This window comes from Pezoporus occidentalis, unplaced genomic scaffold (assembly GCF_034315485.1).
Source record: "Pezoporus occidentalis ecotype Australia unplaced genomic scaffold, CSIRO_AGI_Poc_V1 ctg77, whole genome shotgun sequence".
Lineage (NCBI taxonomy): Eukaryota > Metazoa > Chordata > Aves > Psittaciformes > Psittacidae > Pezoporus > Pezoporus occidentalis.
Window position 1 is genome coordinate 2,462,051 of NW_026916126.1, and position 71,860 is coordinate 2,533,910.

The window sequence follows — 71,860 nt, forward strand, 5'->3', positions numbered from 1 at the left end:
TAAGCAAGAACTACTGGTACCAGGATTTGAACAACAATTGTAAACAGCATAAAAGCAGCATTATCACCAAGGTGGCCAGCACTGCTGGATTAAAGAGCAAGGCTCGCTCACAAATGAGTAATATTACGTCTCCAGCCCACAGGGCTCTACTTCTGCACCCTGGTGCCCTGGACCAGCCACGTCAGGAGATGCTGCAGCTCCCTTCCAGCCCACATTTCTGGGGGTTTGCCATGGAAACCAGGATGTGGGCAATTACGACTGCACTGCATGGATAGACGATTGGGTGAGCAACAGACCCAGAAAGGGGGCTGGAACCGAGAGGAAGGTGGAGAGCTGTGTTGCTGCATGGTGAAGGGCCAAACACAGGCTTTCAGTGTCTATATATGAATCATATAAAGGTGCCAGTATTAATAATCAGTTGTTCTGTAATTAGCATTAAATATGATCATTTCCAGGACTGGTCCTCTGGAAACCTGGCAGTATATAAAAGAAACGTGCAAATGAGTGAGCTAAAAATTCCATATACTGCAAGCTGTATGCTTTCCATAGGCTTAAGGAAAGGAGCTGGACTGAATAGGTCAGTCATACTCCGCAATGGGTGCGATGGAAGAGCTTATGCTGGCATAGCCATTGGTTTAGCTGTTAACAGCATAACCACCATGAAAAGTTAATTCCTCATAGACTCGACCTCGATTTATGGGTTTGTGGGGCAGAAGAATGTAGAAGCGAGAGTGGTGAAACACCAAAGATGGTGAAAGGAAGGAAAGAAGACTGAGCAAAGTAGGGAGGGGAAGAACGAAGGGGAAACCTTCCAGCTCCATGGGCAATCAGGTGTTTCGGTAGGTTTGAGGGAAACATGTGGAGAGCTAAAGCAGTAAGACAAGGCCTGCGGAAACATGGAGACAGATACACACATGCACCTACAGCTAAAGGAGGGGACCTGGAAGAGAAGGGGTTAGTGGGCAGAGACAAGAAGCAGCTGAGAGTCCTAGATATAGAGTAGGTAAGGAAAATTTGATTTTTAAAGATTGTTATTCTTTGCTTTATCTTCCAGGCAAACTGGTCAAAATGCATCACTGTCCTGAAGATACTTGGCTTGAGTTATGCTCCAGCTGCCCATCACCTCCTCGGGTCAAGCTGCACATTCCCAGTACCAGTGGCCCAGGAGCATCTCCGTATACAACATTAGGCCCAAATTAGCTCCCTAATGGCACTCAAATATTTTCTGTGCTTTGCACAGCCCTAACCATGACACGTCTCTGTCCCTGCCCTTCAGGTGGAGGGAGCTATTTGGGGTTGAGTCCAGCCCCACAAGCTCACTCACCCTTTAAGCAGGGTTTGCAGCAGGGGGGGATCTTAACCTCTGTAAAGACAGCTTGAACGTTTGTGCCTCCAAGGCAGTGAGTCCAAGTGCAAACCATGTGTGATCTGAATATCCTCCACTTACACCTTGGAAACCCTGATAAAGCTGCCTCTGAACCACATATGTGGAGCAGACGCCAGAACTGGGAGACAGAGGCACCTTTTTTACTCCTTGGGAGCACTTGCTGGAGTAAGTGACATCTGGCTGGGGCACAGCCAGGTCATCGGGCCAAAGGCTTGAGCCCGTCTCTCCAAAAGGCACATGTACTTTTAAGGGCTGTGTATACAAAGTGGTGTGTGTTAGCCTCAGTAAACAAGGTAGCAGAGAAGGCAAAGCAGAGCTGTGCGACACTTGATGTGCTGCCTCCCGTCTGGGGGATAACAGCCTGGTGCTGTCCTTAGCAGACAAAATGCTCCTTTAAGGCAAATGATGGAGAAACATTGACTGGTGCTGTATTGCCGGGATTTAGCCCAGCTGATGGAATCATAGAGTCATACAGAAGCATAGAATTAACTAGTTTAGAAAAGGCCTTTAAGATCATCAAGTCCAGCCTTTACCCCAGGACTGCCAAGTCCACCACTATACTGCGTCATTGAGGCTCTCATCCACATGGTTTGTGAACACTTCAGGGCTGGTGATTCCACCACTTCCCTGGGCAGCCTGTTCCAATGCCTGAGCACCCTCTCAGTGAAGAAATTGCTCCTAATATCCAGCCTAAACCTCCCCTGGTACAGCTTGAGTGGGAGGTCCTATCACTTGTTACTTGGGAAAAGAGACCAGCCACCTCCTCTCTCCATTGTCCTTTTCAGGTAGTTGTAGAAAGTGTTAAGGTCCTCCCTGAGCCTTCTCTTCTCCAGACTAAATAAGCACAGCTGCTGAAGGGCTTGATAAAATAGATAGGATAATTCTTCCAAGTAATTTTTGCCCATATGTTGCACAGCATATAATGAAATAAGGAGATTCAGCTAAAGTTAACCAGCAGTTAACTTTTTTAAGGCAGTGATCCCACAGAGCTGCACATCCTCTTGATGCATACCATCCTTCAGGTATTGGCCTGAGCTGTGCCTTAGATTGTGTTAGGCTTTTGCCATAATTTCTGAGAGCTCATCTTTGTAGGTTCACTTCAATGGGAAAAATTCAAACAAACTAAATATTAATGTAATTAAGGGGGTGGGGCATGTGACGTGTGCTGGAGCTTAAGAAACAGTCAAAAGCATAGGGACAATAGGTATGACAAGGACGATGGAGAGGCAGCAACAGGATCATCATCTGGATGACATTTTGGAACCTGTCTTTGCTGGCTGGAGAAGCCAGTCAGTTTTTAAATTAGAAATCAAAAGGTGGGTGCTCACTGCCACGAGATTCTGATTGTCAGTGATGTGTGTCAAATCCTGCAATGCACCAGTGACCTTGTCAGACCCCTCTTGGACCAAATGCCCCATGTGCATCTCCCAGTGTGAGTGCTCTGGCTGCCTCTTTCTAAATGGATGCATTTTTCTTGTCATGGCCATCTTCCTCAGCTATTTGCTGTGCTTGTCAAGGTCAATCAACTCACTCAGGAGTGAACAACTGTACAACAGGGTTAAGGCAATGCTGAGCAGAACAGGGTATGAAATGATCAGTCACAGAAGTCCTGACCAATGTACAGAAGCAATGGAGTTGATGTGGGAGGGTTGTTGCAGTGGAAAAGGCTCTGCCCATCTCCATATGCTAGTCAAAGAGATAGCATATGGAATAGCCTAAGGAATTAGCCTTCAGGACAGCCTGTGGAGTAGCCTCCAGGACAGCATACAGGATAGAGGATAGCACAGCTTAGGGGGCATCCTCAAGGATAGCTCACAAGATAGCCCATTGAATAGCCCTACAGTGGCAAATGGCTCTCTCCTGGAAGGCTTCAAGTGGCTGCTCCAGGCTGGCAGAGGAAGGATGTGAAGCAGAGGCTTGCACCTCCCAGTAGTCACCTTGCTGCTGGCTCTGAGGGCAGTAGGAGTACTGCCGGCTTTGGTCTGCAAGGCCAGCCTGGCTCTGGCTCCTGGAGTGGCTCCAGGACCCTCTCAGCCCTGCTGGCTGTTATGAATCCCGTTCACAAGGCGAATGAGCCTTGCCTGTGTGCTGCAGCAGACAGCCGAGGCTGCACACCATGCAGTAGCCTGAAGGGCCATGTTGGCCTCCTCTGTGGGTCAATTGTGTCTCACTCAAGCTTCAGCAAAGGTTTGGGGTGAGAAGGGAAGGCAGCGCCAACCCCACTCCCACGAGCCCAGCTCTCCCAGACCACAGCACAAGAAAGGCTGGGGAATGCTCCATCAGAAGCCTCAGAAAACCCCAAGAACTAAGCCTCACAGGACAAGCTGTGCATGCTTGCAGCCCACCAGACAGCCTCTCCTCTGCGAGGGTGGAGGAGCCTCTGCCTCCAAAGCTCTCTCCACTCCGTGACAGAGTGCCGCCCGCCACCACCACTGCCTCAGCTCCCCACAGGCGCAGGCACTGCAGCACAGCACAGACACGCAGCAGATGGCATTTGGCATCTGCTCAGAGAATCGACCGTCGGCTGCTTTGCTCCCTCCTGGTTTTTGGCTGTGCCTCCCCATGAGAGATGCCTTTGCCAGGATACTTCATGTTCCCTTAGATTACAAATTTCTTCTCTCCGGGGGTGGTATGAATGGTGTTGGGCAAGAGCATGGGCTTTACACTTTCTTCGTGATTCTGGGGCTTACAGGGGGAAAAAAGCTGCTGCTTTTTCTTTCCGTCCTTGTAGTGATGACAGGAGCAATGTGGAAATAAAGCTGCTGAGTTTGGGCTGAGCTAGTCCATGCCCTGGCTGCAGTGGGTGACTGAAAGGACCCTTCCAGCTCAGGGCACAGCTGGGAGCCTGTCACACCGCTTGCAGGGTCTGGGCAGCTCACCAGAAGGGTCAGCGCTAATTAATAAATGCAGCCCTATTTCAGCATAAAACCGAATGACATCTCTCATCACCCTGGTGAAGGAGGTTTTCCCTCCCCCATCCCACCCAGGAGATAAGTGCCAGTTGGTTTTGTGTGTAACAGGAGCTGGTCAGCCCCAGGGTCAGAGCTACCATGGGGATGCCCAGCAGCTCTCAGCCCTGAAGCCAAGAGGGGTTGTTGCTATGGGAATCAAGAGGGTACTCGCAGACAGCAGCTGGAGCCCGTGTCTTTCCCTGTTCAAGGCAGCTGGATTTGGAGAGAAGCAAAACTAAAAGGAGGTGACAGAGAGAGACAGAGGCACAGCAAAATTCATGCATGTTAGAGGAGGGACCTTCCCAGAATGAGAGTACAGTGGGATACAGAAGAGCGGGGACACCAAACTGTCAGGCAGCCGTGGCTCGGCTTGGTAGGATAAACCTAATTTTCTCCTGTTTGTCGCTGGAAAAAAGTCCAGTGAAAACCCAACTGTAGCAAGATGGGATCTGCCTCCTCAACTTACCGGTCCAAGTGTATTTATTTGGATATTGATGGAAGAATTCAAAAGGTACTTTTGCTGTTTTTCACAAAGTAGCATCCCCGGACGCAGCAGCGGCTGCGGGCTGTGTTTGCTGCACGACCCATTTCTGTAACGCGAGTTAGATCCGCGCTTGCCTTCAGCACCGTCCACACGGCATTCAGTGGGCTTCAGATCTCTTTCTAAGGGGAAGCGAGGCGGGGGGGGGGGGGGATCTTGAGCTGCTGCTGCTTTGTACACAGATGTTTATTTAAAGGGGAAGGGGAGGCTGGCAGCAGGGGAGGGCTGGGCGCTGCCAGCTCTCACTGGAGGTCCGTGGTTTAGCAGCTGTGCAGGAGCGTTGCGATGCGTTTGCAAAGTTTTTTGCCTGTGGAGAGGTTTTCACCCCAGCAGTGGGAGCGTGGAGCACGGAGTGTGCCAAGTTATGTGGAGATTGCTGTGGGGGGCTTGAGCAATGGGTGTTTTGGCGTTTTCCTACCATCAAGCTGGACAGCAGGCAGATGCCCGGCTGCTGTGCGATGGGGTCACTGCTGCCTTTGCACCTTGGCTCAGAAATGATGATAAACCTTCATTAATTAAAACTTTCACTTCCATTAGCCTGCCCTGTTTGCTTAACCGTGGTTCACAGCACAGGGAAAACTGCAGAGAGAAATGTATTCTAGCTAAGAGGGAGAGCTCGCACGCTGTCGAGCTGACAGCCCACTGCTTTTAAACAGAAACAATGCCGCTCCATTTTTGCAAGTCTCTTCTTTCTTCTTTTTGACAGCAATGCTTTGGCCACAAACCAAGTGCTTTTTTTGTAATAGAAGGCCGCTTGTGAGGCTCAAGAGCAAGTAAACTCTTTGAGTTGCAGAATTCAAATATCTCTCTCTCATCTTCCTGCTCTAAATTTCTTTTCACGCAGCCTTGCCTTTTGTTTCTCCTTTAAAAAGAAAGAGCAAAAATACCCTTTCCCTTCCCTCGCCTTTGCTACAAGAGTGACAGCAGAAATGAGGTAAATGGAGAGCTAGTACTCACAGTCCCGTCCCACCGCGCACACCTCCGTTGCCTACGGTGCCTCGGAGACCCACCGCAACTGCCAAAGTCGTGTCCTCAGGAACAAGACCTTGGAGAATCCAGATATGCACCAGTTCCCCAGAGCAGGCTGCTCCTCTTCATCCATCTTGGGGCTTAAACATGACAGTGATCCCTCTGATGCTGTGGGCTCCTCTGTACCAGTGGGCAGGAGCGTGCTGGCTCTGCTGAGCTGAAGGCACTGCTTCTCTATTGCTGGGGCTTAATGAGTTGGTTTCCTGACAGTCCCCCAAAGAAAGGCTTGTACGGAGCTCCCTGGCATCTTTACAGTTCAGTATGAAAATGTTTCAGCATTTTGAAAGGGTGGCGAGTGTTTCTATAAATATTGGTAAAGCACATTGTCTGTCATCTATGCTGGCTTAAAAAAGCCCAGAAAAGCATTTCTCAGAACCAGTCTCCTGAGAGTGCTTTTGACACTAAAAACACAGAAGAGGCACGATCGCATGAGCAAGCAAAGGCAAACTCAGGCAGTATTAAGGGTTTTTTGCTCGATGAATGTTATCTGTTTCTTTTGTCAGATGTGAAATTCCATCTGTGCAATGTTTGGAAGGATTCCTGCAGTAAAAATGCTGTGTAAATGGCGTTCACCCAGGGGTAAGCAGGGCATATCTCAGATTCTCATGCCTCCTCAGTAACAACATCATTAGAAAGAAATAAAAACAAAAATCCAACTTTAATCTTCCGAGGAATGCAGTATTGGAGCCTTCTTAGAGGGAACTCATTAAATCAATGCTAAGCTACTCGTCAGCCCAGTAATGAGGTGTGAGCTTCATTATAACAGCACTTGTTGGGTTTGAAAGGGCTCAGGTCCAGCTTGCAATTGTCTTGCTGGATATCTCAGAGTTGTACAGTAGAACTGGGCATCCTACAGCAGTGCTACCTGTGACAGCAATTATCCACAGGAAATTTTGTGTTTCCATAGCCTCATCGCAATTTCTACTGGTGTAGCCTCAGGGTGTGCTACTGACTTCAGGTGAAGTTGTTTTGCCTCGGCACTGGAGTAAATGAAGGGGCAAACCAGGCTCTGAGAGCCTCATGAAGCCTCCCCTGGGAGCCAGAGCTTTGCAGATGAGCACCTGAAAGTGTTCTGCAAAAGGAGTGATGAATTAAGCTAAGTAGGTTTGTGTGCTGGCAGGTCCAGAGGGGCACAGCAGGGAGGGCAGAGGTACGATCACTGAAGGAGAGTTTGCTGGGTTGGAACCCCTTCTGGGGAGTCATTGAAATGAAGGAGGTACCATCAGCAGGGGTTGAATACAGGACTGTGCAAAGGACAGCATGTCCCAGAGGAAGGGCTGAGGTCCATACCTTCAAGGCCAGTGCCGTGAACACCCAGGACTCCAGCAGCCTCCTGTGTGAGGGTGGTCGGAAGCTGGGAGCAGAGGGGAGCCCAGCCCAGCGGTGTTGGACATCACTCTGTTATCACACTGGGAAAGCCTTGCCCTCACCTCCACAACTTCCTTGGCTCTCACCCTTTCCCCTCATCCCATCCTGCCTTTGCCCAAAGAGGGTCCCAGCCATTTGTCACAGTTTGATAAACTGAGCTACGGGCAGGTAGAAAATTGTCTTCACCAAAGCTGGCGTCAGGGACAGGCTCTCCTCCAGTGGGCAGGTTGCTGAGCATCTTCTCATGCTCAGGGACAAGCAGCAAGGGCTTTGGGATAGACATGAGATGACCCAGCCCAGCAAACACCAACCATGGTACCACCACAGGCAGCTGAGCTCAGGATCTCCCAAAGGGTGGCTTTTGTGTCCACCAAGGGAGGGATTTGGGCTGCTGGTACCTGTGTCCCACCCAAAGGGCAGGGAACGGGATCTCCTGTGGGGAGGTCACCTGCAGAACTGGTGGAGGTAGAAGCAAATGCAAAGTAGGAGATGGAGGGAACAGCCTTGCTGAAGCTGCAGGAGAGGGAAGATCAAAGGTTTCACGGTGCTACAGCTGTATGCCAAACCGGGGCTCTGCGCAAACCGGCTTCAAAGAGGTCACTTGTTTCAGAGCCGATTGAAAAATGAAATTACAACACAACGTGCTTCCTACCCAGTGCCTATGTAAAGAAATGCACACCTGGAGGAAACACGTGGCGGTGTTTCACATAGGATACCGTGATCTTGCAGTACCACTGAGGACAAGGATTTCTCCTTGTTCCTGGAATACCACTAGATGGGGTCAAGCACCCAACCCCCCAGCCTGACAGCAAAGAAGTGAGGTTTGCTCTGGCAAACTTAAGCCGGATCTGGAGTCTTTATTTTCCTTCATGATGTCGTTAACCCTTTGGCTGTGTTTTTAAGAAAAATTCCTATTGAGTATGTTTCGAATTAAAAATCCACCAGCAAGAAAATATTCCCCAGCTCATGCCTAGCTTTTTTCCATGAGGAAACTACTGGCAAACATTTTCTTTTGACCTTTGAGATTTAAATGGTAGCAAAGCTGAACCAGCCAGCGGCCTTATTCCCTGATGGGTGGCTTCATGGCTCTTATTTTCAAATGTCACGGGGTAGTGGTTTTGCTGACAAGAGTTGTAAGTTTCTCTGAGATGAATATTTAATTTGAGAGGATTTCTGCTTCCAGTGTCTTAATCAACATCATATTTGTAACAGGGATGGAAAATCAGAAGGGCACAGAGCCTGAACTAACTGGAAAAAAGAAAAGGACCGCTGCCTTTGTCAAGGATTCTATGAAATCACCCAGGGTGGTATTTGCTTCCTCTTCAGAAAGCAAGTGAAGAATTTTGGAGTCATTTTGCTGGTTTACTGAGTCATTCGGGATGCCAAACAGAGAAATTACTTTTTTTTCTCTCAAGGAAATGTATTGAGTTCAACCTTTCTGAGTGTCTGCTGTACTGACCTGTGGAGTAGGATGCTGTCTTTTCCACAACCATTGCTCCTCTTGGTCTGAGGTCCACAATGAACAGAACAGCGCCAAGACTGGGTTTTGGTGCTGTGGTTATTGCACTGAAATGTCAGCGCGCAGGAATCATTCCTGTCATGTGAGCTTTTCTTTTTAATTAGAACAGCAACGGCAACTGTGGTGTAAATGCTCAGCCTGTAGCAAACCCAACAGATTTTTCCGAAGCTCACCGTGCTATTTTTAACACATCAAACTGGATTCAGGGTGAAAACAAAGCACAGCAAAAAAATAATGGCGTGGCAATCAGTTCAAGGCATGAGCATATTTTTGGGTGCAGCAGGGCAAGGATGCTCTGCAACGCCCATAGACCTCATTCCCTGTCTGTTTGGGCTGGGGATTTAGCGCAACACTTTTCCAGCCGCCGACCATCAGAGGGGTGCACAGTCGGGACACGGACACCCCCAGGGGTAGCTCTTCCTGGCTGGTGTTCCCAGGTTCTTCCTATGCATGGACAAGCCAATGACGCGTAAGCGCAATGAAGCATAAGTATGTTTTTGTGGGATCAAGGCCATTTTCTTAGTGCTGGCAAACGTTTGTGAGTGAGGGAGTGTGCAGTGTAGCACAGCCTAAGTCTGGCCAGTGATTTTGGCTAACCTTGGCTCTCCAATTTCATCTGGCCCCAGTGAATTCAAGGCTGCTGCTAGATGTTCTTGTTGTAAAGCAGCATGAAAGCATTTCAGGTTCCTGAAGCTCCATTACATTACAGCACATAAACACTTTAAAAAGTAAAAATGGCTTAAAACCATGGTTTTAAAAAAGTGAAAGAAAATGTCAGATTTGAGGCCTCTCTCTCTCCTACTCCCCCTTATCTTTCCAGCGAGGGATCCTCAGGACATTTAGGGAGCCAAACCATAATCCCAGAACATCTCTGTAAATCCAGCATAGCTCTATAGTTATTCTGTACTCATCACTCAGAAAGTCTTGTTTATTGCCATTTATCTTTCTGAAGTCACACACAGTCTATTATAGTTATTACAGTGCATGTTCACATTACCCAGGACAATGCGTGAGTTTAACACTCTTGTACTAGCATTACCTATGGATTCAGACAAGCCAACTGTAACAATTTATGCTACTCATATGCATCTCTTCTGATTTAGTACAGACTAGACAAAACCATTTTGTTTCTAGCACCTTTCTAGTGAACTACAGCTGCAAATCCGCCTTTCTCTGGCCTCTCACCATACCTGCTTTTTCTTACTCTGTTAACTAACATTGTGCTTCTAACAGTCCTATATTATCAATCCTGTTGTGATTAATTGTGTGGGTAGTTATGAAACAAGCAGCCTAGCTTCACTTACATTTAGTGAGGACGTTTGGTGCAAAAGCATCCTTATTATCCAGTTTATGGAATATTTCAAGGTTAATGCACTAATGTGCTAGGGGTTAATTGCACTTAGTACTCCATTAACAACAATCCCTTTTTATGTTAAGAAAAGCCACAGAATAGACATTTGTATCATTTGTCAAAGACTGAGATGCTTTTATATCTGATGCAGAAAATAAACTTGCATCTCCAACTCTCTGAGTTCTTACTGGTTCCTGGTTGCATTCCGCCATTAACCATTAGTACTGAAAGACTGAATATTAGCAATTATGTCCCTCAGTACAGTCAGTAGGTTGCACAAGGCTCTCTTTCATGTAACCTCATTTCTTCTATGAGCCCAAATGACTCTAAAAAGTAATGAGATCTTTCCTTGCTCATAGTGAAAGAGCCATCCTCTGTCATGCTGTCCCTCTCAATGGATGTGCAAGTGACCCTGGGGGTCACATTTATGACTGTATCATAGACATTTTTTCTTTCCTGAAAAAAGAAAAATCTGTTTTCCCATAGTGTTCTGTTCAAGTACGTTATAATGATGGGAATTGTGACTTACGCCTCAGGATCCTAACATGTCAGCTCTGTTTGGTGGCTCCTGTTTCTTATTTTACAGTAATGTACACAGTTAGGAAACTAACAGGATTCACCTCACTTAACCATTAACTGTAGCCATCTGAAAATTAGTGATGACTGTTCCATGCTAGTCGCGCAGGCTCCCCTGTAGACACTGGGGAGGCGGGTGGTATCTCCAGAAGATGATTCATTCCATCTTTAACTGGTTTTCAGAGACATGTGGGCTGATTTGCCCTTTGGAAGTTGTCCTCTTTCTCTGCTGGCAAGAGGGAGTCTAGTGAAGCGACATGCATGAGGTGTCGAATTTCTAGATGGTTAAAGTTATGTCAGACAAATCACAGCAGTACATTTCACTTAGGTGTCCTGTTGAAATAAACGTTATCAAGCCACGTCACTGCCAGAAGGTAAGTGTGAATCAGCAGGACTGCAGAGCACCAGCTGCTGGAAGTGAAACATCTACCACACTCCTCATCCTATGACAGAAATGGTGTTTGAAGAACTCAGTGGAGCTTTCATTTTTGATCAGGATTTCAGCTGAGGGATCTCATTTTTTTCTTCCCCATACATGTATATGAACACGCACGTTTACTTTCTGTTCTTCTCTTAAAGAAGTTCCTACTTCATCAAACAGATGGCAAATCTGCTGTAGTGTTTTTAATACCACCTAATATTTGCAGCTTAGATAAACGCAGTGGTTTTCTGAATATCACCTGTTTATTAGGGCAAGAAATAAAAAATAGAGAATTTGGATATAGTTGGTCTCATGTTATGCTTGTATCTGAATTCAAAGAATGAGAAACCTGGAAGATGGTTAGGTATGGGATTTTAGATAAGGCTTCTGTTAGATATTGGGAACTATGGTAAGCCCTTTACTGCTGTTTTTTGAGGAAGGACTATTTGCTTGCATGTTTAGAAATATTAATTCCTTCCAGTGATACCTGCAGAGTGGTATCTAAAAGTTCTGGATCCTGCTTCATTTTGATATGGACAACAAAGACCACTGGAGAGATAGGGAAAATCACAGTGAGAAATTTCACATCAGCTTTCTGCCTTAGCAACTCAGAAATCCAACCTGAAAGCTTCTCTTATGAAAGCAGCAACAATTTCCACAGTCCATGCAAGATATGCATCAGAGTTCTACCAGACTCTTTTCTGACACACTCTCCTCCAACCTCACTAGTGAAAGATTATCATTTAAATAGTGAAAGATATCATTATAAATTGTTTAAACTCCACAATTTCAGCCCTGACTCTGAACATTGCTCACTGTGCTGAAGGAAAGGTATCACCAAGTGCTAGAAGTCAAACACAGCAGTCTGAGACCTGAAAAAAGGAGGTAGAACTGGAAACTGAGGGAATACTGGCTTTGAAAATAGTTCTGCATTATTTATGTAGGAATTTTACTGGAGCTAAAAAAACTAAAAAACAAACACAAGTTAAATTCTTGGAAGAAAACACAGTTAACAACGTCAGATCAGAACAGGATAACATTTTGGACAGGGTTTGCAGTTTACAGAGAGGATTAGCTGTTCTGAGGATCAAATACAGAGCAGAAATTGGATTTGTAAGCTGTGTTTTTACCCTGAAAACAAAATATAATGTGATTAATTGTAAACTGGTATGTTGCAGAGTATATGCACCATGGTCCCTTAGTAATATCTCCGTCACAGTCCTTAATATTGAACTGCTCCTCTGAGTGGGAGGGCTCTTAATCCTTACTCTTTCTGAGAGGGGTTTTAAAATCCTTGTCCTACACCAGAGGTGCATACTATGGATTAAGAGACAAAGGCCCATTCTTTCAGAGGAAGATGTTTCAAAAACTGCAGAACTGTATTCAGGGAAGAAACCAGTCCCACAGAAGGAACCTTAGGGCCAGGAACCAGGCATCCCCATTGAGTCATGCTGTCCTCCTTCGCAGCCAATGCATGCGTGCTTCATCAAAATATTATTTCCACTCCAAAAAGCCTCAGTTATTATTCATTCTGCTTTTCCCCTCCTTTGCTTCATATTACTGTCCAAGGCAGACAGACAGCATTCCCCACTTTAATCAAATGTCTGTTTCTTGGTCTTGATGGAGACCCATTGAGACAATCAAGATAAGCATTCAGAGAAGATGAGTTTTCCTGCCATTTTTTCTACACATAGTAGAAGATTTGCTAAAAGTGACAGAAATATGAAATAACCTTAACTCTCAAATAGAGGAAACGAATTGTTTGCAGATGCTGCCTCAATTTTGAGGAATACATTCTTTTCCTTCTGGCACAAACCCAAAAGAAATGCAATTAACAGGGTGGTTTTCTTCATGGCATTTAGTCATTAATCTGCAAGCTGAAGCAGAGGCCTCTGTTTCTCTTTCCCATGCAGTGTATCGCTACTGTGACTCTGTTTACACAGCATTTTGGCTCTGTCTTTGCTTTCAGAAATGATGCTGGCAACTCAGTGTCTTTTGTTGACCAGTCTTGCAGGAGGCTCTTGTACCAGCAGGCAATACTAGAGTCCCTTTGTCCGCTCTTTCTCACAGGAGGTTTCTGGAGCTGCACCCCTGGCTTTTTGGGGCTGTATTGACTTGCATGACTATGTACTTTTTTGACATGTATTTTGGGGACACAAACCTGTCTGTGTATGATCTTAGCCCACTACCACAGCTGTAGAAACTGTTGCGGTCTCCTGTATTTGGCCTCTGTTGTATTTGGCCTCTGTTGTATTTGGCCTCTGTTATGCTCCATAGCAAGGTCTCAGTCCTGTCCTAAGCAGTGATATCTTCCAGCGCCAGGCATTAATACAGGGAGTGAGATGCTATGAGACACGTCACAGCAGTGGATTGCCACCCAGGCATAGGAACAGGGACCTAAGAAAGATGATGACTGTGGGTCAGTGACATTTGAGACAGGTTTGAAGGTGGATGAATTCACTCAGTGCTGACTGTGGGTCTGGATCAGACCCACAAACAGCACCAGAAAAGTGTCATCGTGGAGACCCAGGCTGAACAGCAGTGGCTTCAGGACATCTGCCCAAGAAGTACATCTTCACAGGATGGGATAAAATGGTCAGTTACGCAGCTAGTGCCTACAGGGTTCTCCACAGTCAGAGCTGCAGATCAACCATCTTCCCTGGTCATGGGAGAAACCATATGTCCCAGATGACGGAAGTATGGCTGCAAGCCAAGTTGTCACTCTACCGCCTTCATGCTGTTAATGTCCCTGCAATGATAATGGACTTTGGGCAAATAGCATTCCTATACTGTGCTGGTCTTGTCAATAGTATGCAATACCACCCTCCTCTCTCTCCAAAATACATTCTAATCATATTCTATCAGCACAACCGGCATCAACTGTATTGGGAACATAAACGTGCAGACAGGAACAGGAACAATTGCATATTGCTGGGAAATGTGTGAGCCTGGCTCCTTTGTTTCAGAACAGGAGAGAGTTTGTCAGAAAAGCTCAGTAGGCTGAAATAGAAGTAAACTTTAGTAGCACTCTTTTACTATTTTAGTAGCACTCTTTGATTAAAAAAACCCAACCAACCAACCAAAAAATCTCAAAAGCCTCAAGCAACTGAGGACAACCATCCTGAGATGAGTAGTATCAAAGTGCAGTGGGTAATTCACAAATCCACTTTTAGCAAACTTAAGTAAAAATGCCAAGTATGGAAAAGTAAAAAGCATGTACAGAGATAGCTCACAATCTAGGATATACATGTTTTGCTTCCCACACTTTCACTACGACATGGTGTAAAAAAAGCATTGAAATCCATCCTCAATGCACTGAAAGCTCCCGCTGCTTTCTATGAGTCAGGCCAGCTTTCTTACCTTTAATGTTTTTTGATTTTTTTTTTCTTTTAATCTTTTCCTCTCTTATCTGTCCTGGTCAATAATAATTGATTTCCAGAATAAGAAACCTCAATACCTTAAATAGCACTCCTGGCACATCACAAGCCTTTAACCTCTGTTCAGCCACAATTAACATCATCTGCTTCTCTGCTTTGTTACTGCATGTACCAGACGTTGTACCCACCAATAGCCTGTCAGACAATTTTAGCAGCTATCACTCTAATGGGATGCTGTAATCTGCTGGAAGTGGGGTTTCAGACCTATCTGAACTTGACTTGCTATGCTTTATTGCTTTGATTACTGTTGTATTTAATAATCAACAATTGATCACTGGTCAAAATAGGCTTTTAAAACACACCTGGGCATTCATCCCACTCAGTTCCCTGGTAGCAGTTACTAACTATAGCAGCGATCAAGTGCCTTGATGTTGTACGAAGTAAAGATATCGCCTGGTATAATCTCATCCAGGTTGGAAAACAGGAGAGATGGGTGTGCATGCACATTGGTCACAGTCACCTCTTGAGGTGACCAGTACTATCCTCTTCTCTACCACAAAACCCCTGATGCTTCATGCAAGAGTAGTGCTCCTCACTGACAGTGAAAATTGAGGTCTGAAGCCTTGCTTCAGCATCGTCTTGAGCATCAGTGCATCACACCCCAGGCACAATAGTTGCTGGCCAGATGCTGCAGTGTTGTACCTACTTTCTTGAAACTTCCAGGTTTGTCATGTCCCAGGCTGTGAGCAGGCATTACCAGTTCCTCACTGGCAGAGCAGCCTGCAGACTCTCCCACTGCTTCCCCGTTGCCAGCGGCAGAGGTCTGGGTCGACACCATGCAACACCTCCATGTGAGGGATTTCCCCCGGTGTCTGAAAGGCACCTTAGAAACAACACATGGGAACAGTGTTACTGCAGTGCTATTACAGTTTAGGAATTAAAGCGCTCGGAGGCCAAGGCTGCTGGAGTAAGCCTCCAGGCTGTTAACTCCTGGCACCTACACCTTTCAGAAGAGTCTTAATTGGATGATGACCTCTTATTTTTCCAGCATAGTCCTCACCAGTCTGAACTACTTGATCCAGGGAGGGTGACAGCATTCCCCACTGCCTGCAACCCTGGTGCCCACAGCCCCTCTCTCTTCCTGGCAGCATGAGACAGGGCAGGAAAAACAAACCATTGGAAGGCCATCCTGGGTGGCACATTCCTCATTTTCTGGGTCAGCAGCCTCAAGGCTGATCTGTGACCATGCACACTGCCTGTGCCCTTGATGGACAGCAGTAGAAACGCGCCTGAGAATGTGGGATGCTATGGGTGGTTGGGAGGAGATGGAAAATAGTGTTCCCAGCAAGGCACTCACAAAAAGAGGATACTTTTGGCCTTGATCTCCCTATGCATCAGACGTCATCTGCAAAATACCACTTTCTTACTCCTCCCGAACTTTGCCATTAGGTCTTCACAAGTCCCTCTGAGCTGCTGCATTCTGAACCCAGAGGGTCAGTGGCTGTTACTTCTTGGGGTATGCCCCATTAATACCAGCATCCCCCAGACAAATCAACCCCACCATTTGCTGTTGTCCCTGGCTTCAAAAAGGTGAGCTGGACTTGACTGCAGTGAGGCTTTTCATTTCCACAGTAGGATCAAAGCCTCCACCATAGTAAATCAAAAGCAGAGAGGCTTTCAGCCCCCCACCCTGGCTGCAGTAAAGCTTCTCAACTAGGGAGCACCATCACCTGCATGTCCTAATGGATGCAGGAGTGTTGTGGAAATTGTGGCAAGGGATCATGTCATTGAGGGCTGTATCACAATGGGATCATGGGGATGTTGTACTCTTAGACGTGCTGCTCGAACAGTCTTCTGGGCATAGGGGCTGCCTGGCATATGCTGGGCAGGGCGATGTTCTGGGGTAGATGGGTAGATGGTAGATTCAAGGTCCAAGTTCTGACCTAACAGCAGGAATGATACAGCCTGAGAGTCAGTGGGAAATTTGGCACAACCTGGGGGAAAATGGGAAAAGACTCTGTCAGTTTAAAGCTAGCTTAAACCAGTGTAGCTCAAAAAGCAGTGCCCTTTTGTAGCATCCAAGGACCTCCCCAAATTTGGACTGTTTTCTTCCTAAATCTGGGCTCTTACATCCTTAAATTCACAGTTGTTCTAATCCTGCAGCAGTACTGCATTCTGAGAAACCTTTTGCTCTCAGTTCACATATATTACTGCTCTACTTCTGAACAGTGCAATTAGGTCTCCAGAGCTTGCTCGCTTTATCAAAAAAGACACAGGTATTAAACAGGCGTAAAGAAATATTCCAGCTCTCAAGTCAAATCAGATAATTGAAATAGTAGGATAAGTCTTAAAATTAGCCCAGTTCATGCCTGAATAGAGATCATTTCTCACTGGGAACTAACTGTCCTTTTTTTTCTTTGTCTTCATGGTTTTTTCCTCTGCTGCTGTTCGGTTTGGAAGGTGATCTTTAGTAAATACTGCAATTCCAAAGATATTATGGATCTCTTCTGCATTGCAACAGGGTTACCAAGGTAGGTCTCTCTTCATTTGTGACATTCATTTCACTCTTGTTCCTATACTTCTGGCACAATGTAAAGGCAAGCCCCAGATGATTAATTTATCTGCTATTCAGGCTTTCCTCTCATTCCAGTCTACTGGAGGAAGAAATTGAGGCAATCCAGAGAGCACAAGCTGGAAAAGTGCACGAAGCCCGGACAAGAACTGAGCTACCTCAGTGCCACCTGCACCTGGGGAACAGAGTGGAATAGAGTAGAACAGAAAGGATATGAGCTAAAAAAAGTAAAAGCAAGTGCAGAATCCCCGCTGCGAATGCACTTGAGTTATAACCTCCCAGTTACAGCTCAGCACTATATTTTTGCCCATATTGAGTGAAATGCAACCATATCTTTAGAACCTGTTTTTTAAGGGAGAAGTTTGAGCCAATGAGAAGCATTGCCACTAGATGATAAACTTTCTATTTAGATACAGTACAGTATAATCCCAGGTATGGGATAGCCAAGCATGAATTACCGCATTAGAATAATTTTATAGAACTTAAATATCGCCAAATCCGTTGCTCAGACCAAGTATTTCCTAATTTACACTGTCCTGCAAAGTCCACGTATCTCCTGTAGGGTTTGTTTCTCTTACCTTCAACCTAGAAAGCAACATCCAACTTAAATCTCTGTGCTGGGAGAGATCCAGGATCAGGTGTAGGTGTGTGTTGTGGTAGGAGATACCATTGTGGGAGGCATGGTATAGTACCAGCCACTTCTGTACCACCTGTCCAGGGTGGTGGTGCAGGGGGAGGGAAGCCCCTTAGTCACATCTAGAAGGAAGCATCTGCTGTCTGCATAGAGACCTTGAACAACACAGGCCAGATGCACAACAGCATGCAAGAAGCCATTGTCTTTACCTTTGTACACACAGGTTTACAATACAGAAAAGGCACAGAGTAAAAAAAGTCCTTTAATCATGGGTTTATTGCATGATTCCAGCTCTGGAGATTGAAAGATAAAATTGTCTATATTGACTGAGAATTTGCATAAGCTGCTTGACAGAATTAATGCCCTTTGCTGTTTATCCTGGCTATTTCCTCCCATTTGATATTAGAGAAGTTAATAAGTCTCATTTGCCTGTGATGTCAATTACTTCCACTCCATCACCCAAGAAACTTTGTTCAGCAGTTTTAGTGCTTCATGATCAGGGCGTTAACTGCATATATGGCACTTTGTTTTAATCAGAAGACTTCCAAAGAATTGTGCATTTCAACCAGGCTCCTGGAGCCAAAGTAAACCTCCAAAGTTTACATCTAAGCCTCTGAGATCACACCTAGCATAGTATAAAGAAAAAACAGTAAAAAACCCACCCCATATTCAGCAAGATATTTGTTTTATTTGTTTTGGTAAGAGAGTAACTAAATAATTTCAAGGCATTCATAGCACCGGTAGTCATTTGTATAGTGGGAGTCAATACATAGCTGCCAAGTCAATGTATCACAAAGCATAGCTTTTTAACAGAAATTAATAGTTGATGAGTCAACAGAACACATGAGTTAGCAGGGAGGAAAATCTGCTCTGAGATCAATGATGATCTCAACGTTTTGCCAGAAGTGGTAGTTGAAGTGGGTGAAGCATCAAGCCTACCCTGTCTTGTGCTTTGACCCGTTCTGCAGCAGCTCGAATGAGTCAGAGACAGTACCAGGCCAGGAGTGCTGCAGGAGAGAAGATGGCTGTGTGCGGTATGCATAGAATTTCAGACAGCATTTCCAACTCAAATAAACTTCTTTGAAACATGCTTTACAGGAATACAACAATCTCCCTTTTGACAGCAGACAACTGCATGGTATCCATTGATCCAACAATGCCTGCAAACTCGGAGAGGTAAGCCTTGCTGCAGCTTGCTCCTCAAAGCTCATGTCAACCCAAGGGAAGGGGTGGTGGTTACCTGCAGATGACTTTTCTGTGCAGCAGCAGGTGAGCAGCTCCTTGGAGGAGAGAGATGACAGTAAGAGTTGAATGCTAGCTTATAACACTAATGCCTGCTGGCTTTGAAGATTTTTACTCGCTATTAAAGTAGGAGTAATTGTCTGAGGGAAAAATACTGCTTTTAAGTATTTAATGTAGAACATCTGTTCCCATCCCACCCTGTTTGTTGTCAAAGCTTTCAGCTTCTTTGTTCACCCACTCTTTTATTGCTCTGCTAGGACACAACCATGATATTACCTGCAATGTGAATTCACTCTTTGATGAAGTTAGGTCTCCTCCATGCTGGCTTTGGCCCTTCCCACCCCCAGATCCCTTTCTGCTTGGCTTCCTGTTGCTTATTCATCCCAGTACTTTTAATTTCATTCTGACTGTTCACAGTTACTCCTTCTGCTGTTATTTACTTCATTGCATATTTCATCATTACTTATCACTGGCACTACTCTAACTGACACCATGTGGCAGGGCCCCAGCAGTTGGGAAGGAACTACTGCACAGGACAGTGTGTGAACACAGAGCAAAAAGATGATCCCCACCACCAGTTTCCTCCTGACCTAAAGAATTTCCTTACATTCTCAGTTCACAAGCTAACAAGGCTTGCCAAAGAAGAGGCATTTTTACCACGTTCATTGCGTGACAGTACAGCACAAGAAGGATCTCTGTCTCTAGTTCAGCAGTGAATTGGAGGGTCATGTGCTCATAAAAAGTGCCCATTTCATATTTAAACTGACAGGTTTTAAGAGATCTTGGAATATATTCAGATTCTCTGGGAGTACAGATGTGAAATACAAACTGCTTTCTGGGTGTTGCTAATATCAACCTCTGACTCTTCCAGGTCTCCATACAAAGTGATTCCTGTTGCCACTGGGCAGCTCTCAGGTAAAATGACCCTTTTGAACTGCGTATACTAAAGCTGAATTTGTGAACATTTGCACATGGGAATTACATGGCTATGATACAAGGAGGAAAGATGATGGTGTCATGGTTGTCACTGCAGCAGAGTAAGTGTTTGATCACAGTGTTCTGGAGGAGAGCTAAAAAAATGTCCCCAAATTTCAACATATCTGAGGGTGAGGTTGGATGGGGAAACTTTCCCAGTGCTTAGCTCCGATCTGACTCAGCACCACTGATGTCCTGGGGGAAATCTCACATGGAAGAGTGGGGTTTTTCAGACAACAGACAATGTTTGAAAGCCTGTTCTGCAGTGTTTTGTTAAACTTGTTCATCTTTCAGCAAAGCTATGCTGAGAAGCTGAGCACAACATTTGAACCCCATGGTATTTCCAAATTGCTGACAAGAGAGCATAATGTCTGCTGTAGGCACGGTAGCTCTAAGTGTAATAAATATTTAAATACACCTGACAAGATTAAGGAAGGCCTGGATGAAACAACACGTCTCGAACACGTTGCCCAGCTCACAACACAGGCAAGACTGGCACTCCTACCATTTCTCTTTGCCTGTCAGTCTTATGCTCAGGCCAGGAGCTCTCAGATGATGGAGCACAGCATTTGGTTGTGGCAATTCCTGTAGAGCATCTGGCTCGCCACCTCTCTCATCTGTGCATCTGCAACATCTCCTGCCACCCTCTCTTGCCTGAGCAAGAGCCCTAATCTATACATAGTAGAGCTATAGGGAGAGGCTGGCCACTGAGGTAGGCTAGGAGACATCAGCTGGGGACACGGTTTGGAGCAGTAAAATTGGAAGACAGGAGAGACAAAAGGCAAGAGGTTAAGATTATCTTGTAAACGGAGAGTGCACAGAAGAAACAGGAGGGAGCCAGAAAGTCTGGGGGCTGGAAAAAAGTAGTTTGCAGGAACGGGTAAGGCTCTTGCGATAGCAGCAAGGCAGTTTTGCTGGTCTCATCTCCTCTTCTGGCTCAAGCTAATTGCAGGCCCCATCTCCTCTTCTTGCTTAGGCTCTTGTATTACTCAAGAGAAAACACAGTGTCTCACAACGCTGTTTTTTTTTCAGATGGGGAGGCACAGGGAACTGAAGCCCCTCTCTGAGGCACTCACATCAGCTGCGGCAGGAATGTCTGTAGGAAAAGGGCACAGCAAGGCAGTGTAGGAGGATGAGGGGTGGGCAGAGAAGCAACAATGGGGAGTTTGTACATGCAGAGAGCAAAGGCGAGTGGAGAGCAAAAACAACAAAGAAGCTTAGGAAACAGGGAAGAACTTTATCACAGTAAGATTTGTTACAAGCCATGAACAGGTCCCATGTCAGTGACTGCCATTGCTGCCAGAAGGAGGTAGTCAAAGCCAAGAGACACACATGATTGTGAAGAGAAAAGAAGCTGTCTCCTAAACTATTTCCCTGTTGTAACAAAGTCTGCTGGAACAGCATCACTCTTCTGGTCCAGGAGTACGTTATTTGCTTTACAAGATCAGAAAAGATGAGGTCTAACTGGAGCATAACTCTGTGTACCGTCTGGCATGGGTAACCAATAACCATTTGCCCCAGCACAGAGAAAGACCAGTGAACAGGGCTGGCGAGGCTCTGCTGGGGAATGCCACTGTGTTATACCAGCTGGGAAGTTGACTGAAGGCCTTTCAAGAATACGTACCTTTTTTCCCCCTGACATGAAGCTAACCGTATATTTTTGTAAGCCCGTGTATGACTTTTCGCACTCTCCCAGGGCCCTCATTTTTCACTCCAGCTGACAGCGCATGGCTCTGCTTTGTGCAGAGCGCAGCTCACTGAGTCAGCAAGGTCTCTCTTTCCTCCCTGCATTTTATAAAATGAGGATTTCCAAAGGTCTAAGCTAAAAAGGGCAAGAAAAATTCTGATAGTAGGCTGCCAAAACATAAGACAGACGCTGCTATGGAAAGAGGAGGAAGGTTGAACTGAGTGTGATGGAACTAATGTTCCTTGGTATCTGTTTCTCTTTCACATAGGTTGTCATTAATCTTAAGCATTCCTGACGTTTTGCTGAGAGTGGGAAGAATAAACAGAGTGGGAAATTGTTCCTATTCATTAAAAGAAAAAAACCCAGCTCTGTTCCAGTCTTCCCTTCTTAAACAACTCTGCCTGCGTGACTCTGCTTCTCAAAGCAGCTTGTCCAAGCACATGCCAAAAATGGGGTCACCCCAATTTTCACAGCAGTGGGAGGTAATGCACCTCTTTTCAGCAGTCTCCCAGGCAGCTAGAAAAGAATGATGCATGCTTCAGCAGAACAAAGACTGTAAAAGGTGGGACTGGAAAATATGATCCTTCAAGAGGAAAATACAAGCAGTGGCTTTTATCCAGCAGAAGAGATATCCACCAGAGTCCTGCTAGGAAACTGCTCTTCATTCCCTGGCCATAGTCATGGGAGAGGGTTGGAATGAAAAAACTTATTATCCCACTGAGCATCCATTGGATGCAGCGTCCGCTGCCATATCACCACGGGCTGGCTCTGGGCCTGCAGGGCCATTGCATCATGTGCTGTCCTTCCTACCATGGCCTCAGACCAGAAGGCGCATGGCTATCCAAGCAGAGCACCAAACACCCAATGACAAACCTTTCCTTCTCTCTGGAGCATTTAAAATCCAAAGCTTATCAAAAGGGCATCTTCTCCTTCCTAGAAAGGCTCTGGTCTGTGTCCTTGTGGAGGAACAGGCTTAAAACTCACAAACTGATGGCTGTGTGGGGCTGCAATTAGTAGAGTTCAAGCACTCTGAACTGGTGGTGTTGCTGGAGATGACAGCTAAATGAACAAATCCTACCAAGAGCACACTCCTGAGAGGTCAAAATGAAGTCTGTTTCATTTCTAATAGAGCAGAGAAAGGATCTGTTGCGAAGCTCAGGATAGCCTGATCCACCGCAGTCCTAAACACGGGGTAAACATTCACAGGGGCTTTCCTACTGCTCCAAAGTCAGGGCAGCAAAGCACACAGGTGGCTGAACAAGCCCTTAAACATCTCACTAGAGGTGTGACATGAAAAAGCACATGATGTGCTGAGCTTATCCCCAGTTCCATCTGCATGTCTCCAGCTTGTTCTGTGGGTCCTTCAACACAAGCATCCTCTCACACCCGGGGGCAAATGGCCAAGGAAACCCAAAGAGAACAATGCCTGGTCGGGATGGAAGCCAGCAAGTGGAGAGAGCTCACCACCTGCCACTGCTTGCTTAGCAGCCTCCGTGCCGGGGAACCCCGCCAGCATGTGTTGAAGACACTTGGCCATGCTGGAGCTGTAGGCACCATCTTTGCCTCCCACTTTGCTTGCCAGTCAGTTATTTGCTTTTTCAGCTAATAGGATATCTAGCGCTTGCACTGAGAAAAGCCCAGGGTCTCTCCCAAGGGATACTGGCTTATGATGGGACACCTAGCTCCAGCAAGACCCTTGTAACGGCCTGCTAGAAGGTCCATGTCTGAATTGTCTTGCCCTGCCTTTCCTACCACTGAGTCCACCAGTGACTGAACCAGAGATCTGTAGGGTCCACTTTTTCCCCCAAAGAATTAAAGACACAATATCTTGTGCAAATTGCTATTGGTAAAAGTGACAGAAGCTCGTCACTGTGCCTAAATCTTCTTATTCTGGGATCTCTCTCTTCTCCTTTTTTAAGCATATTCAGGCTTGCAGTTTAAGCAAGAATTAAGAGGCAGAGACTGTGAGAGAAAAATACAACTCCCACCTGCTGCTCCTTACATGCATCCCACATGGATGCGTGCATCAGGATGGGGCCAATTGCTTCAGGATTACTCACCTGAACAGGGACCTGCACGAGAGAGCCCAATTTAGCTTGGGCTGTCAAGTAAATTTGGTGCTTGATATGATGTGATTCATAGATGCTGGATTGAGCTTGAATCACGCCCCTTCCTGAGGCTTTTGTACACCTGGACGTTCTTTAATTCCCCTGACTGTTCACATCCAAACAAACCACAGAGAGTGAAATACAGACAGGGGCTTGGGCCAGAAGAATAAGCACACATGGGAAAGAGACCATGTGTCAGGAATTCTCCAGTCTGATGCTGGCAGGGAAAGGCAGACACTAATGTCCCCCCAACCTTGCTTGGCCACAGCAGAAAAGATGGGGGGAAACCAGCCCATCTTCACAACCCCATGCACTCCCTGCTGCACCCCATTGAGGCTGGCAGGACGGCAGGGAGAGCTGGGAAAGGTGGGAGGATGGAGGTGGTTCCCTGGCTGTGATCCCAGCAGATAAGACGGGAGAGAAAGAGTCACTGCCGAGCAGGGTGCATGCCAGTGGGTAATAAGCCATCTGTGTCAGGCACACATAACCTGAGCTGCCCCAGCGTGTACCTGGTCCCCATCCGACAGGGAAGGTGGTGCTCGCTGCCAGCCCTCAGGTCCGGCCCCAGCAGGAGTCACAGGAAAAGGTGCTGCAGATGTGTTCCCACATCCCTCCTTTCTGCCCAAACCTGAAGGCAAAGGAGCTGCCGGAGGGATAGCAAGATAGCTCTTTATTCTGTGATGCCTCAGACAAGCTCCCTGCTGAGCTTGGTAGGCATCAGCAGGCAAGGAGCCAAAGTACCTGTGCCCGCTGCGAGCATGGGAATGGGCTGTGGGAAGCCCTGGGCTGACCTGTGCTCTGCCAGACATTGCTCTATTGCAGCATCTTCTGGAGTAGGGGTTCTAATATTTGTTTGTACTCTGAACCACTCCAAGTACTGTGCAAAAATCTGACTTGCTGAACACCTGCATCTGCAAACGTTGCACATTAGTGGTGCCAGTGGAGGATGAGCTGAGAAAAGGGTTGGTGTTGGCTTTTAGGTTGCTGCAGGAAGGAGCTGGCGACCATCAGCAAGGTGTACAGGTTGCAGCTGTGTGCAGCAGGGTTTCCTTTTGCAGAGGGAATCACAGCAAAATGAATGCAGCAACTGAGGGAAAAGGTAGCTCTGTGCACCTGGGGTATCAGCCCTCCCCAGAGTTATAAAAAACCTAGAAGACAGGGCAATGAAAGGAGCAAAAGGACACCTAGCCCTCCTGTTTAGCAAAGGACTGGAGAAGCAAGACCAAATGGTGCTGGAGCAATATCTCATTTTCTTCAGAATCAGGGTTAGCAGAGGTCTCCCCTTCGAAAAGGAACAGGGCAGAGAAATGGATCTTTGTCTCTTTAAGATGAGATGAACTGCCACTCTTAGTCATATATCTTTACTGCACCCTAGGGTTATAAAAACATACATCTTCATTTGGAAAGTCTTTTATTACATCTATAAACATCAGATTGCAGCTGACTGTTCCCTGGATGAGAATGTCCTAGTGCTCCAAGTGAGTTTTGACAGGGGGAGGGAGTGAAAGTAAGAGGGTTTTTTTTACTGGAACGGTGTTTATAGGGAACTTGTCAGTCTCTGGCGTGCTGCAGCCACTGTCAGAGAGCGGAGCAGCATTGAAGTGAGAGGACACTGGTTTCTGTGCTTGTTTTCACTGTCAGACTCAGGTACCACCCCAGGTGCTGCATACGGTAAGCTTTCCTTCTGTCTTAAATAGGACACAGCATTTGCTTTGTTACAGCACATGGGTTTTGTGAGAAAACTGAAAATGGGTCTCTGTGAAAAGAACTGATCTCTTCAGTTGCTTTGCTGACCACTCCGCTGGGAGCTGGATCTCAGCGAAAGGACAAAAACAAGAGAGGGAATTAGATCAGAGACTTTCAGAGCACTGAGTGCTTGCTCCAGTTTAGAGCTACAGGGATAACAGACAAACTGTTCTGACCAGCAAAGTGAATGCTCTTGACGAGTATTTCTGACATCTTGGATGCCTGAGGAGCTGCAAATCCTTTCAACAGGTACCAAGAGCTATTATTTAGAAATAGGTTGTAAATGCTGGGTTGCATTTCTTTCTGATGTGTTTTGCCTGGGTTTGCACTCATGAGACATTGTACTCCTTACACAAGTGCAAAAAGAAATTCCATCAGGGTATTTCTACCTAGGATGTATAAATGTATTTCTATGTAGGGTATAAATGGGTGTTCCGTAATCTGCAGTGTGTATATGACAGCATGCAATGTTTCTGCTCCTTCAGCATGAGAAACTAGGAGTACATCCACATTGCAGGCATGAAAACAACTGCAGCATAGTGCAGTTTGAACTAGCTAGTGGGAAAAGTGGGAGCAATCTTAAAAGAGCAGCTCACAGCTCTGCAATGATAATTTATGCTTTGCCTTGTCCACATGGTGAATACAGTGTGGACAGACTGAGATGGGAAACTTTGCTATCATACTTCTTCTTTGTTCCTGAAATGTACTAGGGTCTTTCTTTAAGGACTTGTTTGCTTTTTCCTCTATGAACGACAGCAGTTCCGTGATGGTCTTGGGAAGGGGCTGGGGCTTCACCAGGCTGACTTTCCCAAGTGCTGGCGTAAGGAGCAGCAGGCGGGGAGCCACTGGTGCGAGCACTCCCAGTGCGGCCACTGCCACAGCTGCTCAGGCAGCGATGGGATCCGGGCAGGATCCCTGCAGCGACACTGTCCAAGTTATGTTCTCAGGGAAAAGGGAAACTTGTGTCCTGCTGTGTCCATCCCACGAACCAGGAAGTGCGGACCTCGTTCTGCTAGAACAGTCACTTCGGCATCTTCATGCCTGAAGCTTCTGCATAGCAGTACGATCCTTACGAATTTGCACCAAAAGTACTGTCTCCAGGATAATGTCCAAGTGTAAATCTGAAAGGCAAGCTGGCATTTATTGTGTTCACAAGTTGTTGCTTTATTCAACAGTTGTTGCTAATGTTGTAGAGGCAGTTCTTGTGAGCCAGACCTTTCAAAAGCAGATGGTGATTTTGGGTGTCCCACCCAAGACATGCAAAAAGGGTCTCATTTCTAGAGAGTGATGCCTTAAAACAAGCCACCTCTCAGAGACCCAGCACCCTCCAAAACACTTCTGATAAACCTTGACTGCAATCTGCAGGCATAGGAAGGCATGAGATGAGGAATCATTCCCAACTGCTGTCACTTGTTCAAAGGACCAGAACAACATTTTGGCTAAATGCCTCACAGTCAGAGCTGGAAGTCTGGGGATGCCACTCTGCAGGGAGGTTGAGGATGTCTTCTTTCCTTTGTCATTTTCTGTCATGTCTCCCTCCTATTTTTATCAGAGAAAGAAGAATTGTTCCAGAATTTATTGGGACAGATTGCTGAGCAGTTCTCGAGGTAAGAAGCTGAACGTTATTGCTGATTTAAAATGTTTTTTCTTTTATCAGCCTGAAGTGAAATTTTCACAGGAGGCAGAGGGGCATTTAAGACCTCTTTCAAATTCCACTCATCCTGCCAAATTTAGGCCTGGTACACACGTTATTTCCTGCTGTCAGCAATACAGTAGCTTAAACCAAAAGCAGTTTTGGCAATTACCTGTGATCTTAAAAAGAGATCAAGTAATAAATATAAATGTTATTACTGTGGTCCTGCCCTTTTAGGAAGCAAAAGAAATTCTTTGTTGAACAGTCAAACCATCTGATTTGTTTGTTTTGCCCTATCTCACTCAAATGTTTCTCTCCTCCGAGAGGATTTCTCAACATCTGTAGAGCTGCTTATTTTATTCCAGCTGGTTTCCATAAGGTGGATCAATCCCACCACAGCTCTGCAAATCCCCAGCGTAGCTCCGAAGGAGGAGGGCTTCAGAGTGTGCAGAGACCAAAATGCTGCTGTTTGTTAGGCAAAGCATTATCAATTTAAATTTGCTTCCCTGGGGGGTACAATAACAAGTCACTGCTGAGAGAGGGGTTGGTGAAGTGTCATAGAGCCGCAGTACATTCCCAGGGCCAGCGCCATGGCAAAATCAGTTCTTGTTAATTTTTATGGGGGAAAAAAAAAGTATTTTCAGACAAAATTTTAGCATTTCCATGGAAAATTCTCCATTCCTTACAGCAAGCGTGGCCGAAAAGATCAATCCTCTGAAAAATATAGGCATTTCTAGCAAAAATCCTTTCTACCAAGGGTAGGTACAGCACTAAATGTATAACATTAATATATGAGGGTTTTCTTTTCAGGGTTTTTAAAATCAATGAGCTGAAAACGGAAGTAGCTAATCACTTGGCAATGCTGGAGAAAAAGGTTGAATGTGAGTGTCCCTTTATTCATATCACAGTGGGAATCGGTGCTTCAGAACCCCCCCCCACCTTGCTGCTCTTGTTGTACCCCCTCTCTGCCCCGCTCCTCACAGCCCCTCCGCTTTCTCCAATGGCTCATAACTTGTTTGGCCTTGGCCCTCAAAGGCTGGAGGCCAGGCTGGGGTGAGATGTGGGGAAGGTGAGAGCCCATGCTGGCACCTACCAGGGGATGAGGACAGGGAGGAATGCCTGGTACTGCAGGAATCCGGAGTGCCTCCTGGCCTCCCCTATGAGGGGCCATTTAGCCCTCCACCAAGCTTTGGGACCAGGGAAACATCCTCCAACTACCCCATGGCAGAGGGTCTCCAACACCCAATTCCCTGTCTGCTACTTCCAAGTCCCCTTGCCTCCCCTCACATATCCCCTCCATGCCCCATATCCACATCACCTCCTCTGTACCCGGCACTGACCCTCCCATGCCTCTGCATAGGAAGTCCCTGAACACCCTGCCTCATTAACACGCTTGGGACCTAGTACTCACTGCTGCATCTTGTAATTAATTACAGGGGGTAACACAGCTACCTTCCTTCTGCTTTAAGTCAGATACTTGCACACATGTATCTGACAAGGTCAAACATGTCTTGCAGAGAGATTTCTCCTTGCAGAATCATGGAATCACAAAATGGTTTGGTCTGAAGGGACCTTAAAGCTCATCCAGTTCCAACCTCCTGCTGAAGGCAGGGACAGTTTCTACTAGACCAGGTTGCTCAAAGCCCTGTCCAACCTGGCCTTGAACACTGCCAGGGATGGGGCAGCAACAACTTCTTTGGGCAACCTGTTCCAGTGCCTCACCAATCTTATAATAAGGAATTTCTTCCTAATATCTAAACCTACACTTGTCTTGTGGTTCATCTTGTTGTTTTGTGAGGCAGTGATTTCTGGGCTGCAAGCATGGGGGTTTATCTTTCCCTGACAATATTGCCTGCAGACTACTAGGCAGCATCAATTTCCTCATTTGTTCAGTGTGTTACATGTAACACAACGATATTTTGTTACTGTGCACAATGAAGTTTAATTCATCAGGCCAAAGAGCTCCTTTTCTGGGTTTTGGGACTTCCTCCCCTGCTCCTCCCGTCATTCAGCATCTGACTTGTTGATTTTCAGTATATTATTCAGAACACATGTCAAGGAAAAGCAGGGGAGAGGTATGAATAAGAGGCATGGCACCATCAGCCAGCACTGCCTTGACATCAAAGGCCGCATCCTTGCTGATACACAGCACTTAAGTCAGGAGCAGGCAGTTTTCCCTGGTACTACAGCTGCAGAAAGCACTTTTCTCACTAGAGGTGGCTGGGGAAAAAAAAAGGTTCTGGTTCATGGAAGAAATTCTTTTCTTGAAACTTCCCCTGACCAGAAGCTACCTTGACCCTGCAGCTGCTCAGTGAGACTGATGCCTTTGTCAGCAGGGAGAGGGAAATATGTCCTTATTCAAAGAGCAGCTGCAGGGGAACCTCTTCCTGAGGCCACCCTCGCTGTAGGCTCCAGTGGGGTGGGAGCCCTACCTGCAACATGCCTACCCCAGCACAGACCTCTGCAAGATTGGGTTGTAATTCCTCCCTGTTGCACAGCTGCTGGTTTTCCTAAAGCTCCACTGATTTATTCTTTTGTCCAAAAGAAAAAAATAAATACAGGAAAAAATGAGAGAAATTAGCTCACTCACTGCATTTTCTGTGAAACTTCCAACCAACTCCTGTCCTTAGGGCTAAGTGCCATGGACTAAGACAAATGAGGCAAGCGTTCCTGTGGGACTTCCTATCCCCCAGGCAAGCAACTATCCCAGCCACTGTCCCCACTGGGATCCCTGGCTGCACCCTGCACACAGGCTGCCTTTCAACGTCGGCAGCCAGCAGCAGTGGAGGGAGATAACAGAGATTTGCACGCTGCTGCCGGTGGGGAGGAGTTGTGTGCTTGCACTCTCCAGCATTTCACTGATGTTGAGGGAAGGCATCCTACCCAGCACTGGGGTGCCATGCAGGTGAACTGAATTCTCTGGTCCCCAGACAAGGCTTCTTTCCGTAAGTGGGTCTCTCCACTGATGGAAATAGCAGCTGATGTAGCAATCTGCTGCCATTCTGCCTGAGTGCTCCGCAATCCCATCTCCGGCAGCCTCAGCCTGTGGGAAGGAGCTCCCTGGGTTGCCTGTCTACAAGTGCACCCATCTGCTCAAAATTGGACTTCCAGGATCTGTGACAGAGCCAGATCTGCAACATTTCAAAATAATTCCAGGCTTTCATACTTAAAAAGCAGAACTGTGAGAGAAAGGGAGTGTCCAACCTCCCTGCTCGAGCTGGGCTCCCTGAGGTTGCTGTAAGAGCCATGTTCCAGTGCTGGATTCAGCCCAAGGATTTCTTTGGACAGCACAGGGTTTTTTCAGAGGTATTTTTTGCTGCAGAATAACATAATGGGCCCTTAATCAGTGCACATGACAAGGCCATTCATCATTTGTGAGCCAAATAGGAAAAGAATTGTGCTTTTGTTTTGCCTTTTCTCCTACCTCCTTTGGAGAACCCTTTTCTACCACTTTCACATGTGATCTCCAGGATTTCTTCCCCAGTGGGGATGTGTGTGTGGGGATAAGAGCTCATGACAAAACTACATCTGCACCTCACATAAAATGTTCTCAGCTTCCTTCCCATTACTGTCTAGAGACCATATCATAGAGACATGTTTTCAAGAAGCCGAACCTTTTAACCGATTTTTAAATCCCATCTCAAGCTTGTGACTTCCCCTTGGAAAACGCACACAGGGCACGCACTAAGAATGCTTTACTCTGCTCCAGTGTTTGCGTAGCAGCCCACACATGAATAAGGAAGCCGGCAAAAGCCCTTGACAATTTGTAAGCATCTCACATCTGCCTTAAGAAAATAGTTATGTAAATTCTCTTCTCCCCCTGGAGAGGTTTTGGAAGAAAACCGAAGAGACGCAATACGAAAAAATGCTCAGGGCTGCCATTTTGCACCACAGCTCCTCTTCCGTCTGCAGTTGCCTGCCCTACTACCCTCAGTCTGATAACTTTGCTTTGCTCCCATTGTTTCAAATGAGCACCAGCCTGGCATATGGGCTATCCATGAACTTCTCCCAGCTTAATGCACCGGGATGGTACATAGCAGCCCAGTCCTGCAAGTCAGCTGCAGCTGACCATCAGCAGTTGAACGGAGCACCCCAAAAAGTGCAGCCAGATACCCAGAATGAAGATACTGATTAAGCAGGAAAACATCCTGCCCATATCATCACACTGTAATCGTCCAAAAAATTGCTTGTTAACAATGCTAAACAAAAAAAACCAAACAGTAATCTGGAAATTGGATTTTTAAGTGGAGGATATCCCTGTAATCAAGCATAAATAAAACCCCTTTCCCTTTCCTTTCCTTAATAACTCGCATTTTGGACTTGTTCATATACTTCTCTGTTTTTCCTCTTTCCCATTTCTAATAGCAATCTTTGTTGTTACTAGCATAAGGAAAATGAAGCTGAGGTCTCTGCTTATCTACAGAGTTGTACCCTCCGAGGCAGTTTTTATCACTTACATGGTACCCTCCAGATAAATGTGATTTTGAGTATTACTTTTTAAGAAGGTTATTGAATACTGATTGTACAATTGCACATTCCCTGGAGCTCCCTGAACCACAGCTTGTCCAAGCAAACAATAAGTAAACAAATGAGCTGTGAAATGATTGCATATGAATGACATGTACTTAATAAATGGTGCCGTATTATGTCCTTGAGCACACTGATAGTTAAATGAGAGAGAAAGAAAAGGGAGAATATTCTCATACTTGCACTGTGTTAGGCTCTCACAGCTATGTGAAGTGCATTGCTGCATAAACAGGCAATCAAACTTTTTGCCTTGTGGCTCTCATAATTGCACACAGAAAGGAAACATAGGATTTTTTTATGCTACATGCAGAAATAGCCTTTGATTACACAATTGATTAGCAAAAAGAAGTGACAGATCTTCAATACCTAAAAAAAAAAAAAACAGTTAAATCAATCATTAGAGCAAAACTTTTCAACATTTTTCTTTTTCTCCCACATTCTCACTTTGGTGTTTCTGTATCTAGCAGCGCCTTTCAGAGCTCCTTAACGCTCTGCGTGAACTTTCAAATTAAAACCTTTTATCTTAATGGGAATTCTAATCCTACTGGGACGTGTTTGCCTAGCTGCGCTCATCATCCCATCACTGGAGGGGATATTTTTTGCTCAGGATTTCCTTTGATTCGTGTTCTACAGCAGAGAAGTGAAGGCACCGGGACAGCTGACTGCTGCTAGCAGTGGTAGAAAAGCTGAGACGCAATAGCTACTCTGTGAATTAAAATACTGTAGCTATTATCTGAAATTGGCAGTGGAGAATTCCTATGGGTTTTCAAGATACATCGGTCTGACAGCACCTGCACATGTGAGAACCGAGGCAGGCTGTATAGAGCTTGCTGGCTCACTGGATAACCCCGTCTCAAAGCCCTTTGAAATTTTGCACAATTGTGAAACGAGATCCTTCGACTTTCGCCATGGTAACACCCCTGTTGTTTTCCTTTGTTGACAGTGGAAGGCCTGAAAGTAGTGGAGATCGAGAAATGCAAGAGCGACATTAAAAAAATGAGGGAGGAAATGGCAGCTAGAAGCAGCAGGTAAGTTCTGCTTTGGACCTAACCAAAGAAATAAGCATCTGGTTTCAAACCTTTATGCAGTGTTTCCACAGGATTGAGTTACCTTCTGGGCTTAGAAGTGCAGAGGCAAGGAACCCAATAACCATTACGGACAGTGGCTTTAATTTAACGTTTGAAGATCTATAGCCATCCATCAGTTAAAACAGCTCAGGCTATGGGAATAGACAAAAAGGTCTTTCAGCAGAGAGTTATTTTTCACTATACAGAAAGAATGGGAATTCTTTATCCAGATTTACTGGGAGACAGATAATGGGAAAAGAACTTTCGTATAGTGTGGAGTTCAGTTGGGAACCAGCTAACACTCAAATCAGCTCCAACATATTCTGGGAAAATATCAAATAAGTAACAGCTCTTCTAATTTTATGATCTCAGGCTACTATAAAACATCCATTTCAAATTCAACCAGAAGCTGGGAATTTACTCTCTAGTTCAAGGGCTTACTGCGATTATGAAGCTTGGTTTTGCTGTAATTAAAACAACAGCAGAAAAGATTGCATTTTGTAGGGCACGCAGCCTCGGCTGGAAAGTCTGCCCCCTGTGTCACTGAAATATGCCATTAGGACAAACAAATCATCACTGAGAGATGATGAATACTTCTGGAAAGGTTGCTGAAGAGGGATATATTGTGTTGCTCAAAGTGTGGGTGAAGGGTTTTTTTCTCAGCAAATGTAACTATGCTATCTTGACAGCCTCTCTCGTTTTCTTCATTCAGGGTCAAATTCTCTGACCTTTAATCAAAGCTATTTCCTACTGAGGGCAATAGGAGATTTGCTAAAAGAATTAGGCTTTATAATCACTCACTTTCATAAACTCTGCTACCCAGATATGTCAGAAGGCACAGTGTTAATACATTCCTATTAGGTCTGAGGCCAAATTCAGCTGTCATTCTAGTATAAATGCAGAGTAAAAGTATTAACCTCATATCTGCTCCAGATTTATACCAGTGGGATGGATTGCAGTTTGCCCTGTGACTTGCATCATTTCTTGTTCAGGTGTGTAAGGAAATCTCATTAGAAAAATCAGAGTTCAATTTGGCAGCAAATAGGAAAGCATGTACGCTGATTTGTGCTGGGAGTGATGTGAATAACGTGTGCTCATGCATGTGTCTCTACTTTTCCTCAACTGTTACAGGGAGCTGGGAGAGCAGCTACTTACAAGCATAGTGACACACAGGCAGATAGGGAATTAAAACCAAAATAGAAGCTATGGCAACTTCATGTTTGCCCAGTTGCTACCACACACATCAGGAAGTATGAAAGTGTCCCAGCAACAGCCATGACTCATTCCTGTCCCAGATCTTGTCACCTTACAATCTATATTTTGTAGTATAAACAGCAACCTGCTAACAAGAACAGGAATGGGGCATGCCATGTCTGCCCAGTGCAGTTAACTCCAGCTGAGGTGTGTAGTCTTCAGCAAGAACTGTAGTGAGATATTACAGCTGCCAACAGCCAGACACCAGCATCGACCATGGTGCTGGAAAGCTGTTGCAAAAATGGGTGCAGTGCTCAGCAGCTGATACCTAAGCTTGCTTGCTCTTAGCTCACACTGCATAGCTGCTTTCACTGAACCCGTACCCTAACTTACTCTGCTCAGCATCCCTTTGTGCCCTATCAATATGGCAGCTACCTGTCACAGCACTTCTTGGTTGCCTTGAGCTGGGTCTTCCTCTTCCCAGCTGCACAAAACGTCCTTCTCCTTGCACAAAATTCTGTCTATTATTATTTGTAGCTTAAGGGCTTGGGTCTCAAAGCAGTTAGATGTGGCTAGCTTCAGTGTGGCTGTGTATGTGGCTAGTACGTATGTAGCTAGGTTCAACCAGAGATGGCTATGAGTCACTTCTTGTTGTAAGACTGGGAAGAGAATGGTCCTTGGTAGGTGGTCATTAAAAGGGACCCCACTGGGAGATGCTGAGGAATGAGCTGTGGTTCCCTATTCCCAAGCAACCATGGATCTGCATAACGACACCGCAACGACAGTGACCCCAGCCTAGGGATGCTTCACCCCAGAGCGACTGAACAATCTCTCTCCCATGGGCATGAGATACATGCTGTGGGGGAAAAACAAGGCATCCTAGCGTATGTGGCAATGTATTTGCACCTACTTAGGCTTGTCATCCCTTGTGCTATGCCATTTGCTAGATAATGTGTTACAGTTGCAATTAGGGATCACATCTAAATTTAGTTAATGTACAAAAGTATGTTTGAGTGCGTATATTCCTTCAATAATATCACAGCAGACACAGCTGTACGCTTGTATGTTTGCATATTCTTACATTTGCTCTTACATTACCAAATGACAGAGTAGGAGTGAACAGCTAGATTTATAATTAGTCATGCACAGTGAATTGTGCATCTGTCTTCTTCAGAAGAGCAAAAGACCCCCACTTGCATCCCCTCATATTGCTTTTTTGTTTGCTAGTCTGCTTTTTGCTCTCGCCACTGGCAGATGCTACCAACAATATAATATCATTTAAAATCATGATCATTTGCAGATACAGTTTTACATTTGTAAAGCTCTGATGCACCCTGGCTCTGGTGCGTTCCCCAGTGTGGTAGCATGGAGTCATAATACATACTGGGATGCCATACTACAGCCGGGAACTAAAGATAATTGACTGACCTTCAGCTAATTTTGGCAGCCAGCTCCAATTAGGGCAAGGATTGCCCACATCTCACTATTTTTATCCAACTAATACCCCTCACAGTGGAATTTTGAGGAAACAGCTTTAGAAATTATTAAGACAGCTTTTCATCAACTGAGAATCACCTCAAACAGGGCTCCCCAAATCTCCTCAAAAGCTGGTTGAAGCCAGCTGACCACCATGAACTGTAGGATGACATAACTTTCACAGGATTCAGACAACACCACAAGAGTGTTAGAAGACATCAATGTTAAGAGCAGAAAAGAGACCCAGACCAACTCCCAACAGAGAAGAGAAGCACTAGAAAGAGATTCAATATACAATATGTGAAATAATTTTTAAAGGATCAAATAAAGTTAATGGAATGCTTTGGTTGGCTCTTTTGGGGGTTTTCTTTTAACTTCAATTGGTAGGAGGCTTGAGAAATGAGAAAGAATAATCTAGGGATAAATGCAAAATACAAGCAGATCAACCTGACATGAAAGTTCTTAAAATCCACATGACCAACTACATGGGAAATGTGTGTTGAGTTAAAGTATCATGATTGACACCTGTGTGACACCACAGAGCTCTATGTTTTATTGTGGCCCCCATGGCTGTAAGGAAAAAAACTGCTTTCACACTGCAATGCAGCAACCTAGATGTTCTGCAAAGGCTGTAAGGCTGGTGTGCACCTCCCACCATCTTGGTCCTCTGCTCAGAGGGGATAGAATCATGTTTGGGTTGGAAGGGACCTTCAAAGGTCATCTAGTCCAACCTCCTGCAATGAGCAGGGACATCTTCAACTAGATCAGCATCAGCTTGGCTCTTCCGCGTGCAGAGGAAGGACAAGCAGATAACTGTCAGGGGGTGCTGGTGTTAAAAAACAGGCAAGTGTTAATCACCTGTAACTGCTGGCAATGGCTCCCTTCCTCCAGGACCTGGGAGCCAAGCAGGTTGTATCTGCCGAGCCCGCACCTCACTGCTGTTGTCCCACCTGAAGAGCAGCAGGGAAGATGGTCAAGCCATCAAAATGGATGCTCTTACTCAAGCTTTTATGAGGCCTAGAGCTGGGCTGAAATAAACCTTGGGCTTGGTGTGTGCCTACGCTAGTAAATAAGCATAGGTATGCCAGTGTCCATGTTCAGTGTGGCCCCTGGCAGGGCTCTGCCGTCCTCAGACACCTATGCCTGTCACAGACAGCAAGCTGCTTGCTGAAAGTGACTTGGTTTAAATAGAAATTATGGGGTATTCACATGCCTGAATAGAGGAGCTCCTCACTTGAATTCAAATAGACTGAGAAGCTCCAACAAGTTGCACAAGGGCAGAAAATCCTAAAGAGGATCACACTTTTAAAGCATTTGAGCAACACCACATTAGAAAGAGAGAGTCTGGGGAGCAGGGTAATTCTCCAAGCAACGCCTACTGAGAGACCAGAGTATTTCCAGCATTTTTTGGGGCACTGTGGTTCTGTTTGCACAATGTTAAGAGTTGCATATTTAATTTCAGGACGAATTGTCCCTGCAAGTACAGCTTTTTGGATGAAAACAAGAGACCGACTCCCCGGCGGGATGTACCATCCTATCCAAAGGTACCACACAATGCTTTTCCTTCCCATAATCCTATCGCAAGCTTGCTATCCTGACAACTGCTGGTTTACAATGCATGACTTTACTAGCCATCTACATCCTAGCTATTCTAAATCCAAAGCCTGATCCAAAATCCCTGGGAGCCAATGGAAAAAAGGTGTCATGTGCCTGTGGTGACTTAAAGTTGGATCCTCAGTAGTCTTTAATATTTGAAAGCTCATTAGTGTTTGAAATGTTAATGAACATTTTGCATTCATCAACGTTTAAAGCTCTTTGGTCTAGTTACATTTGTTTATTCTCCATGCTCAGAGCAAACAATCAAAAACAGCCTACAATGTTGTACTCTAATTGAAAATAGTGCTGTTGCCTGTTTTCTCCTAATGGATTATTTTTTAATTTAAAAAGTAATTTATGGAGATGCTTCACCTAGGGAAACAAAGAGAAAATGTGACATTGGATTCTCTCCAGAATGATTCATTGTCCCTGTGAAAATGAGATAATGTATTTACTACAGAAAACAACAATGCTTGAAGAAAAATGTCTACTGGGCAAGTACAAGCAGAAATCCACAGTGATGAATGAGGCTGAAACCATGAAGCGCACAGCATCTTTGGTCCTAGCACCATCAGTCTTTGCCCATGGGAATTATGCAAAGCTTTCAGGCTATGTCTGCTCAGCACCCACCTCACACCTTGACAATACACCAGCTCACATGTGCAAATCAGAGCTTCTGCGTGGTCATTCACTTGCACACATCAAAGATGGCTCAGCCACTCTGAAGTTCACATGGTCCTGTGTGATGCAGGTGTATGATATGGACATGCATCCTTGCATATTTGCCTTCAGAGACTTACAGACCAATGAATTTTAAGTTCTCCTGTTTATTCAGCAACACACATTTGTTATCAAATAACAAATCCGTGCTGCCAATTCACAATCACAATTTTCTTGCAGAACATCATATTCAATGTACATTACATGTGTGAATGCAAAATCAATTGCTTTCTCAAGAAGGAAATTAATCTTTGGTGTTATTCTATCTTGGATTAAGTATCAGCAGTTTGATGGCTCAGAAAATTTCATTTACCTGCTCAGTACAGTAAGCCCAGACTAATTAGAGACAGCCACGGTAAATGGGCCAAGTGAAGCTACAGGATTTTTGTGGCCCAGAAAGACTCTGATGAATGGAGTCTAGAAAAGATGAATAGGTAGAGTCATGTTCTTTTAGCTCCCCACATTCCTTTTTTCCATTTTGTACACAAATCATAACTGGATGATGAGCTTGGGTTTGTTCTAAGCCTCCGAGCATAATGATAAAAAATCACTGGAATCTTGCAGGCTGACAACCAATTTGAAAATGTGGGCGTTCTTGGAAAAAATACTCAAAATGAGAGTATAAATCATCTGCAAGTAAATATATCATACCCACCAGCTAATTTAACACTGTGAATTGTAGACACTTCACACCATCCAGACATAGCTGGCTGCATCGAATGTTGCTGATGCTCTGCAGGCAGCAAAGCCGGTGCAGCCAGGGACAGGTCTGAGCCTTGTGCCCTTTATATCCCTGTGCTGGTTTTACCCATAACCCCATCCATAACACTTCCACTCTCCCTCCATTTCTCCTAGATTCTCCACCTCTCTGCTCCACAAGGATCTCCACCTATCAGCTAGCTGCTTCGGGACTTCCTGCCTGCTAGGCATGGGTATCCTGGCCTGACCACAAGCAGCTAGTGGGGAGGGTGAGGAGGGTTGGGCAGGCAGAGTGAGAGATCAGTTGCTTTCTCCTTGGGAAATATAGCTAAACCCCTCATGAGTAGAACCTTGGGAGTGCCAAGGACACGCCAATAGCAGGTCCCATGCCAGGGTGGGGGATCCTTATGCCAACTGTCTTTTTCTCTGCAGTACATGCTGTCCCAGGAGACCATTGAAGCACTTCGGAAGCCAACCTTTGACGTATGGCTGTGGGAGCCCAATGAGGTAAGGATGCTGTGTTAGCTGGGCTAGCATTCTTTCTGAGAGCCAACAAAGACAGAAGAGCCCTTTGAGATGGTCTGTGGGATTTTTCCCCTTTTCTTCCCCAGTACTTTTTCTTAACAGATGCCCGATAGACTATGCTGATTATCATACACTGACTCCTCTCTGTATTTTCTTTAATCTTTTCCTAGTAATGTCCCACAACAACTGGTGCACTGTCATTACTGCCACATGAGTTGTCTCGTGCCATTTTATGTGAACAAATCAATCCCTAGCAAAGTGTATGCTCACGCACATCATCAACAACTCTGCTCAAATCAATAAAGCAGCATGCTGCTGTATGAAGCCAAACAGAGGTTCATGCATTGATTCACACCCTTTTAGGTGAGGGGTTTTCCTGCTGTGTATTCTGAAGAGGTTGCAGAGCTGCATGCACAGCCTATTTGTATTTTCTTGTTGCTTAATTGTCTTATTTTTGTTCTTGTTATTAGTATTATTCATTGCTTGTCACTTGTATTGCAGAAGGTTCTGAAAGGACCGTGTGTAAAACTCTGTGGAAACATGAATGAGAAGGATGTTTCTGTAATGGCCAGCTTATAATTTAATATAAAACTAGATTGAGCAAATATAAGCAAATCTCACTTAGGAAAAATATAAGGGAGGGCAGGACTAAAGTGGGGGTTTAGTGTTGTGTTTTTTCCCAAGGGAAGGATTGAGTAGCTCTAGCAGCACCCCAGCAGCAATCACTTTAATTACCTTCTCAATCAGATGTTGTGCACATAAGGATCATTCTGGCTCAGCACCTGTAGGTCAACACAACAATTGAAAATACCCATACTGTACACAGGAACAAGATATTTTCTTCAGGATGTTTCATCTGGCTTTAACAGAAGGCCTCTCTGGTGGCTTTAGGGCCATCTCCCATTTGCAGAGACACGCAGTACTTCCCTTGTGCAGTCCATGCCAAGCTAAGGCTGGTCCTCTGCAGTTACTGCTCCCTCTCCAGTCCCTTTTCTCTGTACCACGGCCATACAACTGCTCAGGCAAAATGGCTTGGCCCCAGCTTTTTAATGCCTGTCAGGTCTTTACAGCAAGAGAGAATTACGACCTGCCAGGTGGACTGTAACACTGTGGGCTCATTGTTTCTCTGACTATTAAGAAAGAATAGCGAGAGACAAAAAACATTATCCATGGATTCTTGTGTGCTGAGGCATATTATTTTACCACAGTAACTCATTTGGAATCTTAGGAAATGCTATATGGTGGCATGAAAAGGATTAACACGAGAATGCAGAGATTAGACATGCCCTGAAAGGAGAGATGCTCAGAAATAAGGTACCACACAACCTCTAGTGAGTTGAGCATCACATGGGTTTATTTTATCCTTTTAGCTCTGATTTATGTTTACAGATAATATTTCAATTTTGCCAATGCTTGTTTGGCAATGAACATTTGCTCACATGTTCAGTGGAGGGCAGGCAGGTTATAAACCTTAGCCTTCTGTAAGCAAATTAATAATGTACTCTGCAGCATCTCAGTAAACAGAACTATGCAGCAAGCTTGTGTTCACTTTATCAAATGCCCACTCATTTAAGCCTTAGAAGAGTCCAATGTTCAAGCTTTGCTGTTGACCAAGAAAGCTAAAAATGAAAACTGAGACTCTCACGTGCTCAGGGGCAGGAGCTTTGGGACTACAGTCACCTGGCCACTCACCTATAGCTCTCTTGGCAAAACAGCTGAGGGGAGATAGGTTTTTCTGAGAGTAATTCAGCCCTTCTGGATCCAGTTTGTTGTCTCAGGAAGTCTTTTCTGAAACTATTGCCAAACATATATTCTACCTCAGGGACTAGGTACAGGACATGATGGTCTACAGCAAAATGCTACCCATGCAATGTGAGCACCATTCAGCTCATGACATTGTCCATGAAGTCTTGCAGGAAAGTCTCTTTCTTCCTGTTCAGATGACTCAAAACCAGCCTCTTTTTTACTGCATGAACTATGTATATTCCCTGGATAAACATAAAATTTCATTAGATGAAATCATTTTTCTGGAGAGTTTTGAAGAGCCTGAATAATAGAAACCCAGCTAGAAATGTCTCCAAGGCCATATTTGTGACATTATACTCATCATGTTAAAACTCATCAGTCTACAGTCTAAGAACTGCATCAAATAATCTAATGGCTACATTTCATTCCCTGCAGATTTTGCCTTCAGAAATGGGAATGCAGATACATAAACTCCTGGACTCCTGTTCATTTCAGTCTGGTGGCAGCTGTTAAGTGCCCATACACATCAGATGAACAATACCTTTCTTTCCCACTATTTTCAAATCCAGAAGATTAACTGGGATTGGTAGCAATATATTATCTGCACCCTCCTTCCTACTGCGGAGCAGATGCTGTCTCAAAAGAACAGCCTGCCTTTGCAGTTCAGCTGTTGGGATTCATAGCTACAGTTTACAGGAGTGGATGGTCACAAACCTGCTGCAACTTTGTAGGGTTATATTGATAGACCTTTTGTTAAACAAGAAATACGAGTTAAGATAATGGTGTTAGAAACTCACAAGAAGTCATAAAGGAAGAAGATATTGACACGTATCTAGAATAAAAGGGGTTTTCAAGAATCTTACTTTCTGCTGCCATTTTCCATGCAGCTAGAGCCTGGTCCATTTCTATACAGCCAGGGCCTTTGGAGTCAGTGGGAAAACTCCCATGTTTTCAACAAGCATTAGACCATATCCCAGCTGAATTAGAAAAATGGCAATACTTTTTTTGTGAGAAAGCATTGCTATGAAATGAATGAATCACAATTACTAAGGAGAGCTGGTGTGACTCAAAGACCCCCACAAAGCCTATGAAGTCAACAGCAATCTGTCTACTTCAAAAAGCTTTCGGAACCTCTCTATCTTCCCTCTTGCACTGTCTTTAATCACACAATCTTTGAACATCTTCCTTTCATCTTAACAAGAGGGCTTTGCAATTATTCGATGCTTGCAAGGAGAAAATTCACTTTGCAATGTATCAGAAAGCAAAGTGATATTTACCAAGCCAATAACCTATCTGTTCCTGGCTGCAGATGCTGAGTTGCTTGGAACACATGTACCATGATCTTGGATTGGTAAAAGACTTCAATATCAATCCTATTACGTTAAAGAGGTGGTTGGTAAGTATTTAAAATTACTCATATTTGAAAATTTTTAAAATAAAAAAATTGATTAAGGTCATGGAATTAACTGGACTCACCTGAGGAATACCACTGAAAGCAGTCAATCTACACAAATTCTTAAAACTTAAGTACTTCAGCAAATGTTTGCAGTCTAATGGTCCCAGATGATATTTTTTTAATTGTTTTGCATTTGCTGAGATTTCTATTATTGAGAGCAGCTGATTTCTGGTGAATGCTCTTGGTACCTACTGTAAATGGAGACATGACAAGCATTTTCAGATATGGCCAACAAAGCCAGTATGTGCAATAATTATTAGATGTACTACATGGTGAGTAAAGGAGCAAGTCAGGAGGGAAAAGGAATTTCTGGGAAGCCAAATAACTTTCTTTGCTTTAGTCTTTAATGTTGAGAATGTTGCAGAGATGCAAGACATGATAATGTTAAGATCATACAAAACTAAGATGTCTAAAGAAGAAACACTGACCTAAAAACCATTAAGTTTTCAGGTCCAAGGCAGGGCATGAGAAAGCATTTACTGAAAAGCTGAAGAATATATTGGCTTTCTTAGAAAAACCTGCCACATTCCTAGAGAACTGTAGAACAGTAAATATTTTACCCATTGTTTAAAAAGGATCTAGGTACAGCCTGAGGAATTATAGTTAGTAAAAATTACATCTTTACTTGCCAAATTGATTATTACAGTAATCAAAAACTTCATGATGTGAAATTCATTATACAGCTGTTTCATACAATTCCTGTGGCAAAGACTCATATCTCATTAATCTCTTCTAATTACCTGAAGAATACACATAGAATAGTGGAAAGCATTTTACATGGTGGCTATAGACTTCCAGAAGGGCCTGAACAAATTCCACAAATTCAGAAACTATTTAGCAAACACAAAGCAAACTCCAAATTCATCATACCATGAAGTACAGCAAAAGCAGAAAGCACCTGGGCACGAGCTTACACAGGACAGTGACTGTCACTGCTTGGTGTGCTGCTGTACAATGAAGCTAAGAAGGTATAAGGCTGATCAGAGAATGGAAGGAGGGATAAAATGGACATGTGCTACCATGTCACTATAGAGGCATAAGGCTTACCTGAAATTTATTTCTAGGCCTTTTTAGAAACTTAATATGACCACATTAAAGAAGATACAAAAAATGATCAAGACCTAGGAATTCTCTCTCGAAGAAGGCACATGAAAATAATAGATAGTAGTAGCCTGGGGAACATAAAGAAGGACTACAGAGCCCTGGGAGAGGTGGTTAGGGGCTCTGGAGCTCAGGTGGTCTTTTCATCAATTCTCCAGGATAAAGAGGAGGACCTTAAAAAGGCTAGGAGGACTGGCTAGGTTAATAACTGGTTAAAAGGGTGGTGTCATAGTCAGGGGTTTGGGTGTCTTGAACACGGGACCCAAGTTTGTAGGCCAGGTCTACTGGAGGCTGGGGGAGCTGCTGCTAAAGGGAAAGAGCAGTTTTGTTAGGAGGCTTGCCAGGCTGGTCAAGGAGGCTTTAAACTAGATGTGTTGGGGGAGGGGGGCATCATTCCATCCCAATGCACCCAGTCAGTTACCAGAACCTATAATAAATGCTCAGAGCAATGTAGAGATACTCCATCCGCTCCCGCCAATGAGCCAGCTTCATTTGGAGCTCGGCTCAGGTGCCTCTATACAAATGCCCGTAGCATGGGGAACAAACAAGAGGAATTAGAGATGTGTGCACATCTACGGGGGTGTGATATAATAGGTATCACAGAAACATGGTGGGATGGCTCCTATGACTGGAGTGTTGGAATGGAAGGTTACAGGCTCTTCAGAAAAGACAGGCCTGGCAGGTGGGGAGGGGGAGTTGCCCTTTATGTTAGGGATAGGCTGGAGAGTATGGAACTCTGTCTGGGGACAGGTGAGCAGTCAACAGAGAGCTTCTGGGTCAGGGTTAAAGAGAACATAGCTATGGGAGACATTACTGTGGGGATCTGTTACAGACCGCCTGATCAAGGAGAACCTGCGGATGAAGCACTCCATAGACAGATAGGAAAAGAAGCCTCACACTCACAGGACCTTGTTCTCATGGGTGACTTCAACCACCCTGACATCTGTTGGAAGGACGGTACGGCCCGGCACAAGCAATCCAGGAGGTTCCTCGACTGTGTGGAAGACAACTTCCTTCTGCAAGTAATAGAGGAGCTGACAAGGAGAGGTGCCATGCTTGACCTCATGCTCACCAACAGGGAAGGGCTCGTTGGAAATGTGATGCTCCAGGGCGGCCTTGGATGCAGCGATCACAAGATGGTCGAATTTGAGATTCTCAGGACAGTGAGAAGAGCGTGCAGCAAGCTCACTGCCCTGGACTTCAAAAGAGCAGACTTTGGCCTCTTCAGGAACCTGCTTCGGAAGGTTCCATTGGATACAGCCCCAGAGGGCAGGGGGGCCCAAGACTGTTGGTTGATATTCAAGGATCACCTGCTGCAAGCACAGGAGTGTTGCATCCCAACTAGAAGGAAGTGCAGCAGGAGGGCCAGGAGACCTCCTTGGATGGATAAGGAGCTGCTGAGGAAAATTCAAATGAAAAAAGAGGTTTATAATAAGTGGAAGCAAGGACAGGTGGCCTGGGAAGAGTACAGGGATGTTGACTGGAAAGCAAGGGATCAGGTTAGGAAAGCTAAGGCTCAGTTAGAATTAAACTTGGCTAGGGATGTTAAGGATAACAGGAAGGGATTTTACAGGTACAGAGCAAATAAAAGACCAGGGACAACGTAGGTCCCCTCAGGAAGCTCTCAGGAGAATTGGCTACACAGGATTTGGAGAAGGCTGAGGTTCTGAATGACTTCTTTGCCTCAGTCTTCACTGCCAAAGGCTCTGACCAAATCACCCAAGTCTTAGAAGGCAGATGCAGGGACTGTGAGAATGAAGACCTTGGACCCACTGTAGGAGAGGATCTGGTTCGAGACCATCTTAAAAATCTGAAATGCACAAGTCCGTGGGTGCTGATGAGATCCATCCGCGGGTCCTGAAGGAGCTGGCAAATGAAGTTGTGAAGCCACTGGCCGTCATATTTGAGAAATCCTGGCAGTCAGGTGAAGTTCCCAATGACTGGAAAAAGGGAAATATAACCCCCATTTTCAAGAAGGGGAAAATGGATGACCCGGGGAATTACAGACCAGTCAGTCTCACCTCTGTGCCTGGCAAAATCTTGGAGCAGATTCTCCTGGAAGGCATGCTAATGCACATGAAAAACAACAAGGTGCTTGGTGACAGCCAGCATGGCTTCACTAAGGGGAAATCCTGCCTGACCAATTTGGTGGCCTTCTATGATGGGGCTACAGAACTGATGGACAGGGGTAGAGCAGTTGATGTCATCTACCTGGACTTGTGCAAAGCGTTCGACACTGTCCCGCACAACATCCTTGTCTCTAAATTGGAGAGACATCAATTTGATGGATGGACCACTCGGTGGATAAAGAACTGGCTGGATGGCCGCACACAAAGGGTTGTGGTCAATGGCTCAATGTCCGGCTGGAGACCAGTAATGAGTGGCGTCCCTCAGGGATTGGTGTTGGGACCGGTCTTGTTCAACATCTTCGTCGCTGACATGGACAGTGGGATTGAGTGAGCCCTCAGCAAGTTTGCCGGTGACACCAAGCTGTGTGGTTTAGTTGATACGCTGGAGGGAAGGAATGCCATCCAGAGGGACCTTGACACGCTTGTGAGGTGGGCTGATGCCAACCTCATGAAGCTTAACCATGCCAAGTGCAAGGTCCTACACCTGGGTCAGAGCAATCCCAGGCACAGCAACACGTTGGGCAGAGAAGAGATTCAGAGCAGCCCCGTGGAGAAGGACTTGGGGGTGGTGGTCGATGAGAAAATGAACATGAACTGGCTTCAGTGTGCGCTTGCAGCCCAGAAAGCCAACTGTATCCTGGGCTGCATCAAAAGGAGTGTGACCAGCAGGTCGAAGGAGGTGATCCTGCCCCTCTACTCTGCTCTTGTGAGACCTCACCTGGAGTATTGTGTGTAGTTCTGGTGTCCTCAACATAAAAAGGACATGGAACTGTTGGAACAAGTCCAGAGAAGGGCCACAAGGATGATCAAAGGGACTGGAGCACCTCCCATATGAAGACAGGCTGAGGAAGTTGGAGCTGTTCAGCCTGGAGAAGAGAAGGCTGCGTGGAGACCTCATAGCAGCCTTCCAGTATCTGAAGGGGGCCTATAGGGATGCTGTGAGAGGGACTCTTCATTAGGGACTGTAGTGACAGGACAAGGGGTAATGGGTTAAAACTTAAACAGGGGAAGTTTAGATTGGATATAAGGAGGAAATTCTTTCCTGTTATGGTGGTGAGGCACTGGAATGGGTTTCCCAGGGAGGTTGTGAATGCTCCATCCCTGGCAGTGTTCAAGACCAGGTTGGACGAGGCCTTGGGTGATATGGTTTAGTGTGAGGTGTCCCTGCCCATGGCAAGGGGGATGGAACTAGATGATCTAAAGGTCCTTTCCAACCCTAACCATTCTATGATTCTATGATTCTATGATTCTATGAAAAGCTCAGTATTGTTGACCTTAGAAAGCAGCTGAACAGAAGGGGTGGGATGAAACCTAATGCAAACAAGGCTAGCACAGAGTAGATTAAACAGAAAATTTCCTCCTCCTGTTTCACAGCCTGAAAACATGAGGAACAAGGTGATATGTCAACACACATCAACATGCCACCTACATGCACTACTGCAGGCAGCTTCCTGTTAGCTTGCATCTCCAAGTAATTGGTTACTACTAACATTTAAGACAGCCTTGTTCTGAACAAGGGGGCTTTATTATGTATTTTCTATGAAGGTAAGACAGGGTGAGATTTCTTTTCTTAAATGCTGACTTCACAGGAAAAGAAAAAAAGGTGATTAAAAAAAGCCTCAAGGACTCTACTTCAAACTATGATACTTCCCCAGGCACAGTATGGGCACCAGTTTGAACTTAAGCGGGTGAGAAAAAGCCACCTCATACATATGCTTGCTTTCTTGCTCCCACATCCACTGGCTACAGAAATCTTCCAGAAAGGAGAGGGACAGATGACTTATACAGCACAGTCACTCCAGTCCTTCAGTGCTCTGAGTCAGGAGTCCCCTGGGATGCTCTGGGCTCCACTGCTAGTTGTGTCCATTACATCCATGCAGTGTTGTACAGTGCCTGGCCATAACTATGGTCTCTACGCAGAGGCTGTGACATACTGCCCACCACCCGTGAGCCTGGCTGTCAACCATACTGTGCCATTAGTTTTTATTTTAAAATAATATAATGTATTCCTAAAGTCCTTGCTGCAGAATAATCTGAACAGCTTTGCAATGAAGCCCCCAAATACTGAATAAGTTTTGAAAACCCACAGTTCTCTTGACTTGATCCCAACTTTAGGGCTTCCTAGAAGTCAGGTCCTGGGTTGAAGGGTTTCATCCTGATGGGGCTTGAAGACTCTTTAAAGTAAATTCACTATTCAGGTGGAGAAGGGGACACAAATTCCACCCATATCATTAGTTCAGGCTCAGTAATTGAAGCGTGTGCATAAGGGCTCTCCAAGGGCTCTGGCATGTGCATAAGGATCCAGGCTATGGATGATTCAGCAGAAGGGGTCCAGCAGTGCTGCTGATGCTTGGATGTTTTGTGCAGGACAGGACACCAAAGGCTCTCCATTACATTGCAAGAATGACTGTGGCATGTGGCAACCCAGCTGTGCCAGCTTCACTCAGATAGCCCAGTTGACAGTAGTGAGGACACATGGAAAGACAAGCTTGAGCTTGCATTTTAATAACAGCATGTAGCCGGGATCTGTAGAAAGTTAAAATCTGTCCCATGTGCCTATATGGCTTAATCTCTCCCATGCTGCTTTAGCGTAGGAAATCCACACAGGTAAGCCAGAGAATGTGCATTCATAACTTCACTTTGCCAAGCAACACATCCCAAAGTACTACCTCTGAGCATTTGCAAATGAAATAACAACTACATTTCAGCCTTGAAGATTTCAAAGCTACAATCTGCATTCAGCAAGAGAGGGGAACAGGGATATACTTTGAGCTCTTTACACACCCAAAGACAACATTTAACCACTGCACAGTTTGAAATACAAATTCAGGAAGAGCACAGAGTCCTGTCTCAACACTGATAGGACTGTCTCACTTGACTGTGCTGGGATGTTTACCCATTGCTAGCTGGTATGAGAGAAGCTGCTATGAGCTTTACCTGCTGACAAATTCTTGAAAGGCAGAAAGTGTCAGAAGGCCTTTGTGCTGTCAGTCTGTCCTAGCAGAAAATAATACTGGGCTCCATAGGACACCTATAGGGACATAAAGTGCTTCCAGGGAGGTTGGGAAGCATCTATAATCATGTGCTTATAAAGAAAGAGCTCTTCTCTCTCTGACTGTTTCATTCCCTCTCTCTGCAGCTGTGTATTCATGACAATTACAGAAACAACCCCTTCCATAATTTCCGGCACTGCTTCTGTGTGACCCAGATGATGTACAGCATGATCTCACTCTGCAGCCTCCAGGTATGCCCTCCACCTCAATAGTATCACCCCATTTCTGTCATGGGGCACGTGTTCATCCACTCAACACTATGACACCTGTGCCATTTTTCTTGCAAAATAGGCCACCAGCTTGCTACTGAGTGGTGAGCTTTGCAATAGCTGCCCTGGTTAGATGCTGGGGCAAGGAGGAAGTGTTTCATTTCCACATCTGTCTGCCCACTGAGCCATTCCATCCCAGACCTCAAGCACCTGTACTGTTTTCTGAGGCTGCTGGGATGCTACCTTCACCTCCTGGCTATCCCAAATCTGTACACTGAAGCTCTTCTGACAATCTGATAGCATGAAACATCAATGAATCAGATCCCAAAGCCTGATGAATTATGGTCTGGGGATATGGTCTTCATCATCATATTCCCACAAGAGGTTTTCCCCAATGTGTGCTTGCACCTGGGTGAGCTACTTCAAATAATGCCTTGCATGTACAATATGCAAGATTCTCCTTCAACCTGTACATTGCTCAAAACTATAGGCATAATTTATTTTCATTGGCTGGATAACTCATGTCTATATATTCATTTTGTTTCTGTACAAGTCAGATTTTGTTCAGTAAAAAAAACCTGTCTTCTCCATAGTTAAACGTCTCAGTTACTGGCATAAGTATTTTCTTGCTAGTAGGAGTGTGAAGAAAAACTTTCTTTAATGAAAGTTTGCCCTATTCGGAAACTGGGAATGCAACACTTAATTTTTCTCACTCTTTTTATAACTTCAGTTAACTCAGAACGGAATGCCAACTAGCTATCTTCCAGCCCTCCCCTAGCTAATCAGGATGCTCTCATGACTTGTAAGAGACTATACTAATATCTCAGTGCTTTTATATGATCCCTGCAGTAATAACAAGTTTCAAGCAAATTGCCTCCTCTGAGCTGCTGTTATTTAGTGCAACAAAGGCAAATCTGAGTCATTTTTACTGGAAGGGGAGGCAGAATTCTTTCTTGACTGAAGCAAATTGATCTGTGGAAAAACACTTCATTTTGCTCAGATTTGCATTTCTCTGAAAAGTAAATGTGGGTAGGTTTTTCACTTATATTCATTTATGGGGATAGGGGAAGTAGAAAGCATAATACTACTGTATGTTCTGTATTTTATAGGAGAAATTTTCCCAAATTGACATCTTGATTCTCATGACTGCAGCAGTGTGCCATGACCTGGACCATCCAGGCTACAACAATACGTAAGTCTGTCCCTTAAAATTCATTGGGAAGGTAATATCAGCTGCAGTTTTGGTAGATCAAGTTCTCCTTCTCATGGCTTGAGCTGGCAGTGACCTTCCCCAAGGCCCACAAAATCCAAGGCAGAGCTTCACGCACAAAGCTCAGGTCTGGGTTGGGGCTGCCAATTGTCCTTGGCTCTGTAAGGAAAATGCTTTTTCATGTTTGTATTCCAACACTTTCCCCCGCTGCTGAGAAAACAAGGTAAAATCTCGTATGATGAGAGAGAGGGAATAACTTATTATAGCTCTATTGACTGAAATGGAATAATTACACAAAAATGCAAACCATGATTTAACTTCCACAGTATTTCATAATTATAAATAATGAAGTGCATGTTATTCTATTTATTATCATGTGATGAAATGATAATTGTTGACCCATGGGCACTTTTGTGTGCATGTATATGTGTGTGAACAAAAGAGAATCTAATTTATTTGTAGCCATTTGTTAAATAAGGGCAGAACCCAATTCTGACTGGGATCAGTGAGAATCTCTCTGTTAATATTAGTGGGGGGTTGAATGAACCCCAGACAGTTCTTTCTTTCTTTGTCTTATGTCATTTTAAGATACAGACACATGGTAAAATAAAAAAAAAAAATAATAAAAAGTTTTAAAAAAAAACAAACAAACCAAACCAAAACCAACTTCTACAGGGGAATAGTGCCTGAGACGATATTAAAATAAAATCTATCTTCTCAAAATATCTGATTTGGTATTAACAATCAAAAAGCAAACTGCATCTAATTGAATAAGTATTGAAAAGAATGTAAATAAAAGTAAGCAGCATGGTTTAGAGCAGCTGGTGTGCATCTGCAGGAGTTCTCATTGTTTCTCTTCCCATCAGCTATCAGATAAACGCACGAACTGAGCTTGCGGTACGCTACAATGACATCTCCCCACTGGAGAACCACCACTGTGCTGTGGCTTTCCAGATCATTTCCCAGCCAGAATACAACATTTTCTCCAACGTTAACCAGGACCAATTCAAACAGATAAGACAGGTATGAATGCTGTTCCCCTCTGTCATACAAACTGTTCCTGAAGACAAAAGCACTCGCAGACTTCCCTGTTGTACAATGCAAGTGACTCATTCTCCCTAGAGGGTAGGACTGAAAAAGCCCCTCACACTGTAAGGATTCAAGAGGGATTCTTGGAAAATTTCCACAGCAGCACTCCCCGGAATGTCTTGCTGAGAAATAATGAGTACATCCTGACTATTAAAGCCTATGACATTTGGGGGATAGATATTTATATTATTGAAGGAGTCAATTAGGTCTGACTGGGAAAGGATTAAGTTCTCATGGCAGAAGTTTATGCTTTAAGAGAACATTGTATTAATATTAAAAGAGACTTCAAAATGAGAAAAGTTTTACAACAGTAGAGCACTTGTACTGTTGGAAGAGGCTCTGGTGGACTGGGAGTCATCGCAGCTATCTCTGAGAGAGTGAACAATGCTACAATTCCCATTAGAGCTGTAAGGGCCAAAATTCAGGCTTAGTTTTCACACAAATGAAAAAGCATTTGTGCTTTTCGTTACACACCAAATAAAAAAGCAGACCATTGTAAGGGTTCAGATACCTGTCTGGTTGGAGTTACTGATTCTGCCAGTGTACAGGAAGCAGGCATGAGCCCAAAATGGACAGATCTGTATGAAAACCTTTAACTTTAAATTAATCATGTTTACCCATCACAAACTCAACCTAGCAGGAGGATACCAAGCTCCTAACACATTGTCTGCATCTGGGTATTTCAAAACTCCTAATCCAAGGAAGATGAGCACAGAGAACACCTATGTCTACTGATCTTTGTCTCTTCCTAGGGCCCTTAAGAGTCAGCAGCAAAATCTGTAGTGCTTTCCAAGGAGCCAGTAGTGGACCTTGGCAAGCAGAACATCTTGTTGTACAGTTTGTTTTTCAGAAAAGAAAACCCTCAATGTCTCTGGAATATCACACAAATCCTTCAGGCCAATCCAACCAGTATCTACATAAACCATGAACTCTTTATAACCCTCTCCCAATTTGCTTGGCAGTTTCAGGTCAGAAATTTCCCCTTTAGGTATTAACTATGTATTGCATCTGAGGCTTTTTGTGTGTAAGAAAGACTCTACTTTGCTCTGTAATAGCAGACTTTGTAAAGAATGTCAAGTTAATATGTGAACATGTTTTCTTTGCTAGGGGATAATTACATTAATCCTGGCTACAGACATGGCGAGACATGCAGAAATACTGGACTCTTTCAAGGAAAAAATGGAAAATTTTGATTACTCAAATGAAGAACACATGACCTGTGTAAGAGGTTTTCTGGATTATGATTTTTCTGTGCACAGTGTGAAAGCTTGTAGACTGAAATTTGTTTGTTTAAAACCCAAGATTCAATATACATTATTAAAAAACATAAATCCTTCTTACATTCTCTGCCCCACCAAAAAGAACTGCAGTTTGAAAATGCACTATATAAAGCAGGTTATTCCAGCTTTAGAAATCCTGGAGTCCCATCAGAAAAAAATTATATTTACTCTGTCAGGTCACAAAGTCATCTTGTCCATTATGGTGGGGCAAAAAGTACAAACCCTAGTCTCCCCTACTTCCCAATCCAGTCATCTTTGATGTCCAGGGAAGTCTTCCCCAGCTACCTCTGAGTACTCCACAAACAACCTCATGATCATTTGTGGCTGAATCTCTTCATACAGCAGATAAGCACATGTCCCACTGTGACACATAGCGGTGCCACAGACATGGAAACCAAGGCAGAGAGGCGATAAGTGATTTACAGAGTAACTGAGAGAGTGGAAAAGAATCCAGATCATTTAAGGCCTCTGATTTCATCCTAAAACTGTCCTTTCTGCTTGAAAACATTGCCTCCCAGTGCTTCATAAAGAGAAAGGCTCTGAGTAGGGAAAAAAAGGGCTGGCATTAAGACTGCAGTATTAAATTATTACCCTCTTTCAGCTGAAGATGGTACTGATAAAATGCTGTGATATCTCCAATGAAGTCCGCCCAATGGAAGTAGCAGAGCCCTGGGTAGATTGCCTACTAGAGGAATACTTTATGCAGGTAAGAAGGAGGGAGGGCTGCTCTTCCTGAATTCCACCTCAGCTACAGGTGCTCCATCTCTGACAGACCAGTCTAGTTCTAGGATGCGAAGACTTCTTTTGCAGAAAGTTGGAGAAGGATGTCAGCAAGAGAAGCTGTTCAGAAAGCAAATGAATGTAATTTGCAGATGAAATACAGCAGCAACCTAGAAATCCTAATGCTAGCAGACTTAAGCTTATTCTCTGTAAAGCAAGTTTGCTTGACATATAAATGATTATTGAGACAAAAGGGCAAGAGCAATGGCAAGAGAAACTTGTCAAGTAAATTACCAAATATCACACAGGAACTGGTTTAGATACTTTTTGTGAACATCACAGTCTGCAAAGTCAGACTTTAAGCTCCACAAACCATTGCTGCTCACTGGATTCCCAGCTGAACACAGTTTCTGATTGCTTACAAAAAGATCCCTGGAACAGAAGCCCTCAGCTATCCCTGCATGTACATGCTGCAGCAGTGGGATCTCAGTCAACACATAGCTGCAGTGCTCCAAGGAGGAGATGCCAGAGCTATCTTTTCTGTTTTGTCTATATTTGGATAGGGTTCATGCCAAGCAGATCTCTTGGATGATGTGTCAGAAACACTTCTAGCCCACTGCATTTCCAGCTTTTTACTCAAAATTACAGTATCCATGTACCTTACTATTTTGGCTATCCAGAAAAGACACTATGTGCCGAAAGACCGAGTAATTGAGAGAGAAAATCTGCTGCGGGATGTATTTTTTGCATACACCGTCTAAGACCTCCTTGCACATGAACCCACACACATAGACACAGTAAGTTTTGTGATCAAGTATGTAGCTTGGTAAACTTTTTTGCAGTCAATTGAACTGCTCTCCATCAACCTGGGTATCCAGAACTAGTTTTAATAATTAGTAAAGAAGGTGTAATTTCTCACTGAATACCTGAAAATAATCACTCTCTGGAAAATGATGAGGAAATCAAAGACCTATTCTTTCTCTTCCAGAGTGGCAAGAGCCATTACCACCCTTCTGAGTGCCCTGAAATATTTCACTTCATAAATCTCATAGATTTGGAAAGGGAATCAAGTGGCCTTGTTGACCTGGAAGCCTGGAGGTCAACGTTTTCATGCCAGTGCTGTGCAGAACTGAACAGAGTTCTCTATTCAGAAACTTGCACTAAACAATGAAGGATGCATTGGCCCAAGGGAAACCTATTTCTATTCTGTGCTATCTTCAGACACCACTGAGATCCGTATCTGAAGCCTGCTGCTCTTTAGCTAGTAGCAAGCTAATGCTTGTTACATTACTATCCTTAAAGGCTTCTAGCCATGATTAATATTTGTTCTCTCTGGATTTGTTCCAGAGTGATCGAGAAAAATCTGAGGGGCTTCCAGTGGCACCATTCATGGACCGTGACAAAGTGACCAAGCCGACAGCACAGATTGGCTTTCTGAAGTTTGTTCTCATCCCCATGTTTGAAACAGTCACAAAGGTAAGCCACCCAAGGCCAGAAGCAGAAGCGGGGCATGCAGAGCATCAGCATTTGTTGCCTCAGGTGTTTAGCTAGCCAGGGAAATGGGGATGTACAATTCACACCCTGCCTTTCACCCCATTTTCAGCACATACAAGTTAATAAATACAAAATGAAATATTGATATTCTTTCCTTATTTTCACCCAGCTATTCCCAGAAGTGGAGGAGGTAATGCTCCAGCCCCTTTGGGAATCGAGGGACCACTATGAGGAATTAAAACAGATAGATGATGCTATGAAAGAGGTAAGCTCTAAATATCTCTTTGATAAAGCAAACATTAGGATCGAATAGGTCAAACATTATAATTTAGTAGCAGCTTAATTCTGAAACATTAGGAATACTGATGGCATAATCTCATTACCATGAGAAACACAATGGTTACTCCTGGCTGGGTGTGTACCACAAGCAGCAAGTGTGCACACAAACATGCCTTTGCCAAGTCCACCAGGCACCACACAGGTACAGCCACGGGAAGGGAGCTGCTCGCGAGAGAGGGGCCTCAGACCAAAACCCAGAAGTTACTGCCTGAGCGGAGCGCATTGTCAAACACTTCTTCCTGCAGGGAGCTGCCTTCCCCTGGGAAGGAGTTATCCTGGGCTACATTGCTGCAAAATGTGCTGGGGCTGGGCAGCTCAAGGCACCACACCACCAATCCATAAGTTTGTTTTCTAGGAAGAAACTTCCACTCGCGTGTCTGTGCTTGAAATTTTATGAGGAATTACTCTTTCATACACAGCAACTAGTAGGATTAAACACACAACCGACAAAGCTATATTATGGCCCACGCTGAGTGGCAGCCTCCATTTACAGTGTCTCTCATTTTGACATTTAATGCTCAGGGGAGGTAGGATATATACTTAACCATGTTTGCTGCTTCTGACCATGTCTGCATTGCCTCAGGAGCCTGGCAGGGCAGACACCAAAGCCAGGCCCTGGGAGCTGCCCACAGTGCAGCAGCTGGCATGCTGGCCTGGCTCCCACAGCATCCTGCAGCCTGTGACACCGAGCCTGCCCAGCTCCCTTGCACGCTGAGGCAGACGACAAAACCTGCCCAAATGGCATCACAGCAGAGATGTTTTCTGACATGAAAAAACTGATCATGTAGACAGGATACTATCAGTCACTCTGTCATTAAAATAGATTGCGAAGTGCCCTGGCACAGTAGTTGTGCTGACATTGTTTGATACGTGGGAAATGAAGATTTGTTCACTTGATCACCCTTGGTGTAGCTGCCACCTCCTCCCAAGTGCTTAGGAGAAAGAGCCCTTCAGCAGCACAAATTAATCAAAGAGATCATGCTTTGAGGACACTAAGTTATACAGGATAAGAAAGTCTTGTAGGCATTCTGTAGTTTAGAGAGGAGCATTTCCCTAAGGAGGGAAGAAGAACTCAAACATGACTGCCAAACTTCCTGAGTCCTGCTCATGTTTCAAGTTGAGCTGAGATTTTCCTTCTGGTTTACAGAATCTGTCAAACAGAAATTCTATACAAACTGACAGAGCTTTAATTATGGTGCATTGGCACAAGGGTCTTAGAAAAACAGGAGCTGCCTGAATTCAGAAATATCCTGAAGCAAGAAGAGTTGTTAGTTAATAATCTAAGAGCCTTGCATGGCAGATGATGAGGAAGACTGAGCTCTGTTTACTCAGAACATACATCCAGAGGAGTTTAGATGAAACGGTGCCTGCGATATACCAAGATGCTGCCTATTATTTCCCAAGCAGTGTTGCACATACCTTGTGAAGAGATGAGCTTTTGACTGACAGCAGCAGTGCAAAGCAGCACTGTGTGAGTCAGGGTATTAATGCTCCTTTGCTCTTCCTTTCAGTTGCAGAAAAAGAAAAGTGACAGTTTGACCACTGGAAGTACTGAAAAGTGAGATGAAAAAGGCTGAACAAGACACAAGCCCTGAGGTTATTCTGGTTTTGAGAAGTGCTGTGTTTGCCAAACAGACACGGTGGCTACATCAAAATCCAACTGGGACCATGTACACAGAGTGGTGGCAGGCACAGATGCCTCACAGACCTGTCTGCCTGCCTGGGCGCCTTGTCTACAGCCTGCAGCCTGCTCACACTGGCACTGCCAGCATCAGCACCAAGGATTCCCCATGCTCCGGCATGTCCTCTGCTGCACACATTGCACGGGTTTCAGCACAGCTGAAATCTTCAGCAGATTTGCCTTTCTGGTGACCACATTGCCTGCAGTGTGTAGAGACAAAGCAGTTCAGCTAAGGAGCCTTTTCTGGAAAACAACCCGCTGGCACCCAAAACCAAACAAAATAGTTGGTTTAGTCAAGATACAACATATATGTGTACAGCAGTATGCTAATTACAGCATAGCTTAACAGATGCTTATATTCTGACAAGGGTCCTGGCATAGATTTTTGTTTGCCTATTAGGCCCTAATGACACATTTCTCTGTATTACTCTCTGAATTTTATAGTGTTCACAGTACATTCAGAAGCCCAGCATAGTGGATGCATATTCTTTTTCTACACTAGAAGAAGTCAGAAGAAACCTCAGTGAGTTTGCAGGTTCTTTCTGTGGCCTAGTACGACTAGACATCATGGGATCCTTCAGCATGAGCAAAGGGAGTACGAAGCTGAAACCACTGTGCAAGCAAATTTTTATCCTTGTGGATGCAAAAAGCACCAACAAGAAAAACCTTCAAAGATGTACAGATTTTTTTTTTTTTTTACTTTTAAACTGATCTGCTAAATAATATATTCTTCTACAGAAATGGCTGTTGAGCTTGTTTTCTTTTTCTTGTGTTCAGGTGAAAACTGTATCTGTTCCTAAAGACAAACGCTTTCATAATGAATACAAGGGGCTGTAAAGGAGAGGTGAGCCTTGGAGGAAAATCTCTAGAAACATCCTTTGTGATATCCTTGCATCATAAGTGCAACACCAAGAGATCTACACTTCTATTGATGGCTTACTTTGTCATCAATGAGCCATCGCTGGCTCCGGGGAGGCAAGCTCTGCCCAGAGCTGCACTTGTGCAGACAGCCACCAAATTGCCAAAGGGGAGGCCAGAAGAAACCCCCTTCCTCATGGCTACAAGAGGAGAGCCCCCACCATGCTGCTCACCTGATCCTGGCTTTTCCCACTGGGGAAAGGTTACCCTGCCTTGGGGTTTCAGCAGTGAATATCAGTTCCTGTCACAGTGTGGCTGATGAGACCAGTGATTCACACACATTTGCTGGCATCCCCCCACTGGCAGCCATAGGCATGCAGCCAGGGAAGCATGATGCAAATTGCTCTTGTCCTCCTTGGCTCAGTTCTTGAGGCTGCCCCATCAACTTTGCTAGGTGTGATAGCAATAAGGGTGACATTAGTGCTTTGCCTTTGCAAAGTCCAAAGCTGCATGCATTGTCTTACCTTGTTCTTCAAAAGAGATGAACGGGTGGGGGCCAGTCTTTCCTCCCATGACCCAGGAAGCACCTTAGGAAGGTCAGCCTCTCTGCAGTGTATCTACTACAAAGCTCAGCCCTGAACAAAAACTCAGCATCCTGCTCTGGAAATTCAGATTTATTCTCCTGTTGTTTCTGCAAATTAATTCTGAGCTTAACTCTTGTTTCTCCTCCAGTGTCATTGTCTGGTCTCTTTCTTGTGCATAAAACTGTACTACTTTGAGTACTCTCCAGTCTCTCAGGGAGAACAGCAGTACCTTGAAACATCCACCTCTGTACCCTATTTCTACTTGCACACTTCTAGAGACCCAGGACTAGCTCATGGCCAGCTCTCTCTGCTGCTTCCTCTTTCTGCCTAGGTTGCTTTGTCCTTTAAACAGCTTTGTGTGTGTGGTTTTGGGCTTTCTGCTCCAAACTAGAAAAGGGTCTGATCTCTGGATTTGAACAGTCCAGGGGGACTCCAAAGGAAATGGGAAGATCCAAGTACAGGGTCAGCTCCAAGCTACACAGACATCTTCATGAATGGATGAACTAAGCCCTAGTTTTGATTAACCTCAAACTTTTGATGCTTGAAAGTTGGATCTTAATTATGTGGTTTGGGCCTTATTTCTGTACTAAGTCTTATAATCCAAAGTACATTGTGACCCAGATTGCTCTGCTGTGGAATTCTTCACTTCTTTTTCACAAGTAAATCAAATTTACCATCTTAATTCAAGCAAATTTCCATCACAAATCAGCTCCCAGAGCAAACGAGCTGTGCAGGAGCTAGAAACAATTGCTTAGGATATACCAAGTCCTGCATTGAGCTAGTTAGTTACACCAGATGGGAAAACCTGCTGTAGGAACTCAACTGCACTCTCCTCCCAGTATAACTGTTTAAGAGTTAGATCCTGATAGGAAGTTTTGTTTCAGCTGGTAGGATTTTTGTCTAACCATAAACCCTAATCCAACAAGTATTTATGCATGTGCTTAACTCCCACAAGCCTAGTCATGGACCCTGGCATGCAGTAGCTAATTGAATACTGCAGGCTCCTTGGCTTTCTCTAATTGAAGTTCATGGAAGTTTCAGAATTGGCGGCCCTTGGTGCTTGTTTTGGCTCCATCATTTTTAAGAACAAGCTGAAAACAGTTTATTGGAGGGAGATGATCAGAAGATGTTGGTGAAACCCCACTGTCTTCACTGGAACTGCATCAGAAACATGGAGTAGGGAATGCAACCTTCCTAGGGGCTGCATTAGTGACAGTCATGACACTGTAACACAGCGGTTTACTGAAAGAACAGGCCATGTCCAGGCTGATTTTCACAGACAGCTCTAAAAAAGACCACACACAATCACAACCAGCTATCAGTATAAATGGAATACCACAGCATTTTTTTAATCTCATTTGCCTTTGTAATTTTAGATTTGTAAGAGACATATTTTTAACCAAGGGAAATGCAAGGCATTCTCTTATAATTCTAGTTTCTTGTACTTTTTCCATTATATTTGATGCTGTGTTTTGCATGCAGATTAATGGATTTGAGAATCTTGGCAATCAGCCCATTAAAATGTCACACATTTTCAGGGTGACATTTTGAAACTACACTTAGCATGAAAATGAAGTTTTTTGAGGCAGCCAGCCAGACGTCTGAAGTCTTTTCTCTCCCTAATCTGATGAATAAGCATGAATATTATACCTCAGTGTTGTTTCAGCTCATGGTAGGTGGCTTAAAAGACCTTTTTATGATCCACTGCATGCATCTTTTCAGCCTTATGACAGCGCCACATGAACCCCAGCCTTACCTTGCTGCTCCTATGCTTGTGATCAAAGATGAGCATGTAACAGGTTATAACTATTCCATGCCATCTGACTTGGAAAACTAACGATGAGCCCTGGGATTTTTCTTAGTATTTTGGTTTTAAATGATGGCTCCCACAGCCCCGTACACACTTCATTTTTTAGTATGGTTTTCACAATCAGATCAAACTGAGGCTATAGCATAACCGTGTGCCTTGGGAAGGAAACGGATTTTTTAAAATGTGAATACCCCACAGCAGCCAATTTGCAATGAAAATTTACTGTGTGTTAAATACACAGCTTATGTAATGCCAAAGAAGTATCTGTACATGGAAATTGTTAATCTCTGCTGCCTCTGAGCAGCAATAACAACAGCATCTGTTCCATATGGGAGTGAGGCACAGTGCTGGTGCAGAGTATGAGTCCATCAGGAGAAGCACTGTCAAGCAGTATTTCATTTTCCTGTTTAAACAGTGGGCTTTCACTGCAAACTGCCCCTCCTCTCTGGAAATACCTGAAGACGAGTCCTACCCTTGTGCCTGGTTTGTGGCATTAGAAGCATGCACACTTGCTTTCATTCTCCTCTTATGTTGTTCTGTTTTGTTGCAAAAGTGAGAGAGCAGACACAGTGAGGCAAATCACCGACCCCGAGAATGCAAAATCTCACCTCTTTCCTGCACTATCATTTCCCTGATCTCCCTGTGGCAGGCAGGGTATAGAACACAGCAACATGCCTGTTAGCAACAAGGCACACTCAAGCCCCAGGCTGCAGAAAGGATACATGTGCAAGGACAGACTGATGTCAGGCCACCCGGTGCTGCTCTGACTCCCAGTGTAAAAAACATTACTTTCCAAGAGGTTGCTCTGGAATAAGGCGCATCCCAGCTCCAGGCTGTGGTCCAGAAGACACCAGGGAGGTCCTGCCCTCCTGAACCATCCTTCTGGTTTGCACAACCCTCTACCATGCAGCACCCTAGCAATTAAGGTTGTTCAGTGCCAGCAAAGTGAAGGAAAGGCTTTCTGAAGTGTGTTTAAGACAGCCTAGTTGCTGCTTTTCAAGGCACTGTGGCAGTGCAGCAGGTGATTCTCTCAGCTCTCCAGGGGAGTGACTAGGCAGAGGTAAAGTTTGAACTGGCACATTGGAGTCCTGGTCTCTGTGTGGGTTCTATGATAGCGCAAGAAACCAGTAAGTCTTAATAGCAAACATACATCTGCCACTGGCTTCAAACACCCTCTAGAGCCAGTTACCAAGCCCGAACTTCCTTCTTCTTTCAGAGACCCACCTCTGTAAAGCAGCTTGTGGTATTTGGATGTAAAATGCTCCTAACTGCAAGAACCAACAGTTACCATCTTCAGAAAATATGACTTCATAGAAATTTCTGTAAAAAAAACCCTCACTAAACATCTTCATAAATGAAGAAGCTGTACCCAGCAAGTCAACCATCTCTTTCTTGGTGACCATGTTGTAGTAGATCTGTCTCTTTGCTAGTTATAAGTAATAGTTCTCACTCTCACACACACAGAAAGAAAAGCTTTCTGGCTATTTTGGCATGTAATCAGGAGTTACAGGTATACTCGGGCACATGCTTATACACACAATGGCTATCTGCAGACATTTTTGTAATACGGCTTTTGGCTCTGTTGCAAGACAAACTTAGAACCAGGAAGGTTTGGAAAGTGTAAATTGTTCTCATCACAGCCAACATTTGCTATAATGTCTCAGAGGAAAAATCTCTGTTTTCCAAATTTTGTGGAAGCACAATTACTGCCTGGCTGACAGATCCTCTGCCCTAAAGGAACCTCCAAGGTGACAGGGACTTGCAGCAGCTCTATGTCTTTCTAAGCAAAGAGAGCTTGCTCTAAGCCCACTGATGGTGTTCTGGGCTCAGGACATATGGGATGTGCTCCAGGCTATAAAACACAACAAGAAAATTGACAGGAAAACCAAGGAAGAGCTTGGGCAGGTGCTGGTGTGCCCAAAGCTTGCTCACACCGGGAGTCTGGTGCCTCCTTCCCCATTGGCAGCTGTCCCTGCACTGCTTGCCAGTGCCATTCAGTGCATCTGGACTTCCACGGTGCCTCCAGGGCTAGGTAGCAGGGTCTGGCTGCAGGGATATAGCTGCTTATCTTGGGGAAGAGCTGAAGAAATGAGTTCCTAAAGGTTATGGGATCATAAATGTAAACCAGCGAGTACTTCAGAAAGTTCACTGGGGTGATGTGTGTGTCATAAACAACAATTCCATTTCTTGCATGTTGTATTTTTTTCCCCTCACTTGAGACTTTGATCTTCCTCGTCATGCGGGCTACTGTGTGTACTGCCAAGGGCAGGTCTCCAGCTTCACTCACTCATCGCAGCTCCTTCTCTTGCAGAAGACTCACCACTCATTTTAGGGAAGGTGAGCCAGGCTGCATCATCCAGAGCTAGTGGAAGCTGGCCATGCTTTGCCAGAGAATGGCAGCAAGCTTCTTCTCCATCTGGAAGACAGCTTGCATCCAGACAAATCCTGGTTTGTAGGACTTCAGTGATAAAAAGTAAAAGAATCTCTCCTTTATTTATAGTACTTCATTTTACCCTACCAGCCATTTCATTTATTCATTCCATATGGGGATTTATTCATTGACCTGTGCTTCATGTTGCCATTTTCACCCATGCAGAAAGCACCAGCTGCTGCCTGAGCGCTGTACAGTGCTAAGCACCTTCATGAGAGACTGGGCTATGACAGGTCATCTGCTGGCAAGTACATTTAAAATCAGCAAAAATGCATTCCTGTTAACCTGAACATGCACAAGTTCATGGGACCTGATGAAATCCATCTGCAGGTCCTGAAGGAGCTGGCAAATGTCCATCATATTTGAAAAATCATGGCAGTCAGGTGAAGTTCCTGATGACTGGAAAAAGGGAAATATAACCCCCATTTTCAAGAAGGGGAAAATGGATGACCCAGGGAACTACAGCCCAGTCAGTCTCACCTCTGTGCCTGGCAAAATCTTGGAGCAGATTCTCCTGGAAGGCATGCTAAGGCACATGAAAAACAACAAGGGGCTTGGTGACAGCCAGCATGGCTTCACTAAGGGGAAATCCTGCCTGACCAATCTGGTGGCCTTCTATGATGGGACCACTTGGTGGATAAGGAACTGGCTGGATGGCCGCATGCAAAGAGTTGCGGTCAATGGCTCAGTGTCTGGCTGCAGACCAGTAATGAGTGGTGTCCCTCAGGGATCAGTATTGGGACCGGTCTTGTTCAACATCCTTGTCGGTGACATGGACAGTGGGATTGAGTGCGCCCTCAGCAAGTTTGCCGATGACACCAAGCTGTCTGGTTTGGTTGATACCCTGGAGGGAAGGAATGCCATCCAGAGGGACCTTGACACACTCTAAAGGTGGGCTGGTGCCAAACTCATGAAGTTTAACCATGCCAAGTTCAAGGTCCTACACCTGGGTCAGGGCAATCCCAGGCACAGCTACAGGTTGGGCAGAGAAGAGATTCAGAGCAGCCCTGTGGAGAAGGACTTGGGGGTGGTGGTCGATGAGAAAATGAACATGAGCCGGCTTCAGTGTGTGCTTGCAGCCCAGAAAGCCAACTGTATCCTGGGCTGCATCAAAAGGAGCGTGACCAGCAGGTCGAAGGAGGTGATCCTGCCCCTCTACTCTGCTCTCCTAAGGCCCCACTTGGAGTATTGTGTGCAGTTCTGGTGTCCTCAACATAAAAAGGACATGGAACTGTTGGAACAAGTCCAGAGAAGGGCCACGAGGATGATCAGGGGACTGGAGCACCTCCCATATGAAGATAGGCTGAGAAAGTTGGGGCTGTTCAGCCTGGAGAAGAGAAGGCTGCGTGGAGACCTCATAGCAGCCTTCCAATCTGAAGGGAGCCTTAAGGATGCCGGGGAGGGACTCTTCATTAGGGACTGCAGTGATAGGACAAGGGGCAACGAGTTCAAACTTAAACAGGAGAAGTTTAGATTAGATATAAGGAAGAAGTTCTTTACTGTGAGGGTGGCGAGGCACTGGAACAGTTTGTCCAAGGAAGTTGTGAATGCTCCATCTCTGGCAGTGTTCAAGGTCGGGTTGGACAAAGCCTTGGATGACGTGGTTTAGTGTGAGGTGTCCCTGCCCATGGCAGGGGGGTTGGAACTAGATGATCTTAAGGTCCTTTCCAACCCTAACTATTCTATGATTCTATGATTTCTGAATTTATTTAACTATTTTGGCTAAGGAGAAAATTGTGAACACTCAGATAGTGGCACCCAGTTTTGAACCGCATTGAAGCATGGACATTCATATAGCTTCATTTAGGTGTTTTACAGAATCAGGGCTCAATATGTACCTTTTGCATGAAAATACATAAAATTAAATCAAAAAGGTTACAAGCTGATTAATATTCAAAGTCTGTACTAGTTAGTACTGTACAGTCTTTCTTTCAAATTTGAACTATGCAGGCTAACTCGGGATGCTTAACGAATTTAAATCCATTATTTCCAATGTAATAATCTTATAACACCTCTGAATTTATCTCTAGCACAAAGGTCCTTTCTCATGTCAGTTGTTAAAATTTAACTAGGGAGACAATAATAATCTTAAAAGACACATTGCACAGGGAGGGGGATTCAGTGGCGTGACTTACAAGAGGAACTCAAAGTTTGCAGAGTAAGAATGGTATTTGCAGACTGTAAAAGAGAATAACAACCCCTGGGGCATCCTTTGAAAAAAGAGGTGAATTGTGCTCTGTGTTGCATGGGGGATTTGCTCTCCATTCAGTGGGATCAGAATCAAAGCCTGTTTGCCAGATAGGGATTTCCTGATCTTTTGTAAATTTCTTTTTTAAGCCCCATTTTTGTGAGCTCAGTAAAAAGTTGGTTTCACCACCATAGTTTATAGCAGAATTCACCCTTTTAACGTCCATTTACACACTGCAGTCTTCCTGCAGCTGGGGGGTGGGGGTGCCTCCAACTAGCTGCCTGGGAAAATCAGCTTCTCTGTAATCAACCCAGATAACCAAGAGCAGGTGAAAGTGCCTGGATTAGCCCTGGGTATGGGCACATGCTGCCCTTACTCTACTATCATCTCAACTCTTGCTGTATTTTTACTACCAGGTGACTGGCAGCATAACCACAGATGCTCTGTGATGTGGGGCTCCCTGTTCCTTCCTTGTCTGGAGGACGAGAAGGAGGAAGGAAGTACCACAGTAGGCATTTGAGGGTGGTAGACATAGCAATGACCAAGGCATGATACCCACTGGGGATGGCAGCATGGCTGTGACCTTTTTGTCAACACTGACACACAGAGGAGCTGGTAGCTGCCAGGGCAGAGTTAGCCCCTGCAGCAGAGATGCAGCTACAGCAAAAGGAAGAGCAAACCTGGCACCCCCAGGCCTCACTAGACACAATTCCAGTTAAGCATTCATGCATGCAAGAATGGCAGTGCACAGGCTTAACACGTGTACTAGTTTATGCTACGTGATGGCTGTGGTGTTTGTATCAGACATGATTATACCCCCTTCATTAGCTTGCATCAGATCCATCTATTTCCCACATTGTCCAAATCTGAAACCTTTTATCTTCTCCAGTTTCTCATATTTTTCAGAATTACATTATTATCTACTCTACTCCATCAAGAACCCCTTTCTTGCCCATCTAAATGTATCCTCATGTACATGAAACCAGCATAATAACAAGGAACTACACAGGAGCCTGACATTTCTTTTCATGCTAGTACTTACTCTTCAAAATATCCTAGAAGAATATTGATGATGTCTGTCTTTTCACAGGTGAAGGGGACTAAGCATTAGCAAGGACTCTCCATCTTTGGCAGCATGCTACACCAAGCAGGCTGTTTCATTACCCTTTTGCAAAATACATTGAAACCCTTTGGATGACACCCACATCAGTGTCCTCACTCCCAACTGCATCACCATTGTGTTAAAGAACTGCCAAGGGAGGATCAGAGAAGAAAACTGTGCAAAATTGTTACATTTTCTGATCCTTAAGGAGTTAGCATGCTGGGGAGGATAAGAGTCACCCTTTTCAATGATTATATGATGCTGGCAATAAACAACTTCTGTAGCTATCATATGTCTGTAAAAGCCCCTGATCACTTTAAACATCTCTGCTAGGAACATGATTCCGTAAGTAACGTGCATCAGCCACCCGTAGGCTCCAGCTCTGAGTGGTCCCACAGGCACAGCTGCCAGAAAGACAAGCAAGCTGCATGGCCACTAAAACCACAACAATTAAAGATAGAGCCAATGCTTACCCTCTCAACACTGAGGCTACCATGTATTTTTTGCAGCATTTTCCTCCTCTAGATCAAGCTGAGATTAACCAGTTGGCAATTTTACAGTAACCACAGATCCTAGTGAGGGTCTTTGATGCAAATCACATCCCAAACGGGTTTGGCTCATCTGCAACCCTGACCTCAAATCTTAGACTGTATTTGTCAAATCTAAACTGCTTCTTTGGTCTAGCTCTAATAAGAGCGTTTCTACAGTGGTTATCCACATGGGTACGTAAAATAGTTAACACTGGAAGCCTCTTAGTTTAAAATTCATTCAGGGACAACCACAAGGAAACAGAAAACTGCAAGAATAAAATAGAAACATGTCACTCCCCTTCCTAGAAGAAGTTAATGTCCTTAATTTTCTTTTCACTTTTAATTGCACATATTATTTTGTGCTGGAAGAAGACTTCACACCATGGTAGCACTGAATTGCTGGGAAGTCTGCAAATGTTAAGAGAAGCATGGTTTCTACCTCAATGAGTTGACCACATAATCCAAAATGGGACATAAATGAATTAAAGTGGTGCAATACATGCCCCAGGATGAGTGAGCAGATGACAGCAACACTCTGATAATGATGAATGTTCTGGAAGGAAAGCAGTCTCCTCCTCTCACCCTCATTCCTCATGTAGATCCTTCTCATTAACCTCTGTGTGAACATTTGGTCACCAAGAGATCTCAGAGAGAAGCTGGAAAGGTCATATGGAAGCAGAACCCAATCAGTAAAACACTATTACATTTCTCCAAAATGAAGCTGCCAATGAAAGCTCATTCGCATCTTTTTTGCAGCTGAAGTTTCTTGATTGGCTTGTGGCAGTGATGGTTACAGCATGTTTCTTCTGCTGTAGTTCAGATTTGCTGATCGCAGCATTCCAATCCATGGCAGTGCACCCAGGGGCTGGTGCAGCCTCCTTTATACTTGGACAGGATATAGTTAGAATAGAATATTGATAGAATATATCCTGCTAGATAACTCTGTACAGAGGTGATTATTTGCTTCTCAGAGGAGCTTGGCTGAAAGCTCAGATCCAGAAAGACTTCCCCTTCCTCTCTTAGCTCCTGTTTGGCTTTGCGTTACTCTTCCATTTTCAGCTTATCTGTTTATTTTAAATCAGGATAATTTAGATATGCTTTCTTCCTGAATTACATAATTTTATAGTAAATCGATGAGCTGAGTTGGGAACACTGTGCTCAGCACAGCTAAGTGCAGGGAGCCCATTAAACTCACAGGGACAAAGCAAAGCACACAGGGGCAAAACACTGGCTGTCTTTACCCTCACCAGGAAAGACTTTTCCTGTAAATGGAGGTGTACTTGACTAACCAGTACATGCGAGCTGGAAGTCAATGACTACCACTGCCTGGGGAGCAGAGCAGGAATGTCATTGCAGGGTCACGCTTACAGACTGTACCACCTCCTGGGTGACTAAGAGCTCATTAAACTACACACACACAAACCCCACTGCAGGGGTGGTGCAGCTCTGTCTCTTCCAAAAGCAGTTGACTTTCCTCCTGCAAGGGCTATAAAGAAGAGGACAGTGGTCCCTGGGACTGAACTCCCTTTGGTTTGAGGGACCTCATTCAGTCAGAGCAGACTGGACTGAATCTACGTCATACGTTGCAGGCAGATAGGAGCTTGCTCTGCCCTGACAGGGAGCCTGCCCCATGTAAGCTCTGTATGTGTGTGTGGGCAGCTCTAGACTGCAGGGGGCTGTGAACTGGGTGGACCACAGAACTGCAAGTAAAGCCTGAAAGCAGGCTGGTTTTCCGGCATCTGTTTCTGCAGAAGTCCTCCATGGCTTAGAGGTGGCCAGGGTGGGATCAACTCCCAGCCTCAGTGGCACTACCTGCCCTCCTGCAGCCCCTGCCCACAGCTTGGGAACAGGAAAAGATGGCAACAGCAAGTGACACAGTCACAACACTTCCTTCTCTGTGTCCTCATGATGGCCAGCCGCAGCCATCTCCCTTAGCTTGTCGTCTTGTCTCTGTGTTTGTTTTCGCAGGCTCATTCCTGCAGGCCTGCTGTTATCATAGAATAGTTTGGGTTGGAAGGGACCTTAAAGATCATCTAGTTCCAACCCCCATCATGAAAGGGAGCTGATCAGAAAGAGCAGCGGGTAGCCCTCTCACCACCGCTTCACTCCCCAGGGCAGCAGAAAGGAACAAACATCCATGTGGTGAAATAACTTCTCAGCCCTAACATATCCCATTAGGGAATAAAGCAGCAGCTGCACTTGCAGTGTTGCTCATTGCTTACCAGGCAGCACAACTTCCTGACCCTTTCTTCATCTCTTGCAACTTTGACGCGATCTATATATACAAAAATAGATTATTTTACTAAAAAATATTTCTTAAATAGGCTAACAGCAGTAAGCTTTGCACATGTTAACTGTCCTCAGGCAAATAAGATCAGCTGGGTTCCTAGTGACAAGTTACAGAAAGCTGAGGTGCACACAAGGTATGCAGGCCTGGCTAAGCCTGCGGAATAAAGAGGTGGCATCCCTCAATGAAGTGACAAAGGATGAGCATGGGAACGGTGAGGTGACTGCACGCCCTGCAGAGCCCTCACAGGAGAGTGACTCCCCCGTTTCTCATTGCTGAACTGTTTGGTGCAGTCATACACCTCACTCAGTGACACACATTATACCAGTGATATTTCCAGGAGAGCCTGGCTTCTGTCAGCGTGACACGAGATGTCAGAACCCAAACTGAGCAGGAGCACCAAGCACTGTGCCAAAGCACAAGCAGCATACACAAAGGGGAATCAGGTAGAGAAGACACATCGAGCCAGAGGGACAGATAGAAATAGGGCTCTGACGGCTCACACAGTCCTGCATTCCTCAGCAAGCCCATGAGCCCCTTTCCCATGCCCAGCAGGTGAGGAGGACAGCTCTCGTCGTCCTGTCCATTCCCAGAAGGGGACGTAGCAAGAAGCCCAGCCACAGACTGGGCCTGGGCTCCTCAACCTTGCCCCCTCTGTAACCAGCATGGGGAAAGACAGAACTACTGGGCAGGGTGGCACAAGGCAGCCAAGGAGCAGCCTATGCAGTGTGAGACAAGGAGGCACAAAAGTACGAAATGTAATCAGTTCTAAGTAATGTTAAGTTTGATGGCTTTGTAATGGAAAATAACTGCGGTGCTTGGAGGTAGTTTCAGGCCCTCAGGGTGTGAGAAAAGCAGAATAGAAGGACAGGACCTGGGATGGGGAGTATCCCGGACTAGCAGATGTCCAGGATGAGAGCAGTTAAACTGTAAGTAGAAGAGCAGATGATTGCTATGTCTGTAATGTTAATTAAGCTTGTTGGGAAAAGTAAACGACCCCTAAAGACCACCACATTTTTGTATGCATGCCGGAAACTTTTTGGAAAATGATGTAATATGCCCAGTAACCATATAAGGATGACCTGTATAGCAATTCGGGGACACACGTTGGGAGGAGCTATCCCCCGTGTCTCCCAGCGCCGCAATAAAGAATACCTGCTTGTCAACTTGAAACTCTGCTGGCAAGTTTGTTCCTGGAGTTTTCTCTGAATCAGGTGCCAGTAAAGCCCCATGTGGGGCCAGAGGGCAAGAAGTGAACCAGGAACCTCCTAATAATTACGGTACTTGTTATTAATTCATGCATGGATCTCCCCTATGCTATTTAGATAATGCTGCTGGGCTTCCCAGTAACCAGAAAATAAAGCACCTAGGGTGAAAAAAACTCTTGCTTTTTGATTTATTTAACCAATTTTCAGTGCTGTTCTAAATAGACCCATTACTTATTAACAGGAAGCAAAGATACATCAGCAGCTTTTCCATGCTTTTAACTGGCATATCCAAATGGAGCTGCTATACCCAACTACTGCCCAAGATGCTGCATCCAACCAATGAGTACTTTGAGTTTCAAGCCATTAAACTTTTGTGTAGAGGACCCTCTATAGAAACAAAGGTGAAACAGGAGGATTTTTCTGGCTTTATTTCTTTTTACTGTAGATCATACCTGTGCTGGGTTACAAAACCAAAACAAAGACTGGTTGAAACTTCCTCCTGGCTGTACCACGGACAGCAGAGAAGGTACAGAGCCTGGTTTGATGGGACTATTTTTGAGAAGAAATCTGAAATCCTATATAGCTGGTTTTACGTGAGCAGAGTAATGACTGGGGCCTTTTGCCCTAATTTGGTTTGGGGGGGTTGTTTGTTGGCTTTGGAGAACTTTTTTGGTTTTTAATGAAGGCAGTGGCAAGAGAGGGAAAAGGCTGAAAATCAGACTTGGACCATAATGACCAAAGATTCTATGTCTTTGTATTAGAACAAGCAGGCAGAAACTACTTCCTAAAGAAACACTCTTCAGAAGTTTCAGAACAACTGTAAAGTACTGGTTGATTGTCGTTGCCCTTAGTAGAAGTTGCTTGACAAAAACCAGTTCTGCCTTGTTTACAACATAATTTCTTGATAAAGTATTCCAGAAATGTAGTACATGCAAATCTTATCACAGTGACTAATTATTATTTCCTTGAAAATAAGAAGCCTTTGCTTTCTAATGGCCAGTTTATTTGCCGAATATTGCCAGCCTTAGATATGATGAATTATTATTTAAGGTAAATCTAAACGTACATACATAACAATATGAATTATTCTGCGAACTGGGAAGTAGGAAAAAAAATCAAATCAATGTTGTCTTTAATTTAAGTAGCTGGAGTGTCTCCTCCTACCTTCCCTGAGCTTTGGAATATTAAAAAATAAAGGAAGCACTGCAATGTGAAATACAGCAATTATAAAGGGGAAAAGGCAATGGAGAAATCCAAGACACCCAGCATTGCAGAAAACTAACTAGAATTTATATGGGATGCTACCATCTTGACAACATGCTGATGAGAAAATACAGTAACACAGTTCTTATTTAAAAACACAAAACCCTGGTGGGTTGCAACACAGCAGTCAAGGCAGTTCATCAAGCCTACATGCCTAAAAACCTGCACAGATGGAACGCTGAAATGGATGTTTTAATTGGTGTTTTTCACATTGACTACTGTGTTTCCTAACTGCCTTCCCCCGGCAGTCACTTCAGAAAAGTTTAATAGCAGCAGCTACTTGCTTATGCTGTTCTCTTTTGTTTAACACAAGACATAGAAAACACAGAAGTGCCAGCATGTACTGCTGATGTGGGGTAGCAAGCAATGACCCGCTTCAGGAGTGGAAGAGCCTTTATTTCTAGCTCTTGCAGGACTTTCCAGAACTCTGGTGTTCAGAGGTGCACACTGGAAATCAAGATCTATCTGCCTGTATAGTCATTCAGTTTTCTACCCCTTTCTCTTTCCAGCCTCTGAAGCCATTGACAAATCATGTCCTGGTTTTTCTCATTTGTGAGCTACCACACTTGGCTGCCCCATTCTGGCCTCTTTCGCACCACATCCCCAGGACTGATGGCAGCAGGGACAATCAGTAAGAGTTAAGCCCGGAGGGCTTTTCCTTTTCAGATCAAAGCACTTCACACAAACTGTTTCAGCAAAGAGGAAAGAACAGACTTTGGAGTGTATGGAAATTGGCAGCAACTTTTTATTAGCCTGAAGGTAAAGCAACTGCATTGTATTGGGATTATTTTTAAGAAAGGAACATTTTAGTTTATATAGTAAATTTGCTGTCAAAGTTTTGTTAAAAATGTAAGGACTGTTCTAAAGCATGCTAATGGCCTGCATTTATTAGGATTCTTCCTGCTACCACAGATAAAAAGTCACTGTTCAACAATGCCTTGCTGAAAGGCTTTCAGCAACAGGAGTAGGAAGTATATGTTTTGGTTTAAAACACTAAAGAAACCATTTACCTGCTTTTTTAAAGGCTCCTTGGATGGTCAGTGCTCAGGAGAGAAGCAGGGGAGTCAAACAATTACCACAAAAAAGCCTAGCACAGTGCGGCGTGAACTTAGGTGGCCTACAAATATCCCTTGCAATCATTTGAGAGTTCCCAGTTCTGCGATAAAATTAC

The 71,860-nt window shown here is 44.7% G+C and overlaps 1 protein-coding gene across 5 annotated transcripts; it reads left to right on the plus strand.

Moving 5' to 3' along the window:
• Window positions 1-4,393: 4,393 nt before the first annotated feature.
• Window positions 4,394-57,169, plus strand: PDE9A (phosphodiesterase 9A). Of its 5 annotated transcripts, XM_062602493.1 has the most exons (18): window positions 4,398-4,849; window positions 16,981-17,051; window positions 18,825-18,902; window positions 19,840-19,883; window positions 27,037-27,091; window positions 27,928-27,998; window positions 32,588-32,672; window positions 36,844-36,925; window positions 38,829-38,903; window positions 41,977-42,063; window positions 48,493-48,597; window positions 49,725-49,807; window positions 50,692-50,848; window positions 52,022-52,135; window positions 52,796-52,900; window positions 54,262-54,390; window positions 54,578-54,673; window positions 56,259-57,169. In XM_062602493.1, the coding sequence occupies exons 1-18, from the start codon at window positions 4,781-4,783 to the stop codon at window positions 56,307-56,309; spliced, it is 1,557 nt and encodes a 518-aa protein (XP_062458477.1). In that variant the 5' UTR covers window positions 4,398-4,780; the 3' UTR covers window positions 56,310-57,169. The 5 variants fall into 5 exon arrangements, with proteins under 5 accessions (XP_062458478.1, XP_062458477.1, XP_062458481.1 ...); XM_062602494.1 differs by lacking the exon at window positions 52,022-52,135 and having other exon boundaries at window positions 4,394-4,849; XM_062602497.1 differs by lacking the exons at window positions 4,398-4,849; window positions 16,981-17,051; window positions 18,825-18,902; window positions 19,840-19,883 and adding an exon at window positions 24,301-24,324.
• The last annotated feature ends 14,691 nt before the right edge of the window (window positions 57,170-71,860 follow it).

Coding starts and splice junctions, on each gene's coding strand:
- PDE9A (XM_062602493.1), top strand. CDS start 4,781: ATGGGATCTGCCTCCTCAACTTACCGGTCCAAGTGTATTTATTTGGAT. Junction 38,904..41,976: donor GGCTGTGGGAGCCCAATGAG/GTAAGGATGCTG, acceptor TCCTGGCTGCAG/ATGCTGAGTTGCTTGGAACA. Junction 52,901..54,261: donor TAGAGGAATACTTTATGCAG/GTAAGAAGGAGG, acceptor GATTTGTTCCAG/AGTGATCGAGAAAAATCTGA.